The sequence below is a fragment of the Pantherophis guttatus genome, chromosome 6, assembly GCF_059756535.1.
Source record: "Pantherophis guttatus breed Tessera chromosome 6, ASM5975653v1, whole genome shotgun sequence".
Taxonomy (NCBI): Eukaryota; Metazoa; Chordata; class Lepidosauria; order Squamata; family Colubridae; genus Pantherophis; species Pantherophis guttatus.
The window spans coordinates 55971174-56043262 of NC_142068.1; the positions used below are offsets into that span (position 1 = coordinate 55971174).

General features: G+C 34.6%; 1 protein-coding gene and 1 long non-coding RNA gene across 5 annotated transcripts; one reads left to right on the plus strand and one right to left on the minus strand.

The window, feature by feature from the left end:
- Positions 1-6868: 6868 nt before the first annotated feature.
- Positions 6869-57330, minus strand: RAB11FIP2 (RAB11 family interacting protein 2). Of its 4 annotated transcripts, none has more exons than XM_087872937.1 (5): positions 55724-57330; positions 45461-45903; positions 41899-42364; positions 36133-36178; positions 6869-7064 (listed from the first exon to the last, which is right to left on the minus strand). In XM_087872937.1, exons 1-5 carry the CDS (start codon positions 56071-56073, stop codon positions 6969-6971), a joined length of 1401 nt encoding a protein of 466 aa, XP_087729063.1. In that variant the 5' UTR covers positions 56074-57330; the 3' UTR covers positions 6869-6968. The 4 variants fall into 4 exon arrangements, with proteins under 4 accessions (XP_087729063.1, XP_034296128.1, XP_060539007.1 ...); XM_034440237.3 differs by lacking the exon at positions 6869-7064 and adding an exon at positions 23201-27121; XM_060683024.2 differs by lacking the exons at positions 6869-7064; positions 36133-36178 and adding an exon at positions 26899-27121.
- On the plus strand, positions 56494-59587 carry LOC117678748 (uncharacterized). Its single transcript, XR_004595110.2, has 2 exons — positions 56494-56630; positions 57373-59587. It is a non-coding gene; the product is annotated as an uncharacterized LOC117678748 (long non-coding RNA).
- The last annotated feature ends 12502 nt before the right edge of the window (positions 59588-72089 follow it).

The window sequence follows — 72089 nt, forward strand, 5'->3', positions numbered from 1 at the left end:
CTAAGATGCATTCAGAATTTTTATATGTGCAGGACTTGAGATCCTGTTTTCAATCAGCAAGATATCTACAAAAACAAAAACAGAATGGACCAAATTTAGACAGGCCAGCAAAAGAAAAATTGTTTTGAGATGGAATCAGTGAGGTCTAGAAAAGAAATCTCCCAATGCAACCTATAGATGAGGCAGTTGAACAGTTGCTTAGAGTGTTGCTGATCCCTCTCACCTCCTTCTAGTCACATGATCCAAAGCAGAGTATTTGCAGCCCACTCCTATGCACAGATTCTTCAATCACACTCAAACATAACACAACGGGAAAGCAGAAATACATACTATTGTTGCAGATGCAACATATATTTCATGAAGAAGAAAAGAAATACAGCTCCCATGGTCCCTGCTGATAAAAGGGTTACAAACAATTCCAGAATCCATGATCTGCATACATTTCCTATCTTATGTGTATGTGTATTTTAATGTGAATCAAGAGAAATTCCTTACAATACACATATTGTATTATAGAAAATGTACAAAAATGTATTGTATCTGACCAAATTGTGAATCTGTGTTTTGAAAAATAGGCACCAAAATACATACAAATTGTATTCTAAATTTCTAAATAAATTACCCTATCAACTACCTTTTAATTAAAAACATGAGAAATTGAGAAATGTTTGAATTGATAAATTTGTAGAAGTGAGAAACATTGAGAAGCCAAAATTTATAGATTTTTTTTTTATCTGTATCTCATTCTAGCCTTTCTCCCAACAATCATTATAGGACTATATGATTTATAAATTCATATTAAAAATAATTCTGAATACACCAGAGTGAATATTTATTTATTTATGAATTGTTTGGTGGTTTTTACATAAGTGTTGAGAATAAACACTCTAAGAGATAATTCTGTGTTGTTATTTTTCTAAATAGTAGATGGAAGTTCTTAAAAGCCTTTTAAGGAAAAGGTTTTGCAAATCAAATTAACATACAAACATACATTCATTAAATTAACTACTGCTTAGCTTTGATCTGACCATTTTATGAAGTATATACTAATTTGGCCTTGCAAAAGGCTTTGATCATACCAGCGCTACATCTTACCTTATTCAGAAATCTCATTGTTGTAAAATTGATCAAAGCAAAGACAAAAAAGGTAGATTAAATGTCAAAGAGGTAGGGAAGGAGATTGGCCTTAAAATTGTGTCTGCCATACTAAGTGGGAGACTTAGCAAGGTATAGTGTGACCTGATTTTTAGCCTCAAAAAAAATCTTTGCTTTTTCCAAAAATCTGGATTCTTTAATCCTCAGCACCATCTTTGAATAACAAAGTAGTTCCACTCCATCTTCCTTTTCCATTGTTAAAAGCAGTTATGCTCCAGTTGATACAGATTAAATACTAGAATATAAAGCATTACAATATCGTTTATTTGCTCAATATTCACTGTTTCCTACATGTAGCTCCATCGCAAGAAACTAAGTATATTAAAAATATATCATGACACATGCTTTAATATAGGGTCATGTGATGGCTCAGTGAGTAAAGATGCTGAGCTTGTCATCTGGACAGCCCAGATATTGGGACCTGAGCGTTACTTGTCTCTGCTCCTGCGAACCTAGCAGTTTGAAGCAAGCAAATACAAGTAGATAAATAGGTATCAGTTTGATGAGAAGCTAACAGCGTTCTGTGTGCCTGGGCCAATGGTGGGTTGCCCCCGGTTCTATAGAACCGGTAATAAAACCGGTAGTACAACCAGTTCATGATGTCAGGGTTAGTAGACAGAGCCTCCCGATGGTTTTACTACCAGCAGGAGGCTCCGCCCACTGACCCTGACATCATGAAAATGCTTCTGTGCATGCGCAGAAGCTTCTGTGCTTGTTTGAGCGAAGAAACACGCAGAGTGAAGCACGCATCCCCGTTGCAAACTGGTAGTAAAGGTAAGTAGAACCCACCCCTGGCCTGGGCATATAGGCATGCTGGCTACATGACCACAGAAGCGTCTTTGGATAACGCTGGCTCCCTCAGCTAAAAAACGGAGATGAGCACCACTCCCTAGAGTCAGACATGACTAGACAGGGGAAACATTTACTTCTATACTTTAGTATGTTGGATGCACAATGTAATGGCTCCATGGAGGTTGGGAAGTCAAAAATAATTTGTTTCAATCAGGGAACAAAACCATTGTTACCTATGTTTATATTGTGAATGCTGCATACAATAGCACATACAGTATCCTAAATGAGAATATCTCATTTTTTAAAAAAATGTTCCCATAATCAAGAAAGATTTTTAGGAATGAATAGAAGAAGAACAAAGGAAGAAATGCTGAAAAAGTCAGACAGTGAAAGTACTAAATTTGTCCAAATGTTTTATTTTTATTTTGTAATCTAGCTCTTGTATTTCAGCTACACAGCTATATAGCACAGTCTTACACATTTTTTTCAAAGTTTTATGCAGCTGGTTTGTATTACTAGATTGCTAAAGAGGAATAATAATGAAAATGATTCCAATTTCAATTTTGCAATCATTGGTGGCCAAGAAAAGCAATGGATCAATTTCTATCACAATCATAATATGTGAGAAACAGTTGCTGAAGTCATAATTGTAGGTGGAGCTTATAAGAGCTATTATTATTTTACATTAGTATAATATGCCTGATAGCTATTATATTTGTTTTCAAAGCTGTTTGGAGGGGAATATTTCCTCATATTATTGAATTCTGCATTTTTATTTATGGGTGTAAAGTTGTGATAGTTGATGCTAAATTGACACCCATAATTGATCTGATTATGATTAAATACTGTCACACAATGTTACTAACACAAGTAACACATCTTCCTCTGAGTGAACCTGCCTTGCAAAATAAGAAAAACAAAGACATTATGCTACATGTGAACAAATTTCCTCTCTTCCTGTTATATATATATTTCAACTATTTCAATAGAAAGGACAAAGAAAACTGAAATTACAGTATTATACAGTATTCTGGAAATAATTCAGCCTTATCTGAAACTTGAGTACATGGAATATTGATTAAGGTATATGTGTGTACATGGAAAGGCAGATTATAAACAAAAATTGGACACATCAGTTGATTAAATATTTAAAATCAGGAGTTATATTTCTATCACTGAACAGTAGTATTTTTGATACCTAACCCCATGACCAATAAATCCATAAATTAAGTATTTTTTCATTTAGAATTAAAAAATACCTATATATCTTTCAACAGCATTGTTGGAAAACCATATTAACCAACTGATGGCTATTAAACCAAAATGGGATAAGAGTAGGGCATGATTATATGATTAAGTCATAAACATACATTTCATGCAAGTAAATAGCTTATGTGGAATGGGATACATAAAATGTAAAGATGAGAAATTGAAAGAAGCCAACACTGGCAATTAATCCAGCCGTACTTTTAAGGCTTTACATATACTTATTTGAAAATAAGTCCTATTGAACTGATAAATTACTTTTGAACAGTTTTGTATAGTTTCACTATCCAGTCAGTTTCCAAGTTGAAATTCTAGAGAAAAGATACTGATCTGTGTTTTGCATTATGCAAGTTACGGCATGTGTGTTTATGTGCACGCACACATCCATAAAATATTTTCTTTTAAAAAAGAAACTTTTCCAATAAAGTTTCCAAAAGTAGAAATTCTAAAAGTAGAAATCATATTAAATCAGGTGAACAACAAAAGTTCATAAAAGAAATCATTTTTTTATGAAGAAGAGAAAAGCGACAATAATCAAGGATTAGAATAAAAATATTGTTCACATTCATTCCTTATATATTGCATTCACTATAAATGTAATTCTATACCTACAACCTTGCAAATAAATTATTCTTACACAGATGTGCTGAGACCTTTACTGCATATTGGGTCAATTTGAGGAAACAAATAAAAAGCATTTTGTATTTATTGCATCATATCATGGCAATTACTGTTAACATTAGCATAATGCAACGAGAAAGGCATTTTCTACTGAAACCATCGCAAATCACTATCTATGTTTCAGAATATTCTCCCAGCATAAGCTGCATTTATTCTTTGTGTAAACACATATTACACAGAGAGCTGTCTTTCCTAAAGAGCATATTTGCTATTCAAACCACCTCCTCAGTCTTAATTCAAAAATAACAGATTTGGGCAGTTTTAATTTTCAAAGATGAGGTCACTGTTAGTGAATTGGTGAGTAAATCCAAACCCTTCCCAGAAACCTGCAATTACCTCCTGGAATAAAGAAATCACTGTCGTGATTTCAGAAATAATGGCTAATGATATGTCTACCAAAAGGAAATGGTGTTATTAATTACCTCACTGTGAACACACCATTTATTGACAGCTTTGAGGGCCATTCCTCCAATTAAGTTGACTGGGTAAAGCTTCAATTAGCCCATCTGCACACTGCTGCAGTGCACAAATATGATAGCATTGTCTGCCAACAGGTGCAAAAGGAAATTTGAAGGAACAGAACCAGGTCTGAAGATATTGCTCCACACTACATGACTGCCTCTTCTTTAAGAAAAATTACAGAGTGAGCGAGCGAGCGAGCGAGCGAGCGAGAGAGAGAGAGAGAGAGAGAGAGAAGGAGGGAGGGAGGGAGGGAGGGAAGGAGGGGGGGGGAGAGAGAGAGAAAAAACCTCAGTGTGGAACATGTGGAATGAATTTGTAAGAAACAATCAAGCCCAAATTTTCTGTTGCTAAGTGAGACAAATATTGTGAGTTTTGCACCATTTCATGACATTTTTGCACAGCTGTTAAGTGAATCACTGCAGTTATAAGTTAGTAACCCGGTTGTTAAATGAATCTAGCTTCCCCGCTGACATTGCTTGTCAAAAGGTTGCAAAAGGTGATCGCATGACCTTGGGACACAGCAATGGGCTTAAATATGAGCCAGTTGCCAAGCATTTAAATTTTGAGCACAAGACATGATGCTACAAAGGTTGTAACTGTGAAAAATGGCCATAACTCACTCTTTTTCAGTGCCGTTGTAACTTTGACTAGTCACTCAATGAACTGTTGTAAGTCAAGAAGTACCTGTAGATTTAATTCATTCATAAGAAAAGCCCAGATTTTTCTGATCCAGCTCCCCCGTACATGAAACAGATACAGGAAATTGTAAATCTAGCATGGAATATGTTTGACAATATTCAGCTCAGCTAATGCAGAAAACTTGCTTAAGTGGCTATTAGTAGAAACCCATTTCAGGTCTTGCTCTAGCAAAATCTCAAATGCAGAAGAGCTTGCCATAAAGTATAGAGGTCATAGGAAGACAGTAACCATAACTTCATTTCATTCTCAAGTTTGATCTTTTTATGCAAAGTTTTACACAGTGCTTTACAGCCCTCTCTAAGTCCTCTCTCTAACCCCAGTTTGGAATATAAAATATAATATTACTGATTTACAATTAGATTAAACATATGAAGCACTGAAATACTTGCACTCATTGTACCCATTTAAAAATTATTTTTATGACAAAGCATTCCACATGCACAAATACAGGAAAGACTTGATACTAATAAGTTTTCACAAAGCAGCGTATTGAATATGATATGATGGCATATATTACAATGAGCTTAGCACATAGTTAAAAGCTTCACAAAACACTATTCCACAATATAAACAAATTTTCAAGGAAGTAATCAGTTTATGTAAACCCACTCAGAAATCATCCAAAGGCCTTGCATCTTTAGATCTTGCACTACTTGTAATCAAATAATCAAAAGTAATTAAAAAGCAACACTGCAAAAGCATCTGTCTAAAACAGGGGTGGGCAAATATGGCCCCTTTATGACCTGTGAACATCAACTCCCAGAATTCCTGAGCCAGCTTGGCTGTCTCAGGAATTCTGGGAGTTGAAGTCCACAGGTTGTAAAAGGGCCACAGTTGCCTACCCCTGGTCTAAAAGATTGAAACTCAGCATTTAGGAGATCCACTATGGCTTTAATGCAGCTGCAAGCTAAATCAGACTACTAGATATACCTGGAGTAGAAAAACTATATATACTTTATATAGATGTTTATTAACTACACTTTCTAGCTTCAACTATCCAAGGACAACAATAACTCAAATATAACCTAGTTCAGAATTACTTGATTTTCAAGCGCCGAAGTCTACAAATGCTGATTGAATTTTGCTAGTTTTAGATTGGAAGTGAATGATTTTTTTTTATGAGTCATATATAGGTAGTCCTTGAATTATGACTACAATTGAACCCAGAATTTCTGGTGTTAAGCAAAACATTTGTTAAATGAGTTTGGCCCAATTTTATGACCTTTCTTGCCACATTTGTTAAGTGATTCACTTCAGTTGTTAAGTTGGTAACATGGTTGTTAAGTGATCATGGCTTCTCCAATGAATTTGCTTGTCCAAAGGTTACAAAAACTGATCACAGGACTCCAATACACTGCAGCCATCATAAATATGAGTCAGTTGCCAAACATTTGAATTTTGATCATGTGGAATGCTGCAACAGTCATAAGTATGAAAAATGGTGATAAGTCAATTTTTTGGCTGTTGTAACTTCGAATGGTCACTAAACAAAATATTGTAAGTCGAGGATTATCTGTACACCAATGAATACACATAACCACTGAGACAAAATGAATAAATATTATAGACCCTAGAAATAATCACTGATATGAATAGAAGAAAAGACAATTAGAGAAATGTACTCCCTGTTTGGAGAAGATACGTGCAGATTAGAAGTTAGGGGAAAATAATGACCCATAGCTTCTAGGTCTTGAAGACCTTTTATTTATTTAACTTTGAAGGTTAAACAAACATTAAAGATTAAAGCATTACCATATAATATATAATAATAAACCAGACAGTATACATTTGAAACAAGATAAAATAAACTCACCATGTAGAAGCATAGCACTGAAAATAGGCTAATAAAGTTCACAGGAAAGCCATCCAAATGAGGGACAGATTACGAGGAAGGAAATTCCATCGTCACAGTGTCACAAGCCATAAGGTCCGGTCTTAGGGCTCAGTAAAACAAACTTCAGATGGGAACAGAGATGCCAGACCTCGACAATGATAGACACAAACAAGGCCTGCAATAGAGAGGACAAACACACATTCACATGAGGCACAGTAGTAAATATTATACTCCTTCTCAAGCTACATTCAAAGTGTTGTGTCCTGTAGCACATCAAAGCAACGACTAAACATCACTGAAAGTCCTGATCAACTGCTACAAAATCTAGAATAGGTGGTGAAATGAATAATGAAGTGAACCTATCTGGCTGAAGATATCCCCTACAAGTTCTACAGTAAGCCCATCCCAAAGATGCTTTTTTCAAGAGGCAACTGGACTTTCAGAAAGTCCAATGGCCTCTTGAAAAAACACCTTTGGGACAACCATGACCTGGATGACTGAGAATCTCCATAGACATTTAGCAAGTCCATCATTATATTTATTTGAAAGATGTGCTTTGGAAATTGAATGTGGCAGGCGCAGCACAGTCAATAAAGAAATCTAATGCTTTTCAGTGAGCTAAAAAGAAAAAGGTCACTTTACTTTTAATTGGTGAATTTCTTAACAGACACTGATAATAGTATGTCAGGGAATTGCGCAGCAGGTGTCCAAATGAAGTCAGAGACGCTGACACGGACTCATGGTTTTATATAAACAAATATATTTTACAATGATATATACAGCAAACTAGATAGTCAAGCAAACAGGAGCATCATGAGGTAAATTACAGAGCACACAGGGCACACAGAAGAAAAAGACAGGAGAAAAGGGAACTTTCCCTCCACGCCCATAGCAACCAATCACAGTGCAGATTGCCTCACGCAGAAGCCAGCAATTTGCCAACTAATCAACTATAACTGTGTGTTCTGGCTCACCGCACAACCCCACTGCTCCAGTTACTAAATTTAAATATCTTAAAATAATAATAATAATATAATAGATCACCTTAAAATAATTGCAGAAAGTAAACTGAGAAAATAACAAAATGTGTTGGCTCATTAGCTATACAGTATATCAAATCAGCCTATACTAGTATCTGAAGCTGAAAGATCACCTTTATCAGTTTCGTTTTCAATAAGTTTTTTGTTTTATTTAAACAAAGGAAGATTTTTATTAACAGGTTCTGAACCTTGAAAATTTCTGAAATCAATCAAATAAATCTAGGTGGGACTGAGAAAGAGCAGCTATATTTGCAAAACAGGCTGAACCGTGCCAAAAGAGTAAAGACTTCCTCCCATGTGCCACTCAGAACAAACTTTGGTGTTCAATTGCAACCTAAGGCTTGTTCATACTCTGAAATTCAATATTTATTGCAAGGAATGTGAAAAGCACTTTAATCCAGTGAAAAGCAACATTACTGCCAGGTGATAATAAGAGTTTCAGTTTCCCACCACAAATCAATGGATACATCAATTGAGTTTACTGTACTTTTACATCATATCTAAATTTGTACAGAATTACTTATGAATAAATCAAGGCTATCAGATTGGTCTTAAAACTATCCAGATGACTACCTGTTGATGGAACAGAATTAGAATTTTCTGTATTCTGTATTTCTGTATTTACCTATCTTAGAAAGCCTTGATAGTACAGTGGTCTGAGCACCCTGTTATTAACACAGCTGCCTGCAATTTCTGCTGGTTCGAATCTCTCCAAGGCTCAAGGTTGACTCAGCCTTCCATCCTTTCTAAGGTAGGTGAAATGAGGACCCAGTTTGTGGGGGCAATAAGCTGACTTTGTATAAAATATACAAAAGGATGAAGGCTATTGCTTAACGCATTGTAAGCCACCCTGAGTCTCCAGAGAAGGGCGGCATATAAATCAAATTTTTTTTAAAAAAAATTATCTCGGTTATTTAGGTTTTTGTAGACCATATTTGGTAGCCTCACAGAAATGGCTTTTAAAAAAATAAACAAGGGAAGGAATACAACTCTGGTAAGTTATTTTCAGTTCCACAGATCCAGCCAAATTTTCTCAGTATCTGCTTTTCACTTTTAAGAAGCCATTCATAGTCTTAATTGCACAAACAGCATCCTGTTTAGCTTAGCCCTTAATTCTTATATCCATTTTTGTTTTAAAATAAAATGGAACATGGTTCTTCAATCTTTTTATGGACATACTTGAAATTTGGAGAACCTAACTTGATTGACACTTTTTATCCATTCACAAAGTGCCTCTTGTCCTAAACTGTAAACAAAGAAAACAAAGGAGCCTTGGTAGTTCAGTGGTCTAAAGCACCCTGGTTATTAAGACCAGCTGCCTGCAATTACTGCAGGTTCGAATCTCACCAGGCTCAAGGTTGACTCAGCCTTCTATCCTTTCTAAGGTAGGTAAATTGAGGACCAGTTGTGGGGGCAATAAACTGACTTTGTATAAATATACAAAAGGATGAAGGCTATTGCTTAGCACATTGTAAGCCGCCCTGAGTCTCCGGAAAAGGGCGGCATATAAATCAAATTTAAAAAAAAAAAGGAAATCCCATTGCAATTGTCTGGTAAGTAGAGCTGCTGGAAATATGGCACTTGAGAGAGGAAGTTGAGCAGTTATCTGAACCAGAGTGGAAACAGTATGTTCAAAGGAGAGGGAATCTGTGTTTTGGGGATTACGAGTTCACCTTTCTCGTTAATTCACTAATACTCCATTCACACAAATACAAATTGCTGAGGACAAAATCAAGGTGCTTGCCTCTAAATCTGAATACAAATAGGTCAGAAATCTGAATACAAATAGTTCAGACCATATAATATTACTACTATAGACCCAGAAAAGTTGTAGAGCATGAAAGTTCTGATCATACAATAAGAATTCTAACTACAAGCTAACAAAAAAAAAAAAAAAAACCCTATGAATACATTAGTAGAACCATGGTTTTAAAAAATCTCAAGGATGTCACTTTACCTGAATACTAATAATGAGAACACAGTTTTATTGGTGTCTTTTCAAAATGCTTTCCTTTTCCTTGTTAAAATGAGATTAATGGCACTTATCAATATTTTATTTTAGATATAAATAGGAAATATTATTGTGGTTTACAAATCTGACAATATACAATGCAGTCAAAAACAATATGATAGTTACTATAGAGTCAATTATTGAAAGAGTTTTGAGCCAAGACATGAACATAAATATCTTTAGTCTACTAACATGTGTTGCTTTTTAGTTTTGTGTCCGGAAACCACAAGGAAGGTTTGGTAAAATAGAAGTGATTAAGTACCCATCATGTTTTTCAAACTTCTTCTAAAAGGGATCATGAAGCTGGCTTGTCAGATGGCAGAGCTTTCATCATATCACACGCTGAGCTGCTAATGAAATGATGGGATTGTAGAATTTTAATCATTTGCTGCATAATAGATCTCCTGCATAGAAGGCTTGCATTATACTGTACCTGCTTGAAAAGTGAGCCTGAAATTAAACCTGCAACATATTAGTGGAAAATATGAAGCATATACTTCCATACTTATCAAAAAAGCTTATTCTCATTTTTGGCGAAATGACATTTTATTGGAGAAGATTTGAGCCTCTCCATTGAAATCAGCATTACAGATATGTAAAATAGAAAGAGACTGGATGCCCATCTGAATAATTTCGATGCAGTCCTCCTTTTGTATTTTTGTTCACTGTTTCCACTCCCCAATCTGCTTAAAATAGTTTTAAGCCAATCAGTTCCCAGTTGTCTAATAGGAGAACATCATTTCTTATGTCTTGCTCATGGTTTGTCCAATTGGCTGGTGATTTTTCTAAATAAAGAAGAATGGTTGCTATGGAAAGAGAGATCCAATCCAGTCAAGGCTTTTGTACTCTGTTACATTTAAAAGACCTGTGATTCTGGCATGGGGGAAAATACTGACCCAGTCAGCAAGAAGGTTGAGCAAGACAAGGCTCTGCCACTTGGAAAATAGATCAATGACAAATTCTGAAGAGCTTCAATATGGTAAATAGAAAAGTTGGATTTTCTGCTATTCTAGAGACAGTGCGGCTGAACTAAATATCATTGGCTCAATTTCTCAGCACAATCAGGACACTCAAGTGCGAACCTATTTTTAGAACTGGGCAAAAAACCCTTGTGAAAGTATCCTTAATCACACTCATTTCTTGAGAACTAAGTTATTGGTGAAAAACAAAAGCTAGGCTCAGCATTTCTCTCCTCATTTTGAATGAGGTGAATGTTGCAAAACTTCCCATTCAAGATGCTACTCCATATATGGAAGATTGGTCTTGGGAATGATGTGCTACATTGTGTACTGAGCAGGTTTTAAATATACAAGTATTAAAGTGCAAATTAATTTTGTGAATGCACTCTTGGTAATGATGCACCTCAATATAGACATTCTGCATGCTGGATCATGCAGTTCTGCCCCAAGGATAGAGCTTCCCAAATTATACATCATGAGTTCATTATCTTGCTGCCAAACATGCTGACACCTTGATGTGGGATTTTCAACCCTGACATGTAAGGTCTTAATTCCTGCCCAACACCTAGAGACAACCAAGGAGCCATAAACAACCACATCAATGACTAGAGATTACACAACCAAATTTGGAAGAAGGCATTTTCCTTAAAGTTACTTATCAGATGAGAGACATGAGATATTAACAAGTGGGGAAAACTACATTCATAAATATAAAACAATGAAAGACATGAAATTAATATTGTTTTAATATTCAAAGATACCCTCTGTACTAAGCTTCAAGAAAATCTTGGCATATTACTAAATATGTCAGAATGAACCTTGAGGCATTGCTCTTCCATAAAAAAATATTTGTACAGGCAAGTTGGCATATCACATATATGAATAATATTGTGCCTATTCTGAATAACATTTTGCATTTATATAGCTGAGTAATGGAGGGATACGAAGATGAAATTCATTGGAAAGCCATATCAGCTTGGCCAAATAGGAAATATCCTTTCCCTTTAGCTTTACCTCAATCTTCTTCTCTTAACTAACATGGTACAAATATTTAAGTTTGCATTTTTAATCTTATTCCCTATAGATACAAACTTGAACAGAAGATGAACACAAAGCGAAACCAAATACCTTATTCACAGCCACAAAATCTAAAGATAAACAGGCAAGTTAAATACCTGTATATGTCTAACACTACAATGAGTTATTGTCCTTTTTTAACATTATAATTAACAATTTTCATAGTGAATTAATTGATTAATTAAATAAAGAATTTAATTTAATTAATTCAATTTATATGCTGCCCCTCTCCGAAGACTCAGGGCCCCTCTCCGAAGACTCAGGGCCCCTCTCCGAAGACTCAGGGCCCCTCTCCGAAGACTCAAGACGCAGACTCACAATACATTTTAAAAAATCATTATAAAAAACAACAACAAAAAGTTTGTGAAGGCAGAAAGATAGTGAGATCTAGGACAATCCAATGGATCTTATAAAGTAACATTTGTATGATTAATTAGTCTCATGGGCAGAAGTTATAAATGTGTGGTTCATGTAATGACCTCCTTTTTATCAGGAACAACCTCATTTTTTGGGTAGGTAGGCAGATGATCTGGAAAGCAAAATGGTTTGTAAAGCCATAATGCTTGTATATACTCTCCAGATTGTCTTAAAAACATGCATATGATAGAGAAGGGATTTCTCTAAGGAAGAAAGAGATGGTCCAATAGATGTAACTATTCCTTCGGGGGTCAAAGTATTTTTCTCTACTACAAATATATGTATTGAGGATTTGTAGTCATAGATAATCTGGCATGGTAACCAGTTTACTTAGTGCAAAGATGATGGATATGATACTTCATCTACTTTATATGCTTAAATATGCTAGAGCAGGGGTATCAAACTCACAGGCCCTGGGCCGGATTCATCACATGCTGGCCACACCCAGCCCCACTTTAGCGAAGGTGAAAAAAGTTGTGATATGTCACGTGACAACAACATATCATCACGAGTTTGACATCCCTGCACTAGAGAGAAGACATTGCTATGGAAAAATTTTTGGGGGAGACTGTGTCAGATAATGTAAGATAAAGGGAAATGGAAAGGGAAAGGTTTCCCTCACACATACATGCTAGTCATTCCCGACTCTAGGGGGTGGTGCTCATCTCCGTTTCTAAGCTGAAGAGCCAGCACTGTCTGATGACAATTCCGTGGCCATGTGGCTGAAGGCGCATGGAATGCTGTTATCTTCCCACCATTTTTCTATTTACATTTTTACATGGTTTCAAACTGCTAGGTTGGCAGAAGTTGGGGCAAGTAACGGGAGCTCACTCCATTACTTGGTGCTAGGGATTCAAGCCGCTGAACTCACGACCTTTCTGATTGATAAGCTCAGCATCTTAGCCACTGAGCCACCACATCTAGCTAATAAATTGAACATCTGTGTATCTAAATAAGATTTTTCAAAATATGCAGAAGTGTCCTAGATGGTCTAAAAATATTTTATTATTCATATAATTTAATATAACAAATACACCATTACAATATTAGGCTCCACATCTTATTTTTTTCCTTAAACCTGGACTGACAAGTTAACAAAGCAGATTTTTTTCTACTAAATTCTAGCCCCTTGTTCTGAAAGTAAATAGCTAACATAGAAATAATCTGAGCAACCATGGATTTTGCAAATTATAGGATGTAGTGAGGTATACAAGGATTCTTTCAAAAAGAAACAATTAGGAGTTCATGAGTAAGCATTTCAATTACATTCTCTCTACAAGGGAAAAAACATTTGTAATTGGTTTTTTTTAAAAAAAAAAAAAATCCCCACATTCTAGAACTACAGAAGGAAGGATATTAAGTGTGCCAAGGTAAACTCTCTGTGATATTTTGCTATAAAAAGATGTTCCAGGTTTTGCTGCCTGGGGTTTGAACATCTTATTTCCAACTATTATATTTGTAGAGACTCTAAAAATCTGTCTCTATGTCAACATGAATTATCCTCTGCCTCAGTACACCTTTTTTAAAAATCATACCTCCTCCTCAGAAAAATACTCTAGTGTAAGCCTGACATGAGACATTTTTTCCTCTACCTTCCAGATCCATTTGAAAGCAATGCCAGTTTTATAGAGATTAAGCCATGAAGATAAAAACTCAGCTTAAACCAACAATTACAGGTAGTCCTCAATTTAAAACAGTTTGTTTAGTACCTGTTCAAAGTTACAATGGCACTGAAAAACGTGACTTACGGCCCTTTTTCACAGGTACAACTTCTGCAGCATCCCCATGATCATGAGATCAGAATTCAGATGCTTGGTAACTGATTCATATTTATGATGGTTGCAGTATTCCAGAGTCATGTGATCCCTTTTTGTGACTTTCTGACAAGCAAAGTCAATGGGGAAGCCAGGTTCACTTAACAACCAGGTTACGAATTTAACAACTGCAGTGATCCACTTAACAAATGTGGCAAGAAAGGTCATAAAATCAGACAAAACTCACTTAGCAAATGTCTCATTTAACAATAGAAATTTTGGGCTCAGTTGTGGTTTTAACTCAAGAACTACCTGTGTTATTTACCAGGGTCTTCTGGACTCTATTAGTCCGGGTTTGAAAATATTCGAATACATTTTCGAATGATAGAATTTCCTTTAAAATTTGGGTTGTACCATTTATTCTCTAAATCTAATTCTATGCCAATTTAGTGTAGTGATTAGAATGCTGGATTAGCAATTGGCAAACCATGCGTTCTAAAAGTCTTTTAGGCATAATAACCAGCAGGATGACTTTTAGTCAGTCATTCCTTCTTAGCTCAACCACTCCACAGAGTTGTTGTGGGGGGGAAACAGGAAGTGGTAACATTAACTAGAATGTTGCCTTAAATTACAGAAAAATAAAGATGAGATAAAAATTAAATCATGTACTATACTATACTTCAGGGATGGGCAATTATGGCCCCTTTATGACCTGTGGACTTCAACTCCCAGAATTCCTGAGCCAGCCATGCTGGCTCAAGAATTCTGGGAGTTGAAGTCGATTGGACATAAAGGGACCATAGTTGCCCAGCCCTGCTATACTTTATCAACTCATTAAAAAGAGTACAGAAGTGAGGAAACATTCTGAATTAAAACACTGTTGACATTAATTGATAAGTATTTTTACATCATTTTCACTTTGAGCGTTTCCAGGTTTCTTCAAGTAATTAATATTTTAAAAAAGAAAAAGAAAAAGCAATTGAGCCAATTAAGTACCCAACATTTGGAAATTAAGGAAACTCAAAGTATAAATTGCAGCAGTATTTCTGTTCTATCTACTTCTAAATTCCACTGTTTTTATGTATATTTCAAAGGAATGAAGTTTGTATAGTAATGTAGGGTTTTCTTTGGATCAGAAAAAAAACCCAGCTGAAGACAAAACTGGTAACAATTTTGATCTCTGAGGAATGAAAACTTTTGAAACTCACATTTCTTTATATCAGTAATAATTATATCAAATTCAAAATATCATCTGTCGTGTGTGCGTGTGTGTGTGTATGCGCATGTGCCTTGTAAAATCCATGAAGACAGAGCATTGCCTTTAAATAGTTTGAGGGGCTCATCATAAGTTTTGTTTTCTAAACAAAGTTATCCTGCCTTTTGACTATTTCCATAAATATTCCAAATGCAAAGCTCATTGTGCAATTGAGCCAAATTAAATTGGTATGTGTATGTACAGGACATTACTTTGGGTCTCATCTTGCTTCCTGATCATACTCCTTAAGACAGAAATAAACTAGAAAAGACATTGATATTTTGTAGAGTATGTCCGATCAGGTGATATTGGCATAAAAGATTTCTATAAAGACGTTTATATCAATATATCTGGCTTAATGACATTATCATATTGCAGCAATATCACAGTAACTCTGCAATTTTATTTTTAGAAAATCTCTCCCCAAACATTTTACTACAGAACACAGAAATAAATTTTTGTACTGAATGCCAGTTTCATTAATGCAGATATGCGAGTGAAGTGTACTTATAGTTGGTAAAAGAAGATACTAGATAAAAATGAAATGAACAGTTTTGCCTATGGCAACCATAGTGAGCAAAATATGGAGCAAACAACGATATTATATGAACACAATTTGAATCCTGGTCTGTGGAGACAGTTCTTGCTGATATAAGCTAGTGCTTTTTGAAAAATGGAGTTCTGACATTAGTTACAGTATAATGGAGGTAATAATGCAAACTATTTTAAGGAGTTTATTTTTCTGGAGTGTTTGTTTTGTAATGTGATAGATATATGATTGGTTGATCCGATCACTACCTTTCTACAATTTCCTTGAGTTGATTGGCTGGCATATAGCTAATACAGAAAAAAGCCAGAAGGATTTGTGTGATTCTTGCATGTAGTAATAGTTCTATTAACTTTTTTGTGAAAAAAAAGTTTTGCTGTGATCACTGCTTTCAATTTATAAGAAACAATTTTGCTTTTTAAACCAGCTGTAACTCATTCCCTGCATTTTCTAAGTGGTTCCCTTTTTAACCGATTGAAATTAAGTTTGGTGGTTTATTTTAATCAATGGGCAAAGACATGTCACAACACAGCAGAATTTGCTCTACTTCTCTCTTTCTGAAAAGCTTCCTTCTGTTTACTATTAAAAACATCATCCAAAAACATTAGAAACTGTAGTCTCAAATTCACACTTCCTAAACATGAAAGCAATGTTAGCACTACATTTTATATAGATGTTTATTGTAAATATAAACATCAAGTCACATGACATTTAATTAATTCTATGTTCTGTGTAGCACAATGAGTAAAACATAACAAGCTACCAAATTCTTCTAGGTTAGTTACATGTCTTTGGAATTTAACATAAACCTTGGGTAGAAGTAAATATTGCAAGGAATATTGTTGGAAAAATATAAATTCAATATATACCATTGTTGAGGGGATAGAAAGAGACTGTGCTTGCTATTTGTGAGTGTCTGCAAAAACTTCCTGTTTCTATCAAAATGATAAAAGCAGCATTGTGTTATTTTGCCACAAGCTTCCCTATTTTGGGGCATGTGTGCAACACCACAATGTGCATACGGATGGGTGGACCTTGTGGAGAAACACAGTTTTCATCATTCTACCCCATTTAAACCTTCCTGCAGATATAGTATATCTCCTTATATGTAGGGATCCTAGAACGAACATATCTCTACATGAAAGATATAGATATCTTCATGCATCCCCATTCATACATGATTGATCTAGCCCATGCTAACCTGTTACTTTTTTTTTTCCTTTTAACATACAGGAATGTTACTAAATGCATGAGAATACGTCAGCTTTTTCTACATAATGTTTGTGTGTAGAAAGACATAGTAACTTATATTTTTCCTCACATATATGCCAATCATCATTAGAAGACAAAGCTTCTAAACCTGTTTAGGGATTTCATGTTTTATGATGGGGAACATATTCTCTACTCCAGTCATTCACAAAAGTTTTTTGTGGAACCATGAATACACCGCAGGTAGGCAATAGTTATAGTGGAATATCTACTGTACCTTCCTTGATCTCTATTAATTGAAACTTTTAACAAATAGGATTCTAGATTCTAGCGATATTGCACACTGATTTCCATGAACAGGAATTGAATGACATTCAAAATGTTGCTAAGCATAGCTGGGAAGTACCACTTGCCACGTCTTGCCTTCACGTAGTTAACAAGTTCATATGTTTTCTATCTCACACCACTTCTTACAAGATATGATCTGCCATGTTTATTGCGTCACAATATTTATTTCTTGTGCCTTTAGTTGTTTTTTCTTCTGCTCAATCTTGTTTGATTTTGATTCTCAAAGATTCCTTGGACAAGTTCCTATAGTTTTCTTTGCAAGATTTGTCACATGTTTTCTGATTGTCTCCTTCCTAAGACTGACAGAAAGTGATTGTCCTATAGTCACTCAGCTGGCTTTGTGCCTCAGGTGTGACTAGAACTCACATCTCCCAGTTTATAGCCTTAATCCATAGACCAAACTACTCTTCTATTTTCTATTTGAAGTAAACATTATTTTCTACATACAAAAAGTATCTGGAAGATCCATCAGTTAATTTATTCTCAATCTTATATCAACATAAAAACATATCATAAAGATTTGATCATAAGTATTATTGAGAATTTGGCATTTAATGTATAGTGACTCTATATCATACACTGTGATAGAGAAACAGAAGGAACATTACAAAGTTCCATTTTCATTCTTTTCTCAGCTTTCCAGAGACTGACAAACTAAAAAATGAAGAAAAACATTATACTAAATAAAATTTACTTTTAGAGTTTATATGCATTCATATAAATACAAATCATATTTAACTCTGTCATTTCTCAGATATTTTAGCTCTTATAGCATTTTTAAGAATCTTTGTGTATAGGATAATCAACAGATTACTTTTGCTATATTTATATATGTGTGATTTAAATGTATATACATTTATATACATTTATATATGTGAATTTGAGTCTTTTGTATTTATAACTTGTTCCAGAAATGCCTATGGAGATTCTCAGTCATCCAGGTCATGGTTGTCCTCAAGATGCTTTTTCAAAAGGCAACTGGACTTTCTTGTTTTTCTTTGAAGACTTTTCACTTCTCATGCAAGAAGCTTCTTCAGCTCTGACTGGATGGTGGGCAATGGAAGGATTTATATTCCTTGCAGACAGCTATTCATTTGCATTCTTTCAGAGGGTTGTTGGGGCCACTAGAGGTTTATCTCTTGAAAAAGCACCTTTGGATTGCCCCAGAAACATTTCTTATTGATCAAACTAAAATATAAATAAATACTCTTAAGTAATTACAAGTAAAATACTGTAGAAGCAGTGTTTTGATTAAACACCCAGGAAGAATAGCCAGAACAATCTTTATAACTTTACTCTTCAAAAGTCTGTTCGTGTGTTATTTTTCAAGTTAGGACTAGCTTTTTCATCTATTTTTCATCAGCCATTCATAAACTGAACATTTCTTAATAGTTCTATAATAGTACATAAACTGCAGTACCTTAAGGTTTTAAAAGTAAGTAGAGCCTAGTGTGACTTTATACTGTATGTTGGAAACTAACTTGTAACATTTTCGCTAAAAGCAAAGGCACATGTGGTATTATTGTTGTGGAAATCACAGACCTCAATTTGGGCAGTGGTTTAATGTACCTTTTAAACTTTTTTTTTTAAGCCTTTTTTTTTTGCAAGCCTTTTTCTCTTTAAAGCATTACTACAATTCAAAGCTGCTATTAACTGAAAAGTGTAAGGTGTGTGGATAGGAATGAAGGAATAAATATAGTTCTGTGCAAATTCTGTGTTGGAGACAAAATCATTTTTTTTTTAACTTTGTAATTTCTCATCTGCTTAGAATTGAAAGAGCAATGGCAAGATTTAATGCTCTGCTTCTGAGTTTCTAAGAACATTCATTTGGTAGCAGCAAAGAGCAAAATACTGATCTTAACTGGATTGTTCCTATGATCTCGCAGGGCTTCCTTTGTGTTTCCTCTATCAGCATGAGCAAGCTGGCACCCAAACAACACGTATGTTTCTATATTAAGAGTTCTATATAGCTTTTCGCTACGTCATATAAATATTTAGATGTCTATTGTGACATTATTATCTCACTATTTAGATTGTTATTCTAACTATCAATCTAACTATTGTTACATTCTTTTGTATGACTTTTTAAACATTCTTATTTGCAGATTTAAAAAAAAGAAATAGAGTAGTATTTCAGAAGGAAACTATGCAAAATCTTTGCCTCAAACCACAGGAAACTGTTTTGATTGCCTCACAATATATGCCTTTGAAAGCCAGAATTTCTAATGTGAATTGTATTGATTATTAGATTCTTAATTGTGCTGCCTTAGTTATAACATTAATTAAAACTGTGGCTGTTTTAACTAAAATGACTACAAACTATTGATAGTTGGTCAAGTCTACATCTGGTTGAAGCAGGTTCTTATTTTATATTTAGTGTTGCTGTGGAGTTTACTCATTGATGCCGCCATAGAGAACAAGGGGAATATTGGTTTTTCTAATGCCATTGTTGGGAACGTTTATAGAATGGCATGATACTCATTAAAATGAGACTCTTTGAAGTTACTTCTAAAGGTGTCCTGGGGAGTTAATTTTCAAGGAATTTCTAATGGAAACCACGGAGATCTGAAAATGAGGCCCACAACACCTTAACAAGGCCAGCAGCAATCATTTAGGAGGAGGTGACATGACACATTGCAATGTTTTTCCTTGTTAAAGCTATTGGCACTATGCAGCAGGCACCTACATGGGGCAACAATAGAGGCAATCTGGCCTGCCACATTCAGCCTATGTCACCAGATTTCGTAAGACACTGCCTGCTGATACTGGGGAGTCTAATCCCTAAAGGTTTAGAAAAGTGTCCTAGAAATCTCAAAAACTGAGGTGACAGCAGGCTGAAGCAATGCATTTGCCCCAGGCATATGTCTTATGGGCTGTGCCTTAGTTACAAACCCATCTGCTAAACTTCCTACCATCTTGCATTGAAAATCAGAATATAATGGTTTTTAATTAAGCAGAACCATAGTTAACTACACACAGGTAGGTATCTTAAACTGAAAAAATAAATTCAAATTAATCTCTGCTATATGAAAGTGCTCCTGTTTTAGCACAATTGGAAACTGACTAAATGTCCTCTAAAGTGATCACGTTCTTTATTTTTAAGTGATTAAACTGAAGATCTGACTAACTATAAGAGTCAGATAACTTGTTTTATTGTTTAGAAACATAATCATTGAATTATGTATATATGTAAAATTATACAAAATTGCATATATCATTATATGAAGTTTGTGATGCAGTCTTTAATATAATTTTGCTGATTTATGACTATATTCTATTGTCAACATACAGTCAATATAAAAATATATTGAAACAAAGTTACTGTATACTAACCTTGTAAAATAATGCACCTGTGAGCTTCAGGCAGAGATCTAAGAAAGGTCAACATCTGTAACCAGCAGTTACAAAGCCATTGAAATCTGAAATAATAGGAATATAAGGGAGCTCTTTCTATAACTCTGTTCCAATAGTTTTGGGTGAGATTATGACTGGTTGGGTGAAGATTATGAAATGCAGTATAAGAAACTTCTCTAGTGTCTAATTGATGAAGGGTTACCTATTAGTATATTTAACCTATCAATAGTGAGCATGTAATTTCATCTTCCAGTTGAAAACCAATTTTATTCTCGTATGCAAACAATTCCTTTCATCAATAAAACATTTTTTTATTATATAAAACAAGCCTTTCTCTATTGGTATATTACTTCCATGCCTTTGCTTCAGGGATTCAGCTGCAGATTTTTTTTCAGTCACATCGAAGTTATTTAAATCAATTTCACATAAGTGATGGAATACCTTAAGTTTTTGATGTAAGATTATTTTTAAAAGAAGCGTAGATTGATAATCATGGGTTAGAACTGACTTTGCTGCATTTAGCACTCTATAGCTAAAAGCACAATTTGTAACATGCTTACAGTTCTGACTGGATAATATAAAACTTGCATTTTCTGAAGCCTATAAGGGGCAGTCAGGCCTTACAAAGAAATATGTTGTACAATTGATCACATAAGCAGTGATGGTAAATATCTCTTCTATAAAGGTGATGTCAGTGAAGGATCAGCCAGCCCATCTGCTCACGGTGAACTCTCTTAGTGATAATTAGAAGCCCTTATATTTAAATTAGTCTTCAGAGAACCAAGTCCCACTTTGTAAAACATCTAAATGTCTTAGGTTGAGAAAGATTTATTCACCTGGCTGTGATTGTTGGGAGAACACCAAGTGTACCTTGCTTGGATTTTTCTTCATCCTGTTCTATCCACTCCAGACTGCCACAGCTTCCATAGAATGGGAAAGAACATCAACAGAATATTTATACTGCCCAGGGAACTGATGCATATCTGGATATCATTAGCATAATGATAACAACATAACTCAAACTATTGGACCTTCCCCAGAGGTTTGATGTAGATGTTAAATGCATGGGATGAGAAGGCCTGAAATAACCCTAAAGATAGACTACACCAAGAAACAGATACCAGGTGTTTCTAAAACTATTTTTAAGTTTTATTAAGATTTGCTATTGTAACAGAATTTTGCAAGTCAGAATGTGCTTGTCCTTCTATCTTCATGTGAATTTGGGATACTTTTGCCACTCGTCTCCCCCTGCCAAATCTCAACCTCGGCTTCTGCAATGTTTATTTGCTTGTTGCCTCTATCCGATCTTCCCCCTGTCAAGATCAACCTCTTACTCTCCACAGATATCCAATATATCAGAGGCCACTGGGTTGACCATTCCTTCCCCATAACAGCAGATCATCTTAAGAAAGAGAAGAGCCATTGTAAAGCAGTGTTTCATCTTCCTAATCCCCAAAGATAAATTACTAAATTATTATGGTCAATGCTATCAAAAAACCACAAGAGATCTAAGAGGACCAGGAGAGGTGTATCAATTCCATCCAGATCCCCAAAGGAGAAGTTTGGAGACTGGCAAATAGTAATTTAGGAACAAAGGATCCAGAGATGGCATTTTCAGAGAATATACCATAATCTACTTTTGACTATAGGCAACTCCCGTCACACAGAGAGGGATTATCAATCTCATGGGTCCAAGTGGTCACTTCCCCATTCACTCTTCACAAAAGACAGGGATCCAAAGTATTTATACATGGCAGACCTCACCCCCTCAAATTCCTTGGAGTTCCCCCATACAAAGAGAATCGTAATATGGGAGGACAGTGCCCTAGTCACGCCCCAAATTCTGATGAGTCAAGATTGTGGCACTTCGCTGTCAGCAAAGTATTATGCAAACTGATTTTAGCATCCAACTGAGATGACTTTTCTCCAAAAGGGAGTTCTAAACCTAAACAAGACTGCAGGGCAAGTAACTGATACAGTAACAGTGAGCTCCTTTTACCACTCTTATCAGCTAATGTGAGCATATAACCATGTTTACTCAGTTCTAGTTTTTGTCTTTTTCTACTGAGGCTACAGGCATCATTTCTGGCACATTTGCTGTGTTTGTGTGTGTTTGTCAATCATGGTGCCAACTAGGCTCCACCTTCAGAAAGAGGCTGCTCAGGAACCATTGAGTTCAGTACCCGGCTTTTCCCCTGTTGCAAGGGTTTACCAGGCACTGACCAATTAATTGGAATTTTAAAATCTTATTTAATGGAATACATTTCATCTACTAATTTGGTATGGCAGAGTAAAATGCAGCATATACTGAATACATTAAAATGATGACGACACAAGTGACCGAGTACACAGTGGCATTTTATTAGTGCTTAACATGCAGCAACCACTGGGACAAAATCTAAAATTTAGGATTACAATTTTGATTTTTAAAAAGTGTTGAAGACTACAAATGCAACAAAACTGATGGTTCATGCATTTTCACATTCTACACACATAGGCTCAACTTACATCATGACTTTCCATTTTGTGGAGAAAAATCGTCGTTCAATAGATGAACTTTTCTTGTGCAAGACCTGTTTGGGGATTTAATATATGGCTATACAGGCTTATGCATTTTATCACACTAATACATAAAAACTGGAATCATCCATGCTGAATGAATCGGAAAAATCATTCATGATAAACTGAAATATACGTACTTGAGATTCTTTTGATACTTGGTTTAGAAGATTTAGTTGGACTAACAATCTTTTAGGGTGTAATAGTGTTATAGTCATAAAATTATTTTAAAAATTTAAAAATTTAAAATTTAAAAAAAGATAAAGTGCTATAGCAGTTGCATACTAAAAACTTTTAATAACAGTAATTAAATGTAGAACTATATTGAACATTCATAAAAAGGGATATCTGGAAGATATCTCATGTTTAGAAATAGTTTAATGGAACTAATACTGCCTTTTTCTTCCTATCAATGCTATGGCCTTTCTTCAGTTGCTTTGAAATCGGAAGGAAATTACCATATTTAAAACATGTTTTCAAATACATATATTTGCATTCCTAACATTCTACAAATGCACAACTTGTGCACAGGACTTTGGATAGATAGCCATTTTACATTTTTAATAATATTCAGTGCAGCAATAACTTTAGATTTGATTTCTTTTAAGAATCTGAGCAAAAGGTTTAATGGAGGCAGAAGGGAAGAAATCATTAAAATGCTTAACAGAGATTATTACTCCAATTGAAAAAAGCCTTCAAAATACAGGCAATGTTTTCATAGCTGGACCATTACAAATAGCCCTTGATTTAAGCGAACAACAATAGATTAGTCAACTATAATCTATGGATAATTCTATATTCAATGAAAAACTGTAATTAAGCTCAAATTAATGTTCATGCAAGGTATCACAAGAGTGTGTAAAATATATGCTTTCCTAATATTACCCATCAGGTAATTTCAATAGATGTAATTTGATTTTAAACAATGCTTCAGAATTATTTTTTTTATGGAACATTCTTGGAGGCAGCATTCTATTTTAAATAAATTAATGAATTATAATGCTTTCCAGAGAATAATAAGCTCTGAAAACACATTAATACTGGCTGTGATTTCACCAACATCATATTTAAAGCAAAATTGCCTTCTATACTGTTAAAGAAACATAGATGCAACAATTATGCTTTTGAAGGCAGTTCCTGCTAATTTATATTATAGATGGTACTTTGTATTTGTTTCTGTAAAACACTTATAAAAGGAAGCCTTGTACCTCTTTTGAAGTTTCAATTATTATGTACCTAAAGAAACTGATATTTAAGAAGTTGATCACAAAGCAGTATTTAAATTATATTAATAAATATATAAGCCATTTAATATATAAATTATAGAGTTGCTATTTATATACATTGCATTGAATATATTTTATGCTTTTTAATATACCTGCCTTTTGTGATTTTTATAATTAACTATTGTAAATTTAAAGTATCCTTTAATTCACTTTTGCATCAAGCAGAAATTAAAAGGAATAGAGAATTTAAGCAAAACAAAAAACAAAACCCTTCATAAAACTTAACTTTATTTTAATTTTAAGAATTAAACACTTTACACTCCAGTCTGTTGTTTTTTCCCATTAAGATTAACCAAGTTAATTTGAAAACTTAAGTTTTTAAAAGTTAAATATTAAAAATTCCAACATATAAAGTGGTTTACATTCATCTGGTATATTTGAAGAACACATGTAGGAAGGACCTAATGAATTTAATATAGTAGAATCTCAGATTAAATGTCATTGGCCCAAAAATTTAAATAATATAAGTGGAAGTCATTAAATGTGTTACCATGCAACATCTGTAAGCTTTCAATCACCAACTGATTTTTAAAATATATTCTATACAAACTATGAAAATAAGCACCTATTTTAAATGCACAAGTTAACATTAACAAATAAAGCATAGTTTAGGATTTGTACTTTATTTGAATTATAGAGGAAAAATGTATGCAAACTATCTCCACTTAATAAGTTTTACTTATTTATTCCAAACTGTATCGAAAAATAAACCAAAGTCTAATAATTCAAATGGGATCTCTGTTCATGGCACAATATGCTGCTTAATGTGGGTAGGGAAATTTAAAAGTACAAGGAATACTTGCTCCTTCTGATAATACGCTAACCTATTATAGTTACAAAACGGTTTTAATCAGTAATACATAATCAAAAACAAAACTTTCTGAATTTAAATTATTATTACTCTGAAAAAGGGAAAATATTTTCCATTCTTCTCCATAGAAATCCTTAATATGTTTGTGTATGAAAAAAATGTTCATTACACAATCAAGAAGAAAATTGAACAAAAACATCATTTCATTCTTCCAAACACTGCATCCTCCTCATGTCTAAGTCTATTTGCACTTCATACTAGCAATCATTCTGCCTGAATTTTTATAAAATAAAGGAATAACTTTTTGATTACAATATAGTAAACAATATTTTCTGTATGGCAATATTTTCCATTAGAATTGCATTTACCACTTTGAAATAGTTGCACAACAATGCACATACATTTATTTAGTCGGAGACATGCTGAGTCAAATATGTCCATCGTTCTTTAATAGAGGACAATATTTGATTCTGACACAGAATACAGTACTGAAATAATTGCAATCTATTTTACAAAATAATTTCCTATATTGGAGAAAACAAGCAAGTTAATCTCAATTTGTTGTCTCAAATATTGCAGAACCCAAATGATGCATATGTTTATGTATATGTGTATGTGTATACAGACAAACCCCTAAACACACATGTATAGGTTGGCTGACAATGACATATTAATATTTAGACTGTTATGTTCCTGTCAGCTTTTCTCCCCATACTTCTTATACTCTAAACAAATGAGGTATTATCCACTAGTTTCTTCTGCTTTATTTCTTTCTTTTTAAATATGCATATGTATGTTTAAACTAATGGCATGCTGTACCTTTGTATATTAAACTCTGGTCCATCCAAATAGGTTATGGAATTTGCCATTTGAAAAGCTCACATTTCTTCAAGAGCACAAATGTAATTGTTTCAAGCTCTACATCAATACTGTCCATCTCCTTAGACAAAAATGTATTATCACCTCATTTAGTAGTGATTCCTAAAGTACATCACATTTTCCTTCATATTAAGAGCTGCAAAACACATTCTAACTCTGCACATTCATTCTGGCAGCATGCTGCAAAACTCCAAAAGTGTTTGATTGAAGTGCAAAATAAATATTCAAGTATGTATATTACATGACTATTGTACAGTATTATTCAAACCATAATATTTTGAAAATAAAGCATACCTGGATGTACATGTTCAAGGTAAAGGAATGTTTTGCAGCAAAAGGAGTTTACATTTCACCTTATAAAACTTGGAATTTATATACAGATTCAAGAACTAATACTAACTTAAATTTGGAGTCAAATGCATGAATATGAAATTTACAATATCAAAACTCTGGACTGATCCATCTTCTTAATTAATACCAAGGAGTGTTGGCATTAGCTTAGCTTTTTGAAAATTTGCCAGCTCGCCGAGAAGGTTCATATGGCACTCGTAGAATACTTGGAGTTTCTTCCATTACTCGTACTAAAAGATTGTCAATGTAATCCTCAAGTTCACGAATGTGGGTATCTTTTTTCTTCAGTTGTTCTTTGTGTTTCATCAACTCTTGTAAGACCTCTTCATATGTAAGATTACGATATCCTGTTGAAGCATCAAAAGGATTTCCATCCTAGAATAAAGATATTTCTTTAAGATGACAGACCTAGGAGCATTGTCTTAATAGAAAAATGTGAATCAGAGGCCTCACAAAAGTTTTTCCATATAATTCATATGGAATTATTTCCATATTTAAATAAAGAGCAAAGAAATGCACTTATGACAAACACCTCTGCATAAATACTGCAAATACATCAAGACCCATTTCTGTCTTGAAGATATAACAAGTTTTTAAAATATTGTAACAAACAGCTTACAGGTAATTCTCACAATTGCTCAGTTGGGACCAGAACCTCTGTCATTAAGTGATGTGGTCCTTAAGTGATTCATACTCAATTTTATTACCATTTTTACACAGTTTATAAGCAAATGTGGCTTCCCACATGGTTTTGCCTGTCGGCAGCACTGAGTTAGTCTCAAATGGTGATCATGTGACCTCAGGAGTCTGCAAACATCATAAACACATACAATTGCCCAGTGGCCAAATTTTGTTCACATGACTGTGGGGATACTGCAATGTTCTTAAGTGCGAGGGCCAGTCATTTTCCAGTGCTGTCATAGGTTTGAACAGTTGTTAAACAGGATTCAATCTGGGTTGGTCTTCATTCGTGAGTTGTTAAACAAATGGTCATAAATTAAGGATTACTTGTATTTAACCGTTTCTCCATATCACTTCATGTAATTTCAGCATTGCTCTAATTCTATTATCATAGCACATCCTACATAGCACTGTACAGGGTGATGTACAGTGGTCACAAATTTCATGAATTAATGAATAATGAGAACTCAATTTCTAAAGAAATGCAGAGAGAATTAGTAAATGTGTCCTATATGTCATATGGATTGGTAAAAACCAAGGATACTTATATTACTATCATGTGGAAGCTGCAGGCAATATTTCTACATCAGAGCCAGAAATTGTAACCATACAATTTCAGAATTATTCACACATTTTCTCAAATCAGCCACTGGACATCAAGAATTATAAAATTTGGTATATTTGTATTGTTTCTATCAAACTTACTATTCCAAAAAAAAAAAATCTGTTTAAATCAAGTTCTGATTTGTATTTATATATCCATTGTACAATTGGTCAATAGTATGGAAAAAATTAGCCTTGATATAAGAAAACAAGCAAAAGGAACATACTGTACTTTCTGCTATCAATTAAGGATCTAGGGCAACTATTATGACTATGAAGTACTGGAACAATCAGGGTAACTATATTCATAAGCCAGGAAAAGAACAGCTATATCCTTCTATGTAGATAGAAGCCCTTAGCTGCAACAACTTGTAGACTTGAGCCTGAAAAGGGGGAAAGTGAAAGAAACAGGAACAATTAATTGCCATTCAAGAAAGAATTAGCGGAATGAAGATTAGTCTTGCCCAGCTGGTCACAAATCCTGGGTATAGTTTATCACTTTGTTCTGGCCTTGAAGAACTGATCTCATCCACTCCCTTTGCTTGTATATCTTGCTTTTTTTTTTTTTTTAGTTTGTAAACCTGATGACAGGGCCTCTCTCTCTCTTTTGTTATATGTGAATAGCTAGTTAATTGAAAATTGGGACACAAATACTCACACAAAAGCAACAAATAAATAAATAAAACAACCCAGAGAATTCTGGGTAAATCCTGCAACTATCAGAATGGTTCAGCTGATTAATTCTGGCAGAACTTCAATAAGAAAGTTGCAAGAAAATATAAATACTAAGAAATTTACAGAACATCATTTTTTTCCATCTCTCACTGTTGGTCTGCACCAAAAGCAGGAGCAGATTGTAATTGAGATCTAAGTGAAAGAGGCCTCCATCTGGGATCCACAATGCAGTGTTATTAAGTGAACATTTCTCTGGACTGTTTCCCACTTTCCTGGCAGATGATGATGCAAGGCAACTAGTCTATATTTGAAAAGAACCCAATATGATTAAAATGGATAATAGACATGACTCAAAAACATTTCTTGGTTGCTTCCCAACAGTGAGACAATGCTACATACTTCTTTTTAATGAATTCAGGCTCTATTTTAAGATTTGCTGGTATCTATCACTTTCTATATTTAAACAACAAGTTAGGGCTAATTCACATCCGCAGAAACCACACTATCATCCAATAATCTGCAACTGAATGAATGAAATTGAAAGTATTACTGCATATATGAGGTAAATTCTATGATATAAAAATGCTCTCTCTTTCTTATTTATCTAGATGACAATTAATACATTCAAATCATCAACTAATGTTGAGCTCATCAAATATAAATATCAATGAATTCTTCTGCCTTTTTGAAACTATTCACAGTAATAGACAGATACAGGCATATAGGTATAGATTTAAAATGGCATTTAAAAGTAAGTGAAACATTTAGATGTGCACAACTACTTTCTAATATACAAAACAGGCAGAACATTTGCAAGATTCCAGATATGTATCTGAAGCATTTAGACTGCTACCTGATGAATGAATATGAATGGAAAATTTCCATGCAGTTTGAAAAAAAGGAAACATCTCTGACCAAACCACCTTAAAATCTGTTCTATACCTCATTATAATCTGACAACATGTTCTAATTCTGTAACCTAATGAAAGAATATGCAAATTCCCCCTTGTTCCATTTTGTATACCTTATCTGTACAATTTTATATACCAACCTTTGCCTAGCCTGGTAATATAGGGAATGAAATTGTTTATTTATTTATTTTTTATTTATTTTATTAGATTTATATACCGCCCTACTCCTGCAGGATTCAGGGCAGTGAACAGCCAGATAAAACACATAAATTACAAAATTTAAAAACAGTATAAAATCTGATTAAATAATTTGGCCCATAACAATTTAAACAACCCTAATGTTTTTAAGACAAATTTAAAATTCATCATTTGAATTAAAAAGGAAAAAGAAAAAGTTAGGCCAGGCCGGTCTGTTGAAATAGGAAAGTCTTGAGAGCGCGGCGAAAGGTGCGTAAATCCAGGATCTTCCGTATCTCCGGGGGGAGCTTGTTCCAGATAGCAGGTGCTCCCACAGAGAAGGCTCTCCCCCTAGGGGCTGCCAGTTGACACTGTTTGACCGACAGCACCCGGAGGAGCCCCTCTCTATGAGAGTGTACTGGCCGATGGGAGGCTATTGGTGGGAGCAGGAGGTCCCGTAAATAACCAGGTCCTAAGCCATGGAGCGCTCTAAAGGTGGTGACCAAAACCTTGAAGCGCACCCGGAAGACCACCAGGAGCCAGTGCAGCTCGCGCAGGAGAGGTGTTACATGGGAACACCACATCGCTCCCATAATCACCCGCGCGGCCGCACTCTGCACCAGTTGGAGCCTCCGGATGCTCCTCAAGGGGAGCCCCATGTAGAGAGCATTACAGTAGTCCAGGCAGGAAGTGATGAGGGAAGGAGTGACCGTGCGTAATGAGTCCTGATCTAGAAAGGGATGCAACTGGCGGATCAGGCGAACCTGATGAAAAGTCCTCCTGGTCACGGCCGTCAAATACTCTTCTAAAGACAGCCATGAATCCAGGAGGACGCCAAGTTGCGAGCTCTCTCCGTGGGGGCCAACGACTCGCCCCCAATAGTCAGTGATGGGTCCAACTGACTATATCGGGACGCCGAAAACCACAGCCACTCGGTCTTGGATGGGTTGAACCTGAGTCTGTTTCTCCCCATCCAGATCCGCACGGCCTCCAGGCACTGGGACATCACTTCAAGGGCATCGTTGGGGTGGTCCGGGGTGGAGATGTACAGCTGAGTGTCATCAGCGTACTGATGATACTTCACCCCGAAACCATGGATGATGTCACCCAGTGGCTTCACATAAATGTTGAACAGAAGGGGCGAGAGGACCGACCCTTGCGGCACCCCACATATAAGGCGCCTCGGGGTCGACCTTTGCCCCCCTGCCAACACAGACTGCGACTGGTCAGAGAGAAAGGAGGAGAACCACCGCAGCACAGTGCCTCCCACCCCCAACTCTTCCAACCGGTGCAGCATGATACCATTGTCGATGGTATCAAAAGCCGCTGGGAGATCTAACAGGACCAGGACAGAGGAACAACCCCTGTCCCGAACCCTCCAGAGATCATCAACCAATGCGACCAATGCCGTTTCCATGCTGTACCCGGGCCTGAAGCCCGACTGGAACGGATCTTATTCAAGACATACCTAAAAATTGAAGTTTGAATTGCCTTTCTTTCAGAACTGAATCTTAAAGGTACAAAGATTTATGGTACTTCTAAAGATTGTTTGTCTAAGTGCTGTACATTTTAGTCCTACCAGAGTTTTAATAGAAAAATCAGAATATTTGCAATATTCATATTTCAGTGATACTAATGACTCTGTGACTATATATGTTTCTCTTCCAGATTGACCAAAGTGACTGTAATATCTAAATTTAAGAATAGCGATAAACTGTCAATATTGCAATGCAACACTTAGTAAAAAATAGAATATCTGAAATTTGTCTTATATGGCTGGTCATATACAGATTTTTTCTTTAAATGGAAGAATAAAAGAGATGCTTGTGTAAGTTTTTAATTTTAATACTAATTTGTATATTGTTATAATGATTATTTTATGTGTGTAATGTTTATATTCAATTATTATATGCTGCCCAGAGAAACTTCTTGAAAGGCTGTATCCATTTGATTAATGAATAAATAAATAAAAAACTATTGATTATGCATAGATTATGGTACTTCATTTACTGTGCAAATATACATTTGCATACTATGTATCAATTCAAAATTAAGCTCCATTGTATCAATATAATCAAATTTGAATAAAGAAACAATTTATTAAACTGAGTATGACTATCATTAAGTATTGTACCTTATGATTCTTGATGAATATATCTTTTCTTTTTATGTACACTGAGAGCATATGTACAAAAGACAAATTCCTTGTGTGTCCAATCACCTTGGCCAATAAAAAATTCTGTTCTGTTCTGTTCTGTTCTGTTCTGTTCTGTTCTGTTCTATTCTATTCTATTCTATTCTATTCTATTCTATTCTATTCTATTCTATTCTAACATTACACCGAAAACAGATATTATACACTGCTTCTCAAATGAAATTTATTTGTTAATGTTATCTACAAATAAAAAAGTGTTATGCTATCAGCATAAAAGCAAATTCCTCAACTTGTCTACTAGTAAAAACCAGAATTTCTGCTATGAATGTAAGATCCTTTAACTACTTATCATATAGCCATTAAATCAGATTTTCAACAAATGGGAAGGTTTGTTTATATATGAATATGATCATAAAAATCATCAAAAAAACACCAAAATCATTTGTGATTTAGGAAGCTAAACTACATCAAATGTACAATAATTCAGTTTCAATCTCTTTTATTTAAATTTCTTCTATTTAGTTTGGCTATCCTACATATCATTAAAATATGCAAGTGGAAATTTGAAATAAAGCTAACTAGAATGGGTGAGGGAGGGAGGCAATATAAATGCTGCAAATCAGTCAAGTGTTAATTTTTTTGAGCTCCTGATCGATCATTAATTGAAAATAAAGAGAATGCTTTACTTATGTTTATATCTCATCTGCTTTTAGAAATCATCTCAAAATAATGTGTATATCTCCTGCAACTTTATAAATACTTATAACTGAGAAAAGTTTACAGTACATAGACATAGCTTTCAAAATCTAAAAGAAATGGTGATCCATACTTTTTGTCTTTCTGAATTATATAAGTAATAATTCTGTATCTATATATTCATTTGGGCTTAAAAAAATATGTTCGTATTTTAGATAATCAATTTTTCTTCCTGTTTCCAACTTTGTAACAGTTGGCAGAAGAGATACCATTTTAATTATATACCACAGATGGTTGAATATATTAAATTTTGTTCATTTCTGATCATTTAGATCAAAACATATGCATAGTTGCAAGTAAAACAACTATGTCTATGCAACTAATGTAGTGACTGAGATCTGCATAATTTTACTATCTTAAATGGAAACACATGTTCAGTAAATGAGGACAAATTAACAAAAAATAAATATTCTATGCCATTTCCCAACAATACTGATATCAAATTCAATAAAGAATAAGAGAAAAAGTTTCAAGCTAGTAAGCGTGTAGAGAAAGCCTGATAATCAAGTATTATTTGGGTACAAACTGATAGCTGCTGCTGGAAAAAGCAAAGATAACATTTGAACTTGGCATTCTTTGATCATTTGTTTATTCTAATGAGGAGTTTTGTTTTGGGAATATAATTGAAACCACTTTCACATCTCTTGTTTTACTTTTCCATTCTCCTTTTGGCTTTTTAATTGGGCTTTCTTTTCAATGGGCTAACTCTTGTTCAATCACAGGTGATGGCACTAACAAAACAAAACAAATACCATTTTCCCAGGGGAAAACTACAATGTAAGTCATCGAAAGAGCAATATCTAAATTACTTCAAACTTATTTGTTCAGTTTAATATTTAATAGTTAAGTTGCGATCTTTGAATTCTTACAATAATTATGTTTTAAATTTCCTGAAAAGTGCCTTCTAGACATTGTATTCCCATAATTTGGACTTCAAAAGTAAAATAGTGTTTTTTTTAGAAATTTGTTATATTGTTCTGAATAATAATATAGAAGCAGAGACATAAAAAGCTTTTAAATATTGGGTAAATAATAACATTTATTATGCAGGCACTTGGCAACCTGCCCACGTTTACAAATACAAGGCGTGTTTCAGCTTCCTTAGCCATCTATCTCCTCACCCAATCTCGGACTTCAGTCAGTCTGTCGTCTTCTTCCTCCCATTGCTGATAAGATGCAAATGCCCAGGTTAGCAAGGGCAATGGGAGTGCAGAATGCAGTGAGGTCAAAAGAGCAGAAATGTTGAGGAGACAGAAGGGATGGGTTGAAGCAGAAATGTGCTAGCAGGGTAGGAGAAGCGTGAAAGCCTTGCCTAACTACAGCACAGTCCTGGCTTAGTGACAGAAACAGGGACTACCAAAACTGTTATCACTAATACTGTTTTGCCTAATTACCACATCACTTAGAGAGGGAAATTCCAGTCTCAATTGGGTTGCAAAGTGAGTACTACCTGCAATTTTTTTTTCAGTAATTCTAAATTACATTTTCTTTTTTCATTCTGGTTTGTCGCTGTTGCTCTTTGTACTCTACTGGGAGTCATTTATGATTGAGTTTATTTTTAATAAATAAATAAATGTTTCTTGATTATCATCTTGTAATATTTATTAATCAATCTAGAATTCACATTTGGATTAACTTTCCTAAACCACTTAAAAAGACCCATAGGACTTGGATTTAGCGAATAATAATTGAGTATATTATCTTCGAATAAACAAAAAGCAAAAGGATGAAAAGGGATTAGGGAATTTAGGTTCAAAAGTGCTCATGCATTGTCATCTTCCAGTATTTCTGTTACCTTCTAATATATTTCCTTCTTAAAATATATATTCCAATAAATTTAATGAATAAAAGTTCATATTTCCATCAAACCAACAAGTTTGTGTGAAGAAGTATTATTCTGTATCTAGTCACCCAATTAAAAATATATAACCAAGGTGAAAAACAACAGGTAATATAGTTGAGAATGTATGACTCCATTCAATATAAATAGAGGCCAAGGGAGGTTAATCTCTTCAGATTAGAAAGCAAGAAACTGGGGAGAAATATACAGCAACATAAATAAAGTTAGATAATTAATTTTTCTTTAACGTAGAGTAAGGATAGGCAGCTATGACCCTTGAGCATTTTTTGTAGCTGCCATAACTGCCATAACATATACTGCAAACACTTAAAACTGATAAAATAATTTATTCCCATTTTAAGGCAGGAGATTATTTTAAAAAGCATAAAAACAATCTTTTAAAAGTTAAACTCTCCCCAAAACAAAAAGAGAAAGTGATAAACCCTACCCCCAACCAAATGTGGTATTTGGTTGTTTCTATTGTCCATCACTCTTCCATCCAATATAGCCTTTGCTTCTAGAAAAAAGTGCTGCCTCCAACCACTAAAAGATTGCCCATCTTAAATATAAGAGGAAAGTACTCTCTGTGCAGGTCAGTCATATCACCCACTTACATATTCAAGCAATGTAAGAAACAGTCTATATTTATACCGGTACAAATTCATCCTTTTTATGTTAGAAAGTTTAAGCTAATTGTTATTCCTTGCGTACTTAAAAACATTAAGAAAACACATAAGTAGGCATGCATCCCTTCTTATGGATATCAGGTATGGGATTAGACTGCATTATTCTGCTTTTCACCCAAACTTTTAATATGTGGTTTGATTCATGAAACTACTTGCCACAGGTTCATGAAGAACAGGCTACTGTATTTTTCGGAGTTTAAGACGCACCTTAGTTTTTGGGGAGGAAAATAAGAAAAAACTGATTAGTAGGTGGATCCTCGTCCCAGAATACCACCAATCAGCTGTTCCCAGAGGTGAATTTTAGCAACAGGTTCCTTGGTTGTGAGCTCTGTGCCTTGCTTTTTTTTCTGCCTTCTGTTTCAGAAAAAACTTTTTTTCCTGCCTCTGAAAGCCTCCGAAACAGAGCTTTAGAAAAAAAGCCCCTGAAGCTCTGTTTGGGGGCTTCTTATCTGAAGCTCTGGGGGCTTCTTTTCTGAAGCTTCATTTCTGATGCTTTTTTCAGCCTCCGAAACCTCCGTTTGAGAAGCCGGGGGGGCTACATTCAGAGTATAAGACGCACCTAGATTTTTATCCTCTTTTTTGGGGGGGAAAGGTGCATATCGTATGAAAAATACGGTATTTATACCTTTAAATTACTAACCACATTTAATATATCTCACGTCAAAATAATCAACAAGAAAAGACAACTTGTTTCTGAATTGTCCATTTTAAGAAGGAAATAAATGTATTGGACCAGATAGGTTTCTGAATTAATTCAGGAAAGAAAATCTGCCATTTGTACTATTAAATTAGGGTTCAATCAGTCAGTATAAAAAAAACAACAAAGTTTTAAACAACAAAGCTTTAAACACCGGATATCCTTTCTCAATATCAAATGGAACATTAATCAAGTAGTTACTTACCATTGTTTTTTGAAATTCTTCAGAGTTTTCGGAATTCACATTAAGACTATGGAAGTAATAAAAATATATATTATATAATAAATATTTAGAAGCATATGATCTCAACATAATGGTTGCTCTTTTTTTCCATATATCATCCTTCCCCCAGATTTTTGAAAATCAGACATTTTTTTCTAAAGAGCACTATCTTTTTAAAAGTTAACGTGTTAATATTTAACATGTGTAGCAAACAGAAAGTTCAGAAAATTTGGATGTCTTCAAGAGCTATATGAATAATGGAGTTCAAACCCTTACAAGACATTATCAGACCATATGTGAGCTCAATAAAATTACCGTGCATGGTAATAATGTGCTACTATTCTGGTTACAAAACAAACACAAACACACTCTTCTTTACTATAAAGTCATAGTAAGAAGCAGTAAACTATATATACATTATATGCAAATACTATACATCATAGAAAACTATTTGGCTGTAGCATTTTAAAATGTATATTAATGTAAACACATATACTAAGAGTGGATAAGTTGAGAGTTGGCTGACCCTATTCCAACTTTAATAACACTAAAGCACATTGATTCCTATAGGCCCTTCTTTATCTAGAATAAATGCTATGTGAAAATTGGCTGAAGTTTATACCAGGTTTTCAATGAAAGGGGTAGCTGTCCTAAAAAAACAAAAAACCTAATGGTTGACCCTTTGGGACTTTGTGTCCATGTAGCAAGAATATAGTTAGGATGGGGATCAGGATATTAGTTTTCCTTCCAGAAGAAATTTGCTCAGGTATTATCAGAGAGGAAGTAAAAGTCCAAATAAAGTAGAATAAAATCTCTTTATAAGCCTAAGTGCAATGATAATAGGTACTGATTCAACAATGGATTAAAACAGCTGGTTTGCTGTTTTCTCCTTTGAAGAAACAATATTGCAATTTGGCTCTGTCCCCAAATGAAGAATGAAGGAAAAAGTCATTTATCCCTAGCAGCTAAAGAGTTGATATTTCTAATTTCCATGAATTCAAATTATTCTAATTAATTCTAAATAACAAAATATAATTTGTTAGAAACTAGAAAAAGCATAACTTGTATCATTTTTAATTCTCTCAAAATGATTACAGGGAAATTCACAAGAATGACTCAAAATATAACAGTCTTAAGATATGTTTTGGCAGTAAAGAGACATCTGTTAAAGAAACATCCATTTGTATAATTACTTTTTAAACTTTTGTATAAACTTAGGGTAATATTTTTGTTGTAGGAACTGTAGATATTCGGGCTGTTAACAGAGATGTCTGCTTTTGGTTTACAGTATCTCAAGTGGGCAGAAGTGAAAACAGAAATTAACTTTCTTCTAAGTACTTTTGGAGGTTTGGAACATAGAAACAGTATGGGTATAGCAGAAGCAAACCTATGTGAATAATATTATAAACAAACCAGTCACAAAAGTAGCAATATGCTTTTATGTGAGTGTTGCTTGCCTTTACATTTTAAGAATACAAGTAAATTACCCCAAAATAATCAGGCTTCCAAAATCAAAACATTAGAAAAAATATTACAATTATTTTATATGCTAAGTTATGACTGCCCATATCTGCAAAATATATTCCAACTTTTTTTCCCTAAGCAACATGATGTCCAAAACACTTTTTGTTGCTGTTCCTAGAGTTTATCCCAACCACACTTTTCTGGTGAGATTGCTAAAAGACAATCTCCCATTTCAGGCTTCAAAACACTAAACTCTAATGCAAACTTGAAATAAGTTTACATAGTTAAAGTGATTCTCCTCCCCTCTCCCAACGCCCCCCACCCAATTATTATAAAATCAAGAGCAGACATATGTGTAAATTGTCTTCATCTACCTTTTTTATTCTTAACTGCCCAATGTGACCCTCAATCTCCTCAAAAATGTGAACCTGTTCCCTCCAAGTTTCTTTCCCTCCCTTAAAAAGACTATTATACATAACATCAAGATGATATGTTGCTAAGATAAACTTAGTTAAACAAATATCATAAAATGGTGTCCATTTTAAAAATCAGACCATATTATATTGAAGATACAATTTATACAGAAATGTAACAAATAAATAAATATTCGAGAAAACAGGGTGAACAGGAACATTGTGTGTGCTACAATTCTGGAATAAATGGACAATTTGAGAAAAAGGAAAATAAATAATTATTATACATATTAAATAAATTTTATAAATATAACTGAAATTATTGCCTTTTCCAAATCTATTCTACTAAAATTAAGATACTTTATTATTAACTTTTGTTAAATTTAAGTTTCCATCTGCAATTATGTGGTTCATTTCAGTGAAGTTCTTTTGTAAACAATAATTACCATAACAAACATCAAACCATGAATAACATTTTCAAAATGTGGCAAGGAATATACCCTGCAAACATGGAAAAATAGATTCCAAGTAGGCAATATTAACACTGTTTGAAACTTTGTTTTATTATGAGCATATTAAATCAATGCCTGATATAAATTAATGCCTGATATAACGTAGCATTAAATTCCATCAGTATTCAGAAACATGAACATTCACAGATGAAGAAAATAATGTTGCTGAAACTGTCAGACAAACAGGAAGCAGAAAGATAAAGGAAGCAGATGGAAATTAAGACATTTGATTTTTCCTAAACATTTTTTTTAATGTTTGAAATAGCAAAAGAACATTTCAAAACATAAGCTATCAATGCAGAGTACAAAATACAAATCAACATTGAACACTGAACAATATTTAATATGCTAAAATTACTGATTTGATTTTGCAGTAGTGGAAAAAATGTATATTTTCAAAATTATACTAGCTATTCCTCCATTTAGTTCCTTATTCAAGGTCTTTCAATTACTACTCATTTTTAGAATATATTTCACCATAAGCAACATCATCATCATCACCATCATATACTTTTAAAAAGCTGAAAATTATAAACATTATATGAATAATTATAAAATTAAATCCCTTTTAAAGAAAATATACAGTGGGCTTAAAAGTTTGTGAATGCTTTTGAATTTTCAATATTTATACATGAATATGTACAAATTACCTAACAGGTGCTCCAAACAGTTGTTTCATTGGGTTCTCTTTAGCTATATTGTTTAATTGGGTTCTCTTCATCTGTTAGAATTCCATTCACTACCAAAAACCCTACATATTTGATTTCTTTATAATCCAGATGACATTTTGTTGGCTCTACTGTGAAATTCAATTTTTGGAGACTTGTTGCTACTTTTTCCAATGCATTAAATGATTTTCCCAGCTTTCACTATAGACAATGATATCATTTAAGTAAGTCTCACATCATTTTAGTTGATCAGGGAAGATTTGGTCCATTAACCTTCAGAAGAGACTGTCTCATTAAGTGGTAGGTCCTTCTTCACTAAAGATCTTCAAGCTGAGGCTGGATAAACATTTGTCTGATATGCTTTAGTAGAACTTTTACCAAGCAGAAAGATAGACTAGATGACCTGAGAAATCTTCCAACTACTTGTAATGCATAGCTAGAAATTATAAGCAATATGAACCAAAGTAGAAATGATGAAACCTCTCTAAACAACAATGAAAATAGAAGAGAAAGAACTGGAGAAAATCACAAAATACAAAGACCTGCAAATAGAAAAGGAACAACTGTAGCAAAAGAAAGCAATGATAGTACCAATAGTAATAAGTGTCTTGGGTGCAATCCCAAAACATCTGAATACCATTAGTATTGACAAAATACATTTAACAATACATTTAACATCATCAAATCACAACATCTGTATCCCAGGTCCCTGGAAAGGACTTGTTAGATAAAAATGTGAAATCCAGTCTAAACATCTGGTTGACTATGTGACCAATATAATAATCTAATCAGACACTTCATTGAGACACCTATCTATTCACATTCTCAAACCTGGCATTCGATCATGCTAGTAACAACCTGTCGCCTTTAACTACTGAACTATTTGTTACCCTGTGTCCAGTGCCTAAGAGCTTGTTAATTATCCAAATTTCTCTTTCTCTAGGTCTTGTTAATTACCTGTCTCCTGTCTCAGAGGACCTTGTTAATAACTTATACAGTCCCTCTAAAGAGGGCCTAACAACACATTAAAATTAAAGATGCTTTTGTTTTAACACCTGTCAAGTGCTGTAAATTGAGAAATTTTCACATTAGTATATTAGTCTACTGTAGTGTAGCATAAAAACAAACATTTTTTATAAAAATGTTGCACACAGAGTTATCTATATCCTGGAAAACCAATGTTTTAGCTGACATTTGTTCTTAAATACTGTATGTTCAGTGCATAGGACTCCTATGAGAGCTACACATTAACACCTGGAAAGCTACTATGATGAATAGTGCCATTAGGCTACTGTAATGAAAGTGATGAAGGAACTTTAAAAGAGAAAACTTTGAAAAGTGTAATTGGGATTACAAAACATTAACTCTATTGTTGTTAACGGACAATACGACCTCATGTAGGTTTTTCAAAGAATTAGTCATTTGAGCTATAGATTCTATATCAATGTGTACAAAAAGTCAAATAAGCTATTACTTCTTACAAAGACTTTCTTTAAGGGAGGGGTGGGAAAAAAATCTCAATAGCAGTAACTGACTTCAGTATAAATAAAATATTATTCTGCAAACTGATAAGCAACTTTATTTTAAGTCAATCTGGAAATTTCATTATAGGTAGTCTTTGACTTACAACCATTTGTTGAGACCATTTGAAGTTGTAACAGCACAAAAACACAACAACTTATAATTGTTTTTCACACTTACAGCATTGCAGCATTTCTATGATCATGTGATCAAAATTTGGACGCTTGGCAACTGGCATGTATTTATAACAGTTGCAGTATCCTGCATTGTGTTGTGAGCCGCCCTGAGTCTTTGGAGAGGGGCAGCATATAAATTTAATTAATTAAATTAAATCCTGGAGTCATGTGATCACACTTTGCAAGCTGCTAACAAACAAAGTCAATGAGGAACCTAGGTTCACATAACAATTGTGTTACTAACTTAACAATTACAGTGATTCATTTAACAACTGTGGCAAAAAAGCTTGTAAAATGGACAAACCTGTCTCGTTTAATGACAGAAATTTTGGGTTCAATTGACGTTGCAAGTCAAGGACTACCTGTATACTAACTACAGCTAAAAAATACCAATTTTACCATGGAGATAACAAAATACGGCATAGATTATATGACAATTTTATTGCTCTCAGTGCATTTCTAAGCTCTACTTAAAGTGCCTTTAAGAAAAAAAAAATAAGGTCCAATACTATTTGGCAGCAGGTATCTAAAGGACACATTGGTTTATAAAGGTTGTGCAATGCTTCAAAATCATTTTCAAAAGTGAGATGTCTTCTAAGGAAGTAAGTGCATTTCAATCATTTTAAAAAAACTTAAATATGTAGGTGGGTTTCCCAAACACACATACTTGTGTTCAGCTGCATAGACATATTCAGCCTTTTAATAATGGATACACTGAAGCTTTGCTTGATCATTTAAAGCACAAGGGATTCTTAATTCTTTGTTAGGTAATCCTGCATTTTAAGAGTACACTGGCTTTTGTATAATAAAATGGCAAAACTATTTGTTACAGACAGAATTGTTCCACAATACCCACTTAGGCTAGTTCCTTCACAGCACTGAAGTATCAGACCAAGACTGTAATATTTATTAAATAATATTCTCATTGTACAAAGATAAGAAATACATTATAATAAAAAACATCAACTTAAAAACATCTAACCAAGGAACTTACCTAGATAACAGCATATTTTTTGGCTTGAAGTTTGTAGTAAAGGGATTAGTGGAATCAAAATCAAAGTTGCCCTGATGACTTTCAGCAAAAGGACTGGGTGATTTCAAATCAGAGGAGCCTTCTGATCCTCCGTTACTAAGTCTATCTGATCGTTTGCCTTCTTTCTTTCCAGTCACTCTTTCAAAGAGACTAACCTTTTCCTTTTTCTCTTTCTTATTCTCTTTTTTTATTTCAGGTGGTTTCGAAAATAAGCCCACATTTTGTTCCCATGATAAAGGGTTTTCTTCAAATGGATTCTTCTGTCTTGGCAATGTAGCAAACTTTTGAGGCAATGAAGCACTCACATTTGTAAAAGGATCGTTTTGAGCTACAAAAGCTGAGTCACTGTCATCACCTGTATTGTCCAGTTTACTCACTTTAGTGGTATCTGCACTTAATGTCCGTCTGTGTGGAGATTTTAGATTTCCTGAAAACAATGTTATTAGTATGCAACTGGACTCAAGTGTGTAAATAGAATATATATATATACATACATATATATGTATAAAATATTATATGACTATTTGCAAAAAGTTAAAATTAAAAGTTTATTCCAACAGCTATTATTCTACAAATATAGACTATAAAAATTATTAGCTTTGGCTGAGTGAAGACCAATAGTTTCAACAAGCCTTTGACCATATAATAAATTTTCCCACTACAATATTATGCTTGTGTTTAAGTTCACTGTAGTCACCTGAAGAACTTCTAAACATAACAAAAACGCAGTAGTATATTAAAAGTTTTTTTATATTTAGCAAGTGACCATAATGATTATAGGGTGGAGAAAAATAGTGCCATTTATTTTGGCAATTTGTAGCCCACCTTTACTCCCAAAAACTATTTCAAGGCAGTTAATTTACAATTAAAACAAAATTAATGCAGCTTATATTATCCTCTAATTTTGAATACTTTAATAATTCCTGTATGAGGACAAATGTCCGAATACTATAAAACATGTTATTATAATAACATTGTAACTTCATGTATATAGAATGATCTGAACAAATTGTAATCATTACTTCACTGGGGAGAGTCAACATTAACTAGTTAATAGGCTTAGCACATAGTATTTTGTTTACCCAGGTGTTTTCAGCCGATTCAAATATTTAAAATTTTGCCATTTTTTCCACTGTTACTGTTTTTGTATTTTAATAACATGTGTCATCCAATCTGAAAATTTCTAGTTTAAGGATGGTGTATAATATGGATATACATAGTATGAAAAACAGATTTTGTTTCAAGCTTGGAACAAAACAGTCAAAATAGAAACATTCCAATTGAGATTACTATGTTCCACTACGATAAAACTTAACTATTTAGAAGATTTAATCAAAGAAAGCAATGGGAATTCAGCAGAACTGCCTTGCTCTTTGTTTTCCTCCAAGGGCCATAAGAGTAGTTGAAATATTAACTCATGTTGATTGTTATCTGCCATCCAACCTGCTGCAAAATTGGCCACAATTTAATTTAATTTAAACATTAAAAAATTCCTATAGAAATTATTTTAGTATCTGAAGAAAAAATTTAAATAAGAACCAACAAAAATCAGGTTCAAGCACAAGTCCATGTTTTGTTTCTATTATTAACAAAATCAAATACAAGTTTTGCATAAATCCAGGAAAAAGCAATTATATGTTATAGGAACAAAGTGCTTCTCCTAATTCTTGCATGAGTAAGAGTAAAACGAAAGAGCATAAGTACATCCAGTAATACAACTAAACTCTAGAAGTCATTAAAAGTTGTATTGAAATGTGTTCTAAAGTACAGATCACAACATCATAGAGTGCACACAAAGATAACAAATCAAAATAGGACAAGTATTTTCAGCTTTAAATAAAAATACTTGTCCTATTTTGATTTATCTTTGTATGTAACTATGTATCTTAATGTCCATTGCATTCAAGACTATGCACATTCTGCAACACTCCCCCAAAAAGCTCAATAAATCAGGGCTTGGTCCTCTCTCCCCTCCTATTTAACATTTACATGAAGCCGCTGGGTGAGAACATCTGACACAGGGTGAGGTATCAGCAATACGCGGATGATACCCAGTTGTATATCTCTACCCCGCATCAATTCAGTGATGCGGTGGATGTGACGTGCCGGTGCCTGGAGGCTCAACAGGATCAGATTTAACCCAGACAAAATCGAGTGGCTGTGGGTATTGCCTCCTATGTCGATTGTCCATCCTTGGTTCTGGGGGGGGGGAGAAATTGTCCCCCTCAGAACGGGCTCGCAAATTGGGTGTCCTCCTAGACTCACAGCTAAGATTAGAGCAACATCTGACAGCTGTGGCTAGGGGGACCTTTGCACAGATTCGCCTGGTGTACCAATTGCGACCCTACTTGGATCGGGAGGCTCTCATCACAGTCACTCATGCCCTTGTTATCTCACGGTTAGATTATTGCAACACGCTCTACATGGAGCTACCCTTGAAAAGTGTTCGGAGACTACAGTTGGTCCAGAACGCAGCCGCGCGAGCTGTTGTGGGTACACCTAGATACACCCATACTACACCAATTCTCTGAGAGCTGCACTGTCTCCCTATTGGTCTCCGGTCACAATTCAAGGTGTTGGTTATTACCTTTAAAGCCCTACATGGCTCAGGCCAGGTTATCTTCGAGACCGCCTTCTGCTGCATAGCTCCCAGCGACCGGTAAGATCCCACAGAGTTGTTCTCCTCCGGGTCCTGTCAGCTAAACAATGCCAGCTGGCGGGCCTGCGGAGTCGGGCCTTCTCTCTGGCTGCCCCAGCTTTCTGGAACCAGTTACCTCCTGAGGTCCAGACCATCCTCACCCTATTGGCCTTCCGAAAAGCGGTGAAGACCTGGCTTTTCCGGCAGGCCTGGGGCCGTTGATCTCGCTCTTGTGATCTGACGAGATCCGGCCATGAATGGCGTGAATGAGTTTTTAATGTTTTTAATGTTTTTAATTTTTAAATGTTTTTTATAATGATTTTTTAAAATGTATTGTGAGCCGCCCTGAGTCTTCGGAGAGGGGCGGCATATAAATTGAATTAATTAAATTAAATTAAATTAAATTAATTAAATCAGTCCCACCTGCTGTAGTGCCTAGGCTACAACATCTGGGAAAAGTCAACTGCAAGAAAACATGTCCCATCACAGCATACAGAACAGCACAAAATATAAAACTGTCAAGGTTTATTTCAAGCTTGAAACAAAACTCTCATTTCAATCATGGAAGATGCAGAATGTCTGTTTCAAGATAAAAACATTTGAAACTTGGAACTTTGGACTTTTGTATACATCAAATCTATTTTTAAAACAAATTACAGTGAAATGAAACTGAATATAGTAATAAGTAATAAAGTTGGAAAAAATTATACTTATTAAAACAAATTATTGATGAAGCATTCTATTCTTCATTTGATTTCCACTATATCACAAATTATTAGCAACTATATTTTTCTTGGGAATAAGAGCATAAAGATATGGGGTTTGGAATAATTCTACTAGAAGGCTTTTCAAGTAGAGTTTGCCTTTTAAGAAATCTGTACTTACCACTTTCATCTTCAGAACCAACAGACTCAAGCTGATGTCTGAAGAGGTAAGAGTTGCCAATTGTTCCTAATTTACTTTTTTCTGAAGTCATCTGAGGTCCAGTTAGATCAGACATTGAGTGAGCCAAAGAGAGTCGCTGAGGTCCCAAAAGAAAAGGTTTTTTTGGCTTTGACTTTAACTGCAATTCATTGAGGGATGTTATATTGTTAGTTTCTGGGGTATGAGTACTTGGAATGATTGCAGAAGATGTATCCAAAAATGTTCCATCTGTCTTACGACCCTTCATTTTGTCCTTTAATTTGGCAAAAGGGGATTTGGTTTTGTCCTTAATTGACAAGTCAAACATGCTTGCTGTCATGTTGTTTCTCATAAACTGAATGTTGACTTTTATCTCTCCTCTGTCTTTAGTTCGTTTTCCTTGCTTGGACTCAAGAGGAAACCATCTTAAAGAAAAGATAGTATGCTGTTAGTTGCATAAGCATGCCTCAGAAGCATATGATGCCATTTCATCTAAACAGTACTTATGTAAGATTGCAAAAAGTTAATACAGACACATATCAGGGAGGTTGCTTTACAATTTTAAATGTATTTATTTCAAAAAGTATTCCTTGGTCAAATTTTAGAATAAGTGTGTTAGAAGAATAAAAGTGCCTAATTTAATCAGAATCCTGTATACTAAAGCAATATTAATTAAACTTCAAGAAATTGCAGCAGTTAAAAATGTATTAAAATTAGTTTCAAAGCTGAAACACAAGTAGAGAAACCAAATGACATTTGGAAGACTTAAAATAAACATTTACATACAACTTTCTCGAAACGGACAACGATGATCTAAAGGGAATCCTGTTGATAAGGCATTCCTCAAGTGGAGATAACATTGCAAAAAAGGCTGTCTCTTTGTAGACAATTTAATGACTACTAAAATAGGGCAACAGATCACTTAGTAAAAATGCTTTAAACAGGGCTCAGAAAAATACTAGCAGCCAACACAATATGAGGCAATATGCGGCTCATATGTTTTAATCATTTTGTTCCCACCATCAAACAATTTTTAAGTCAGGTGTTCCTGAACCTAATTCAAGATCAGATCCCATAGATTTCATATATAAATTCTTAATATTCAATTAAAAATAGTAATTTCCACTATTTATATAATTCATAGTAATAAACTTAAAACATATTCCTGTATTTTATTTGGGAATAGTGTCTACACTGAAAGAGTAACAACCCAAAATGATGTTCTTAGTTGTTAAAATACTTGAAAGAAATTTATAGATTTAATTACTATAACAATAGCTTTTGTGAAAGTGCTAAAAAAACCTTATGTTGAATGATAATGTTGAGGTTGAGTATATCATCCACATCTTTTATAAAGTACACTACAATATTACAAATAAAAACTAGGTTCTATAAGTAAATTTGATATTTATTTATTTATTTATTTATTTATTTATTTATTTATTTATTCATTCATTCATTCATTCATTCATTCATTCATTCATTCAACTTGTATGCTGCCTTTCTCTGAAGACTCAAGGCAGCTTACAATGCATTTAAAAACCATATATAAAAACATTAAAAATTAAAACATTAAAAACAATTAAAACCCATTCACACCATTCATGGCCAGATCTCACCAGATTGCAACAGCGAGATCAACGGCCCCAGGCCTGCCGGAAAAGCCAGGTCTTCACCGCTTTTCGGAAGGCCAATAGGGTGAGGATGGTACGGATCTCAGGAGGTAACTGGTTCCAGAAAGCTGGGGCAGCCACAGAGACGGCCCTCCCCCCACGGGCCCACCAGCCAGCATATAGTTCTTGCATTTTAAGCACAGAAAGACAGACCATACTATCTCGTTCAAAACTACTTGACAGGTTTTTCAACTAATTTTCAGTATCCTATTTAATTTCAGCATTCTACTATTATGACAAATATTCATTCTTTCGATATATGTCTTGTCAAAAGAATGCAATGTTTGGATATGCTGAGCTATTTCACACTGTTCTTAAGTTGTGGTTGTTCTCTTTTCTCCTTCAGCAGGGATGAAAACTCACCAAACAGTTTGGAGGTTGCAGGTACAGTTATGGAAAAAGTATGTCATGGGATTGAATTTCCTTTTGATTTATTAAGTAAACATCCCAAATGCCATCCAAAATTGGCAACACAACAGATTTGCTTCCTAGAGCCTGTGCCATCCCCATCCTTATTTCTAAATAGGAGAAAAAATCATGCGACCAAAACCTGGTTATTTTACCACTGAATTTTAGAAGGGAATGAAATCCATAGTTTGCCTATTGCTGTGTTTATTCCTATTTTCAAGGCCCTTCTCAATATTTTTTTCCTATTAAGGAAAAAAGATCCCTCAATATAGGCAGGGAATCCCAAGGTCTGTAATATCAAATTAAAATAACCTGAGTATCATTTGTTTACCAATATGCTGTTAAGGAACACACCATGTAGAATCATAGAGGTGGAAGGGACCTCAGAGGTCCCCTGCTCAAGGCAGGAACGTTATACCAGCAACCAGTCAAATGGTTGTCCAGTCTGTTCTTGAAAACCTCCAATGATGGAGCACCCACAATCCCAGGATGCAAGCTATTCCACTGATTAATATTTCACCAGTTTCACACAACATGCTAAATCTTAACTCATTGTTTACAATACATTAAGCCAAAATCAAACACTGTTACGTTTAGCACAGTATTATAAACTCTTATCTCTATTTTGAAATAAAACTATTTAAGATTATAATCATTTTATGTATCTTGAATTAAAGCCAGAGCAGTAAATTAAAACCAAGAAGTTATTTTAAAACTTGTGCTACACATATTCCACATGCCATTGGAATATGGCATGTGGAAAATGCCATATTCAGCATATGGCATATTCATCAATCTAGTTGATGAATATAAATTTTATCAACTTTCAGCAATCTAGTTGGTATATTCCACATTTACTGCAGCCAACATGTTTTTTTAAAAGGAAACCTCATAGGAGTTTGCTTATTATAAAAGGGTGATAAGTTATGAATGCTTAGTTCTCATTGGACATTCAAATTCCAGAGTGCTTACCTTATAAGCATACATGTCCCACATAAACACCAGTCAAATGGCATCAGTTCCTTTCAGAACAAAGCCTCACAAGTAAACTTAAGTTATATGGATGTAGGTTTTTTTATATATATAATATTCAATGATATGTACAGGTAATCCTCAAGTTGCAACTGATTGATTACTGACCATTCAAAGTTACAACGGAACTCCACCAAAAGCTACTTAAAATCTTAAGAGAATTAACAGAGCTGGAAGGGACCTTGGAGGTCCAACTCCCTACACAAGAATGAGACCCTGATTTCAAAGTTACACTTTATACGACTGTATAAACCTTCACAGTCATGTGATCACATTTTGGTAGCTATTCACCTTAATGGCTATTTGGAGTATCCTGCAGTCATATGACCATAATTTTTGACATTTTTTGCCAGTTTCCAGAGTTTACTTCCAGTTGCAGGCAAAAATGCCCATTGGGTAAAATGGATTTGGAAATGGAAATGCTGGAAATGTCTTAATTTATGATTGCAACAATTTACAACTATAATTCTGGGCTCAAATACTATTGTAATTTGAGAACTACCTGTAGACATTTGTGACATTAGCATTTCATGTTATGTGTACTTTGTTAAAAACGTTTGTGCAATTGCATTATGTAGTGAATGAAGAACCATAACGTATGAGAAAATATACAATTATATTTTTACTGTGAAGGATAGAATAAAGAGCTTTGTTTCCATTTGAAGCATTGCTCTGTATAAAGGTATAAAAAAGTCTTGTTAGTTAGTATAAAAGTCCTGTTAATTATGATTTGAGATTATTCCAAAATTATGGATTAGGAAATATATCAAGAACTAACCAAAACTGTAGTGATTCAATACTTTCATTTATTCTTTCTATGGTGCTGTTACAGACTTAATGAAAGTTTCAATAGTTTGAATGGAAATGGCAACTTTTCAATAAATAAATATAATTAAAAATGCCCACCTTTGGCCAGAAAGAAATATGATTTTACATTTACAAATTTATATACTGTACAAGTGTAAACATTCATATTAGTCCTCCCCCAATCTTCCAATATTTCTAAAATCAGCTTAATAGTGTAGCCACATCCCTCTCTACTTAGGAATAAATCCTATTAATGGGAGTTCTATGGATATAGAATTACAGCTTTAATGTTTTATTTTTTGACCATCTAAACAAAAATAATTATTTATTCTTTAATTTATTCTGTATTGAAGAAAAGGGGCATGCATAAGCGCACCAACGTGCCTTCAGTCCTTGTCCTAATGTCCCCATTTATTCGTATTCATTTCATGTATTCATAATCATGTCTATACTTATATATGTTATCTTATACATGCTTGACCAATAAATAAATGAAATAAATGAGAATGAGAATGAGAATGAGTGAGCAATTCTCAGTCCAATAAGTGCAGCAAAGGTTTAAAGCAGACCAGAGTTGGCCTCCAAGTATTAGCTAACTAATGAAAAGGCCTTAAGTCACTCAAATTGTCATGCTTTACAATGTTGGATAGTCTAAAGAAAGAACACAACTATTTCAGGTGTTCATGGTTTAACAATTCAAAAATTGTAAATTACACTTGTTCCAAATCTGAAGCAGCAATTCTTTCCCCAACAGCTGAAGTTTATTCATACTCATAAAGAAATCACCAACCCGTCTCCCAAATAATCTTTGGGTCTTTTGCCAGAGTGAATATATTATATTTTGCCACAGACAAAGAAGGTTCAACTTCATCACTCGTATTATTTTTAAAGAAATATGCTTAAGCCATTACTAACAGCAACTTAAATAAAGTTAATATTTATGCCTTTGATTTGGGGGCTGATATATCTTTAAAGTCATAATGCCTGGCAAACAAAATTTTCTCTGATACCAGCTAGGCTGCTGGTAGCTCAATATTGGAAGAAGGACTCTTTGCCTACTATTGAAGAGTGGATATTGAAAGTAACAAACCTAGCAGAAATGGCGAAAATCTCAGCGTACTTGAAGGACCACGAGCAAGAAAGATACGTATCGGAATGGAGAAGATGGATTGATTATATTCAAAATAAGTATCAGACAAGAAAATATCAAATAGCTTATGAATGAATGTTAGTATTAGAAGTATTAGGTTATCTATAGTGGAGTTAAGGTTTCAGGGGGGATGTTAGTACTTTGAGGATAAGTAGATTAATCTAGTTTATGATTGATTAAATTAAATACCTTGTATTTTGCTCTGGGAAGTCTGGGGGGGAGGGGGGATGAAGGGGGGGAAAGGGTGGGGGGAACATGGGGGGAAAATTTTTTGTATTTCTTCTTTGTAAAACTTTTCAATAAAAAAAAACTTTATCTGATAAAAAGAAAATTGAACAAGTTGCTAGTTCTGCAGTCTTCCTAGAATTCTAGATCAGCTGTTATCCTTCCTTTTCCAAAAAGAAACATGTGCCACAGAACTGCTTACAAGTTTCAATATTATGCAGAATATTAAAATATCTCTTTTTCTAATACTCTAGTGATTTTGAAGGATGTCTTTTAGAAAACCATACATATAATGTGTTGGAAAAAGGAAGCTATTAACTATATTAAAACTAAAAGAATTACTAATAAAAACCATCAATACTTCCAAAACTAAGTAATGTTAAAATTACCTCATCATTTAGAAATCATTTTAGATAAAATACTATATTTATATTTTATACAATTTATATTTATTATCTATCTTGAAAAAAAATCAGCATTACATTATTAGATACCATGTACCTGTATTTTACATTTAAAGTATTGGACCAGAGGACAGCTTATTTGTTAAACTACTGTATTTATTCACATACAATATACAATTTTATCTTTGAAAAGTTTGGAAAAAACTTGTCTTCCTTCTACCCTCTCAAACTTCTAAACAGGATAATGATGAAATTTCTGTGATAACCTAGTTTCCTCTGCAATGGATTTTAGATGTTAATATATAACCACACAAACGGTCATGTATTCCTATATCACGATTATAGTTATAATGCACTGAAGATTTATTACTTCTAGCAACACAAACACTGAATATATAACAGAACAATGGTACCTATGCCAAATAAAGTGCAAATTATAGATATGGCGTTTTTAGAAAACAATTATAATGATAATGATAAGAGTCCCTCTCCTCCAAAACCATCCATTTATGCTAAGGTGGAGTAGCCCAATACTTGTGTTGGAAATGCAGAAAGGCAGCTTCCACTGTTTTAATATATACAGGTAGCCCTTCATTTCTAACAGCAATTGGGACTAGAATTTTCGTTAGTAAGCAATGCGGTCATTAAACATGGTTGTCAGACAAGGCAACTTTCTGAGAACTTCCCACAACCAAGTCAGTGAGCAAGATGGCTTGCATGCAGGCCGGCAAGCAGAATCTAATATAGTACATATTGGCCAGAAAAACCTAGAGTCTACACTCCAAAACCAAGTAAGTTTTCTCACTTCAAGAAATTTGGATCTGATGTAGAACTCCAACCCTTACAGTTTGTATGTTCCAAATGTCTACACTGGGTTAACTTAATATCTTAGCCCAATACAACAGATGGAAGAGGAACTCTTTCAAAAAAAGGAACAGACTGTATGCTAGTTTTTAAATTTTTCTTTCTCTATCTTTTCATCTGTTTCACTTTGTGCTATGAAGTACAACCTTAAAGAATATAGAGTTTTATTTTTAAGAGTGGAGAATATCACAAACCACAGGGAATTGCATGAGAAGGTGATAAATGGCCTTTCTAGCTTCACCAAATGAGTGGAAAAAGTGTTATTATGGAATACATAGCATAATATAATTTGAAACTATTTAAAAATATAAAAACTGACCATGTGTTAAAGTAAAAATGAAGTGAACAGTTTGTCCCTGGCCAAACATAATAGCACACATACAAGAAATGCGTCTTATATTCAATGCCATAAACATACTGTAAATTGGCACTTTTTCTTTCTAGAAAAATATATCCTTTCACATTGATATGCTTCCTAAATTAAAAATATGTTTGGATTAGGGGGCAAATATATCATTATATAATAAATATTTACCCAAAAAATCTTATGACTGTTACAATCAGACTACATATTTAGACTTACTTAAATGAATCTACCTACTTCTACCTGCCTACTTCTGACTATCTATCTACCTACTTCTGACTAATTTAAAATTATCAGAAGGCTGTGCCTTTCTTTGCTAGTACCAAAGAAAAGCAACATGTGCAAAGAGTTAACTTGGCGTAAAATCATTCATATGGTATATTTACGGTAACTCATCTGAATTATTTCAAACTACATAAATATTGCACGTCCCAATGCTAGTAGATTTATGGAGGGAACATAACTGAACCATTAGGTTTGTCATCTTGAGTGAACATGCTAAATAGATTCTGCCTGTTAATGATGCTCTGTGTATCTGCCACTACAATTCAACTATGACATACACGGCGCAGTCAGACAGATCAGAAATACTGTATTGTTTCTATGTCTTATCGTAGCCATTAACTAAAAGCTGCACAATGCAGCAAATTATGTGGGAGTACATTCCTCATTATTGCCTTCAGAAACTTAGCAAGTTTCCAAATATGTTAAATCCCAACACTATGATTTCAAATATTTGGTCTTCGTCATTCCCTGGTTATTGTAAAATACTACCTGATCAAGAGTTTGAACAGCTTGAAAAATTAATACTTTTTGTATGATTTTGGTAGGCCTTAATAAAAATATAATCAGGCATGTTGAGCCTAATAAAAGTATTGCTCAATTCTGGACTAATCTGCTGTACTTTTTTCATCTTATTGATATACAGGATTAAAACACAAAATTATTATAAACTTGGCATAAATGCTGTGCACAAAGAAAATAACTTTTAGGTCAGAAAATAACAGTTAGGTCATAATCTCTACTTAAAAGGCCAAGATATGAACAAACTGCAGAAGAAATAAATATATTATATCTAAACAAAATAACTAGTATTTCATATCATTAGAATTGATAGTCATTGACCAAATAACATCACTATCCCTCCTGAATATTAAGGTGAAATTCAATACTTCTTTTAAAGACATCATTCTATTTAAATTAATTTCTTGTCATAGATGACAAGAAAGCATGTTATGTAAGATCTGAAGTGAGTATATAAATTCCAAAATTGGGGTATACAAATTGTGCAGTTTACCATTTAATATTCTAATGACCTTAATCATTAGTTTGACCTTAATCTTGACTTCAAAATGGTGGGGAATAAGGGAGACAATGCAATACAATAAGGCTTGTCGAAAATGTTTTAATTGTCAAATGAAGCTATTTAGAAAATAATTGTAAAATATTCTGTTTTTCCTGAATGTGTAGATTCTTCCTAGATAACAATCTTAAAATCTCTCTATAACATAATTCAAAAATTAACTGCAGTATACAACGTTTTAGATAATTAGCAATAGGGTAGAAACTGGAAGACCATGCATTTTAGTTCTACTTTAGGCACAAAGCCAGCTGGGGAACCTTGGGCCAGTCTCTTTCTCTTAGGCTCAGAAACGAGGCAATGGAAAACTGCTTCTGAAAAACGTAGTCAAGAAAAACTGCAGGGATTTTTTCAGGCCGTCTCAAAGAACTGGACAAGAGTCAATGGAAGGGGGGGGGAACCTCCTTTGTTTCGTAATTTAAGTATTTACCATAATACATTAAACATAAATAAAAATGGTTTATGATAAAATCTGTGAAACTTCATTCCCAAGGTTTTAATCAATTCATTTTTTTTTTTAATATCCAATGCTCTACTTTACTACTGCAGCTGAAAATATAGATACACCTCACTACTTCCCAACTAAGTGGCCTTTTAGGAGGATAATTGATACTTGGGACAAATATATCTAATAAGAAAATGTAAACATTTCAGAAGGACTGCTTCCAAGTGCTGCTTTCTATATTCTGAAAAATTAGAAAATTAAATATATCCCAATTCAATAATGAATGGATGGATCCATTATCACATCCCTGTACTAAACTTGTTTAATAGTGTTTATTAAAACACTGCATCAAAAGCTAGATAGCATAGGCCAGGGCTACGGCCAAGCTGGCCATGCCCACGCCCAGTTTAGCGAAAGGAGGAAAAGTCCCAATACATCACGTGACAACGCCATGATCACATGAGTTTGACAAATATGGCATAGAAGTTGAAATGGTGGTTTTATTCTATGAGATATCCATTCAACCAGGAGTTCACTGTGCAATTTTAAGCAGTTACTCTAAGCCAAACCACCCATATAGGATTTTTGTTATGGCATAAAGCTGTCTTGTATTGTTAGAAAAAATGTGGAAATATAAAGAAGGGAAAGATATTAAATAAATAAATAAATAAATAAATAAATAAATAAATAAATAAATAAATAAATAAAATACTGTACCTGTATGTTCCAAAATACCACACCCAAGAACATTTTTGTGTGTATACACACACATACACACATTGTACTGTGTATGGAATAACAGGATATCATGTAATATGAGTAGAAAAATAAAAGAAGCAACATATCTCCAAAGATACAGTATATTCTTAGAATCAGGAATGTTACACTGTGGAGAACATCAGAAGTTCACAGGCTCTGACATCAAGCCATACATCTTGCAATCAATAAATCAGACAAGAAAGTACCACATCTCTCAAATCATCCATCCAAATAATACTTCTTGTTCCCAGATTATTCTACCATTGCTTATTGTCACTATATATTCAAAGTAGATCAAGTTACAGTATAAGCAATGATTTACAAGCCATATTTTCAAAATAAAATAATCCAAAAAAACCATACTGATTTCACTCTCTTGTAAAGTTACTAGTGCATAATCCATAATTCACAGTTGTTCTCATCAAATTGGGGAAAAAAACATTTTAAACTACATATGAGCAATGAACTCTTATGAGCAAGCCTATAAATTCTCATTGGCTTTGGCTTGATACTAATTGTACTTATGAGGTAGTTACGTGAACTATTAGTGGAGATTTTAAGATAACCTTTTAAAAAAGGGTTGGATAACATGCAACCTCTAAAGTTGGTACTCGATAAAACCATTAGCTCCAGTCAACAAGAACACTGAAAGATTATGGAAGCCAAGGTTTGGTTACATCTTCTAAAACCACAGATTTGCAACACCTACAAAAGATTACATTTCCAACACAAGACATATAAAAATAACACTTACTCTGTTTTCCTTCTCAGTTTGTCCTCAAAAATATCATTTAAATTAATTGCCACTTGTCCCAGAAACTTATCAAGCCCAACAAGAGACCTATGCATGACTATCAGATAGAGAATGTATTTTTCAGAGTTCCCTTCCATCAGCAATCCAGGCAACTCAAACGAAGCTTCTTCTTTCCATATTGGATCAAGGGTCTTCTCTGCCACCGAAGTAGAGTATTTCTCTTTTCCCAATTGTATGATAGTGTATGTATCATTAGTGCCACTTTTGCCCTTTGGCTTGAGACTTTTGGCCTGAAGGACTGTGACCTGCACGTGAGTTGGGAACCACTTTTGAGCTTGCTCGGCCAACATAGTAACAAAAGGGGAGGGGGGATTTTGAGTAACAATAGCCACAGAAATAAAATACTGGATCAGAAGGTATATTTCACAACAGGGAAGCCTGATAGAGCCTTTCAGAGAACTAAGCAACTCTCATTTTTGAGATTCTTATTCATTCAGCATCATTAAACAAAGTGGGCCAGGTTCCCTAACCTAGTTGACCATCCCTTCAGATTATTGTCTCCAAATGTTAATTTCCAGCATACCTCTGCAATCCTAGAAATAGTTCTGCTTTTCCATACTTCTCTATACAGGACAGTATATATTTGATTTTGTCCTCTACCCACCCTATTTTCACTCACACCCAAGGCCGACCGGAGACTAACGGGCTTTAAATAAAAAGAAAACTACACCTCCTCCCTCCCTCCCCGCTTTCCCCAGTACAATTTGGCACTTGCCCTGGCTAACACCCGTCAAGATTCCTCTGCATGCTCGCAAAGCAACCTCCTACACCTCTTTACAACACGGGGGAAGGGGGTGTCGGGCAAGACTTTGGGTCTGCCGAAGGCACCGAAGTAGCTCCTGCCGAGGTAAACTGGACCCGGTCCACCGGGGGCTCTGCCAGGCCGCCCTTGCCCGGTAACGGCTTTTCTGGGGGGGAGGGTATCCCTCGGTATCCCCGGGATTGGGGGGGAAAGGGTGGGGGGAGCGTCGAGAGAAAGAACGCCTCGGAAAACGGGCAAGTCGTGCGGACGTTCAGCAGCGCGGTGGCCCAGCCGCCTCCCTTCCTTCGGCCGAAACGCTCCAGCCGCCGAGCCGAGGCCCCACTTCCGCCTTCCCCATGTTGCCTAAACGGGCGCCGCTGAGTGGGAGCGAGGGAACGGCGCCGCCTCTTTCCTCGGGCGGTCAGAGGGCGAAGGGTAGGGTTCAGGCGGGCCAGACGCTTCCCCTGCCCTGCCTCGCCGGCTTCCAGTGGGCCCCGGGAGTGGGGGGGTAGGGGTGGGGGGGGGGACGGCCGGGGAGAAATCCCAAAGGATGGCGTGGTCCCTCACAGCTCGCGCAGCCCGGCGGCCTCGCGAGCCGCACCTCAGGCCACCGGATTGAGCCCCTAGGCGGAAGGCAGGACCCCCCGCATAAGGACCGCTTCCAAGCTGGAGTGTATATTTGGTGGAGGTTTGACTTCTGCCTTCTTCTTTCTCCTTCTTCTTCTTTTCGCCCTGCCTTTGAGGGGTTGCAATGCAGTAAACGTTCCAAAGGGCTTGCGGTTTTAAAGATATTCCTGATTGGTTCGTAAAAACTTTTTTTTTTTTTTTTGTCTCGGTCATGCTGAAGTATCAAAAGACGCTACACAATATGGGCGAAGTTGTGAATCCGCACAAGAAGGGCAAGCGAATTGCAGTGAGAATGGAAAATAAACTGATCGGGAATAGCATAGAAAATTTAAAAAGAAGGGGAAAAAACGAGTTAATGATATATGCTGACTGTAATGGAGTGGCGGACATGATAACGAAACTCGGAAACGCTTTCAAAAATGATGAATTTTGTTGAGTTGGTGTAGTTTAATAGTTAAGGTATTCAGTGAGAACCAGATTCAGGTGCCATCTCTCCTTAAAAATCACGAGGTGACTTGGGGCCAGTTTTAGTCAGCTCAATCTGTCCAACCGAATGGATATGGAAATTAAATGGAGATCCAAATATGTCAATTTCTGGCCCATAGGCTGATGATGAAGATGACAACTCAAAAAAGTGGAGAGTCCCCAAGCAACAATATTTTAAAAAAGCCATGATTGAAATAATAACAGTGAGATCGGTTGGGATTCACACTTGAATATAGGGACCATGATGAAGGCCTTGCAAGAAAATCACAAATTTAAAAATAAAGCCATGTTCATTTAACTACTCTAGGAAAACATATTTCAAAACATGAAACCAATAAAAGTGTATGCATTCTCCAAATAACTTCTAGATGATGGAACACAGGTATGTTGACCTGCAAGGTAATCTGTAAATTAGGCATTCTGGCTTCAATAAACTACTGTGGTGTGACTGTGGTTGGGATAAAATTGGACTTTTATTTTGCTTGTATACTTGCTGTCAGGATTCACTGGTACTGTTGTTGCAGTTAGCTAGAAATATTATATATGGGGCATTAATGTGATTATGGGTAGTAGTCTAGTCTACATCTTTTATTGAATTTGTTATGTGAAAGCTTTAATTAACCAAAGCTCTGATAGGCAGCAGAGGTTAATATTTGTGGCCCTATCGTTGTGCTGGTGTACTATTAAATATTTACAGAATCTCAGCAGTTTATTTTAATTAAAAGATAATTCAGTAGAAATTAAAATGTCTACTGTAGAAAATAATAAGAGTATCCTGAAGCAAAATACATAATACTGATCAATGTCTGGTGCAACCGATGAGGTCTCTTTGACCAACCTTCAGAAGACCATCAGTGGGGAAACTGTTCTTAAGTGTAGGTGGTACGTCTGAGATACTATTTTTACTGTCCTTGAGACCCTCCTGATGCCCCTATTCTAATTCTGCAGGTGGCAGTCTTATTTGGCAAATAGTACATATAATGCTATCCATATCCAAATCACAATATAATTTCTCTGATATGAAAATGAGATCCAGCATACATTCACTGGCATGTATCAATCCATGACAATGGTATGATTACTTTGGAGGCCATGAACTCTGGCATTTCCTGAACAATTGGACATAGAGGTTGAAGTCACTGAACACCAAAAGGTAAGGAGACAAACTTCAGTCTAGATGTTTATCTAAGAAAGATAAAGGGAGGAGGGCAACAAAATATCTGGTGTACCAGTAAGATCACAGTTTGTCTCTATGACCCAATATAGGCATTCACGTAGGTTATCTCATCAATAGGATCATGGAATATAAAAGTGTCATGTAGGGTCAATATAATTACCCATACAGCCTTGAGCTCAAGTTGCAGGACCAAAAGTCCAGAAATGAGGGGGGCAAACGGTGCATAAAACCAGGAGAAAGTGAAAGATTTAATGGCTCTGAAGGAAAGTGTTCTGATCTAGTGGAATGCAGTGAATGAAATAAAAAGGATCTGAGCTGTATGGAGACTCATCTATGAATGAATGGCTTAATGAAGACTTGCTTCAAAAAATATGTTTTAAACAAATTAATTCACCTGGGAATAAAGTAAAAGGAATAAATCAAAAGGCTTGATTATTTTTTATGATGCAAGACTGAGACCATTAGTGAACAATGAGAAGTTCTGAATGTGGGACAGAACATTCCTGATAGTATCTAAAGTAGATCTTTTAAAAAATGAATATTAAAAAATACTAGTAAAAGAAAGTAGAGTAAAATGACAACTAATACAGGAAGGGAAAGTATTGGAGTAGTAATTTAGAAGCTAAATTAATTTCCCAACAGAATGAATGGAAATTAAATAAATAAAAGTAGATGCAAGGAAAGAATGTGGAAGCTGCATAAAATAGAGTGCAGAGAGGTGTACTGCCAGAGAAGTGTGTGGAATTAACAGTAATAAGTATTGTATGAAAAAGGATATTTGATGGAGTAATGATAAAAAAAGACTGGATGAGAAAATGCACAAAAAAGAATGATATTAAGATATTAATATGCCTAGAAGGTATTGATATGCAGAGTGTATATAAAAAGATATTAACAAAACTCGGAGAGTGAATGCAGAGCGTTTTTTAATGAAATTGGTAAGAAGACTATACATGCCTTCAACAAAATCAATGTAATAATAAAAAGGAAATCATTTCTAATGAATGGAATAAAGAAGGAATGTTCAACCTTGGCAACTTTAAGACGTCTGGACTTCAACTCCCAGCATACCCCAGCCAGCCATGAGATGACTTCAAATTGTTTCACTTATGATCTGAGGAAGAGATGAAAACAATGCTATGCAACCAAGGGGAAAGATCAGCATAATAACATATTTACTGCATGTTTGAATGAGTAGAGAGATAATTTGCATACTTGCCTAACTTTGAACTGTGTTAGATCTTTTTAGCTTGATTATCTTTCCCTCCATTAAGAAGGCTAGTGTTTCTGCAATCTTTAAACCTCTTTATTGGGGGGAGGGGAATCATTGTTTGCTGTAAAACAAAGCTTGAGTTTATGGTCTGAGGATTGCTGGTTCACTCTTCTGGAATTAAAAAGGCAAAATGTATGTGTGATAACCACAAATGAATCTAATAATTACCCAGTGCACAATTAGATGAGGTAATGGGATTTAACTCAACAGACCACAAAACCACAATGTTAGCCTGCAGAACTTTGAAAAATGTGCTCACATCATCAGCCCTTGGTAAGCATGCATTTCTGCCTATAAACTCAGGTAAATGGGTTCTGAAATATTTGTAAGGTAAGGCAAAATGAAAAGCTTATATTGTTTCAATGGTAGGAGGAATATATTAGTACATTTTCAGCATGTGTATGTGAATGTGTGTTTTTGTAAGGGATTTATGGTACATTCAGGAAAATAATTGCAAAATTGAACAAGTCTACACTTAGACTCAGTTACGGGGGCACTGTTGGAAGACCTAAAAGACAAGTTTAAGGACAGATCTTCAATCAAATAACCCAGCTGTATGATTGCTAAAAGTCACCAATCATATTTTATGAAAATATTTTGGTTGCTTAAAAATGATTTCCCAGTATATAGAAATATATATCTACTGGATGCAATCACATTTTCCCTTAACTGAGCAATATTAGATTTTTGATAATGAAATATATCCAAAGAGTGTTTCGGCAGAAGCTTTGGAAAGATGTCAGCTAATGACATTAATAAATTCATGGGTACTTTTTAAATCAAATGATAGCTTGCTTGTTTATGCCTTAATGTATAACCTCAGTGATCAAGGTTAGTAAACATTATTGAGTAAATTAGTTAAAAAAGACCAGGATATAAATTGTATGAAAAACAGCTGTAGATGTACGGATCTGGAGACCCATAAAAGTTAAATGCCATACTTCAATTACAAAGTAATGACTAAAAATGTGAAATGAAATTAAAATAAAACCTTAAAATATTGATTACTTGAGAAATGTAATATTCTTTACTTAAAATATTAGTAAAAAATGACAGCTATTTATTTGATTTCATTTAATTCTGATTTTTACATTTTTAAGTATTTTATAAGGAATATAAACTCTAAATTAATAAAACAGTCCCCAATATTCCTTTTTATAAAAAAAGCAATTAATGCTTTCTGATAAATTAATATTTCTTTTGATAAAATCTTTTGTGTACCAAAAATAATGAATACTAAACAAATTTTTCCCATAAGGAATGAATAAATTTAATGTGTCCCCAAACCAAAGATCCATGATGAAGAAAATAAGCACAAAAATACACAAAATGACTACAGAAGCTAAGCTAAGGCCTCAAGGAAATGCGCACAGGGCAAGAGCTACTATATGACTAATGTGTGATCCTTTGTTTTGGCTGGAAAGGGTGGCAAATCATGAGGCAACTCATATTGACAAAGTCTAGCTTGCACCAAACACAATGAGTACCGGGACAAAATTTTCATGTCAAAATATGTCAAAACCCAAATTTGGCCAGTTTCAAAGCTGATCGAGTATTACGGTATGACTGTGCCTCAAGTAGGCTAACTTACAAAATGTGTCCAATCCAATTAGTCCAATGTGTTGTGATTCATGGTCACAAAGGAATGAAATTTTGTACACTTGTGGCTATTTCAGTGCTACAGGCTGTTGCTGGGCTGCTGTTGCAATCATGATCTTCATTTTCAAGATTCCATGACAGTTTCTCAGCCAGTGTTGCAATCCCTCACTCTCTCCAACTTACCTGGCTGCTGGAAAGGGAAAGGAAAAGAAAAGGAGGGAAGAAGGGAGGGAGGAGAGGAGAGGAGGGAAAGAAAGAAGGGGGGAAGGAAGGGAGGAGAGGGGGAGAGAGGGAAGTAAGGGAAGAAGGGACAAAGGGAGGAAAGATTTCTGATTCTCCCTGCCTGCTTCCCAGAAGGAAACTCAATGGGGAAACCAGTAGAATTTTAAAGGCACTTTTTAAATATGGTATACTTGGAATCAATGTTTGTTCAAATAAAAGAAAATATAGAAAAGTAATTTATTTTGATATATTGCCATGTTTATCCAAGTGCACCTACCATTTAAAACTTTTCTGTTCACAAAATGACCTCTTTTTTTCAGTAACCTCTGTAGACTGAGTTTTCAGTTTAGTAAAGATCCCGGATGAAAATTAAAACCAGCTGGTGCTATTATATCAGTTTAATCCACTCAAAATAACATAAGACGAACAGTAAATTATTTGGGACGATTTGGTTTGTATTAGAATTAAACTTAATTGCTGAATTGCTTAATTTCTCTTGTTAAGTGGGACATTTGTTAAGTGAATTTTGCCCCCATTTTACGACCTTTCTTGCCACATTTGTAGTAGTTAATGAGTAACATGGTTGTTAAATGACTTTGCAAAATTGACTTTGCTTTTCAGAAGGTTGTACAAAATGATTACCTGACCCCAGGACACGACTTAAATATGAGTCAATTGACAGGCATCCGAATTTTAGTCACATGATCATGAGGATGCTGCAACGGTCATAAGTGTGAAAAATGATCACAAATCACTTTTTTCAGTGCTGTTGTAACTTAGAATGGTCACTAAACGAACCGCTGTAAATTGAGGACTAACTATTAAAAGAAATACTTTCCTTAGTTGTTGGCACCTATCAATTTTAAACTTTGAAAATACTCTTGAATTCACATCATAACAAATTCTATCTATTTCTAGGACTAACATGAGGTTAAAAAGTTCATCGTATCAACATATTATTCTGCTTTATGACTTATTTAAATGTTAAAACAATAGGTTAATTCACTCACCCACAAACACATGATGTTGGGCCTGAGATGTAGGGAATGTAGATTGAGTCTAAGATGCTTACGAAAGAATGGCAGATGTTACATTCCAAACATAATAGCACAGGGTTCACAGCCAAATGCTGTTTGAACCATCCATCTCTCTGAATTATGAAGTAAATTGATCTACACACTTTGGACTAATAATACATCAGAACTTTTTTCACTGGTCAAAAAAAAAAAAAATTCCAGTGAGAACCCAACTCCCACGTGAATCCTAGCAAGGTTATCAATCAGACAGCATGAATATCTTCCACCAGAGCCTGTGGATTATCTTCCCCCACCAACAGGAAACAGGTTACTCTAAATAGGGCTGCTGGGTAACTGTTGGGCAGCTACTGGGCAGATGAAATAATATGGAAAAATAACTATATTTTGCCATCCTTAGTACCATGATGTGGGCAAAATATGGGCTCTAACTTACATTGGATTGGATTCACTCTTCTTGTTCTCCAGGTGTTGCTTTTGGAAGCTCATCTAGTAGAACTCCTTGAGATCAGTGCCCAGAAAAGGCCCACACAGGAACAATCTAGACCAGACTTCACGCACCCATACATTCCAGCCTGCAATCAAAGTCCCTGCCAACCTGTCTGACAGATCATCAGAGAAAGCCTCAAGCTCTTTCTAGGATTATGCAGTGTTCATTAATCACCTGGGGTGGGCTAGCTAACCCAACAGACCTGCCTCTCCATAGAGGTATATAGTCCCAATGAGTCAGAGGGCAACCTCAGAGTGATTTGTCCATGGAAACCAATAAATGGTAATATCCTCCAATGTCAGATCACCCTGCAACTGCCCTATGACAAAAAACAGATCTAACATATGACCCCTGGTATTTGCTGGGTCATTTACTTGGAACATGTTCATGGTTACCATGGAGATCTTGAACCCTAAGCCAACCCAGACTCAACGTAAGGTGGCAGGTACGAGATGCAAGGGCTGAAGAAAGTCTTGGAAAACCACTTTTGGAGAAAACAAGAAAAACATGTACCAAGACACTGATTCCAAGGCCATTTATCTAGAAAGAGACTCAGTACATTAAATGTACCTTATATAACCAAACAAGATGAACATCTCCTAGTGGTCTTTATGCCTGTGTGAGATTTTTTTTTCTTTAAACAATGATTATCCATTTGAAATTGAATTAGCCTCTGTGGTTACGTCAAGATTTCAATCCATCCTGTGACCTAACCCAACAATGATAGAATTCCTCAGGAGAACAACACAAGATAATATTCATCAGCTTTCTCAATAAGCAATTTCTTTGGATTATGTTGATAAGAAGCTAATGAGTTTCCCAGATTTACCTTCTAAAATTGTTCATAAACATAAAGAGTTTAATCAAGTTCAGTTGATAGCAAGACAGCATGACCTTTCTTGCTTTACTACAATCATTTGTCCCTGCAGGTGGGAAGAAAAAAAAATATGATGCAAAGTTGCTAATATTTGAACATATTTGAAAATCAGATCTGTATATGTAAAATGTTAGGTGGGTTTGTAGGTGGTGGGTTTTTTGTTTGTTTTTGTATTGTATTGTATTGTCTTTATATCTGCGTTTATATTTTAATAATAAAAAAAAGAAAGAAAAAAAGAAAATCAGATCTGAGTACACTGAGAGCCAGAAAAGAAAACAGCAGTACTCTTAGTGAATGTGACATCTTTCTTTTTCTGTAAAATAAATTTGTAAATTGATAATTTCTTTAGCATTGAGAGAGGAAATGCAATATGTCATTTTCTTATGGCTATGCTGGAGATCTGTGCAGATACAGGATTTTGTCGGGGGATATGTGTTCATGTAGATAATAAACTGATTAAATTTAGAAAATGGCAGAAAACTTGCCATTTACAGAATATCTTTAGTATTCATTCATCCCTTTATTAGAGGAATTTGAATGTAGTTATATTTCATGGCAGTAAGATGACTTTATCTAGCAGCCCAGGACAACATTATGTTGTTGTTCAAGATTCTCTGTTCCCATTCTATCTCCAAAGGATGGTCTGCAGTAATGGTAGAAACCTCAATATACTTTCTTTTAATCCCCCTCTTCCAAAATCAATAAGGGTAGTTCTTCTCATCCTTATGCCATTTCCTAAACTGTGAGTAGCATACGGTTTGATAAACAGAAAAACTAACAATTCAGGAAAGGTGCAGTTTAATTACAGATTAGTTTCCCACCCGCTCCAGCCTGGGCATTCAATTTTGAACTATTTGAACATCTTCATTTTATTATGTATCTGTTCCATGTGACTTCACCACAATGGAGCAGGTTAGAATACCAATAATGTGAAAATGGAAATGAACTATATGTTCTGATCACGGAAAACCAGTGCCAAGGATATCAAGATTGATGCTACTCAAATAGATTCATAGTTTGTGCATGTACCCATACAATAACAATGTGGTTTACTCACTGCAATACTCTTTTACTTAATTAGAGTAGTTGATATTAACTATGAAGGTATGAAACATATGGCAGTTCTTGCAGTTAATGGGATAATATTTGTGGCATGTGTAAAGAGGAAACACATGCAAGACATTTAATTTCTTATTGTATGGCAGGTTTCTTCACCCATGAAGCAAATATATCCATATAGTTCTGCTCATATTTGACATTTTTATATTTGAGTTTCTCCATGTCCATATAATAAAGATAAAAATCTTTAATACATCCTGGTTATTCTGCACAGATCAAAGAGAAGAGACAATCAGAGACTTAAGCTTTCTTGCCAAGATACTTATTTGAACAGTATCCAATACAGCCATTCAAGAAATGTATGTCAGTTTCAGGGTTAGCAAATACGTGTGTTGCTTGATTCTAAGATACTCTCTTACAAATGATTTTACATTTTGGGCCACTTTACTCCATTCTAGCATACAGTACTTCTGCATCAGTAGCTTAATGTTAAGGAGACCTGGCTTAAAATACAATGAAATTGTGATAATTAATAGGTCTATATTGGGCTGTGGGTAGAAAATTTACTAAGAAGTACATAAATCAGTAAAACTGACTAAGTAAATCAGTAAATGGATAAATGTGCATAGATTGACAGCCTAAATTTTTTTTAAAAAAAGAAGGAAAATCTAGGCTCAAAGCATCTAGGCTCAAAGATATGTTGAACTCTGGAGTAGACAAAGTATACACTCAATCTTATTTGACTTAAGCACCAAAACCAATGATTGCCATAATATATTCTGTCAGAAAGATATGCTGGTTCTGGAACCTAGGAGTTATAGAGCCCATGAACAATGTTTACCCACATGCAGTATATCTCTTATCTTTTAATTACAAACCATTTCCTCTGCAGGTTAAGACCAAAGGACACAAGTAGTAGTGGCACAGAGCTGAAATGTGTATAATCTCAGTGGATCAGGTTATTTGAAAACATACACAGCAGTGAAAAAAGTTGTCACTGTAAAAGTTTAGAATTTCAAATGCTCTGTAGAGGAGAGAAGATTGGGGTAGTTTCGAGTATACCAACTTCTAAGTGTTCATAAAAGAAAACATTACCTGGATGGAATGTAAATCCATTTAATAGTTCTCTCCTATTTAGGGAACATGGTAAAAGTCAGTGTCTTCTCTTCCCTGAAATATAATCCTCGTGGTTACATTTGAATATGAGAAATGTTGATTTATGACTTGTGTGCTACTAAAGGAATATTTTGGCAATATTCAAGGAGATGCAATAAAACAGTAGCCAGAACTGATCACTTTACAATTCTACTTTGGCACGAAAAAGATTTTTATTCAGAGATAGAACTGATGCTTTGTTGACTGTATACCAGTAATCCATGGAGAACAAGCAAAAGTCTGTACAAGTCATGTACATGTACAAGATTAATCTGCTATCAGTCGTGAGCTGATGGAGAATCATTATCGGTCCCATTTACAATTTGCAGAGCAGAAACAATGTTTGGAACTATACCAGCAGGAGAAGGCACGGCCTTTGACCTGTGGAGCAGATCAGTCCAGTAGATCAAATAGATTAACACTGTGAGTTATTAGCCTTAAAAGCCAGGCCTGCAGAAAAATAGGATCTTAAAATAAATGTCTCTTCTGATTAGGCAGAGAACTCTAATCACATGTGGTTTCTTTTAGCTGCTAACTGCTACACTGGTATTCGCAGAGTGCTTTTAAAAACCCCACTTTTGTAGTGATGTGTTAATGTGCAAGAACAGTGATAATGGATTACATATATGTAACTTTAAAGTAATGTTTGCTGTTTCCCTTCTTCCAACCCCTGCAAGTGTCTGGCTTGTATCTCCCAAGTGACGTGTCACCCATACCTGGTCAAGGGAGGGGCAACAACTCATTCCAAGTAATTGTTTTTTCAGCTCTTTTTTTCCCTTGGTTCAACTTTTTAAAAATGTGTATTTGCTCTACCATTAACCATCAACATTTTTTGGGTGGTGATGGGGTGCATGTGGGGAATAGCCATCCTTCCCTTTCTATTTGGATCTCCAGGTAATAACATAAAATTTTTGACAGAATTGGTCCTTATAAGCTTTTTTTAGAGAAAGAATATGCCACGATTATGATATATAAGCAAGTCTTCCTCCCTCCCTCCCTCCCTCCCTCCCTCCCTCCCTCTGAACTTACAAACTTCTCAGTCATAAACTCTGAGCACTTTATACAGTATGTGGTAAGAAATATTTTGCCAGCATATTACTGCTTATATTCTAACATATTTAAATCATGTTAAAAGTAAAAAGTAACAATACAAATATAATGTAACAATGACATCATAATGAATATATTTGTAGGAACATTAATTAATCAACCATTAATCAAGTCTAATGAAATTAATATCTGCCTATCAATAAGGAAAAACACATTTCATTACCAAGGGAAATTAGATTGCAACATTCTAATCCCCAAGTCTACTAGAAAAACTATGTTTTAATGGAGCTCCTGAAAAGATCCTGAAAAAATAAACATGCTTTCATTATTATGAGAATTTTGTATTTGTTGCATGTCATGTTCAATTCACTTTCTAGTACAATAGAAAAAGACAGTGTTAAAAATAGTAAATAAGAAAATTTTTTAAATTTAATATTTAAAGTAATAGGAGCAAGTAATAGCACTTAGACTTATATACCACTTTACAGTGCTTTACAGCTCTGTCTAAGCAGTTTACAGAGTCAGCATATTGCCCCCAACAATTTGGGTCCTCATTTTACCCACCTCAGAAGGATGGAAAGCTGAGTCAACCTTGAGCCTGGTGAAATTTGAACTGCCAAATTGCAGGCATCCGTCAGTCAGCAGATGTAGCCTGCAGTACTGCACTCTAACCACTGTACCACCATGGCTCATTGAAAGACAATTATAAAGCAAACACAGAATCCACTCTTAGCCTCTTAGACTAGGGATACACAACATGATGCAAAAAGAAAACAAAAAGCACTACATAATTCACCATCTGACTTTATTTTTAAATTCCCTGAATTAAACATGAATACACTGAAGCTATCAGCTGCAAAGCAAGTATCAGCCTGTAGCATCATCTCTATTTAACTTTCCTAAGTATATCTGGGCCCTATATACGTCCAGTAGGCATTTATAGAACATAAATGCCAACCTGCTTAATTTCATTGCTCTGTTTGGAGGTGAGCCACTTGCAAAAAAATTAAAAAGGCAATAGAAAGCTAGTGATGGTAGGAAGCAGTTTCTCCAGGTTATTTCCTGGAAAATTGATTCTTTTGTCCATGCCGTTCTTCTAAATGTACATCTTTTATCTAAAGCAAATGCCCATATCTAACTCTCAGCATCATATCTAGATGTGCAGATGGCTTCAGGGTTTCCACATTCAGAACAAATATGTAATAATGCATCAAACAACTACAGTTAACCATCATACAATGAAGGTTCAAAATTCAAGGCAGACCTGGCTTTTTGCAGTAGCATAGCCATTACGATTTCATATCAGTAAATTCATTGGGCAACAGAAAGATAAAGCCACACTGGTGTATTGCACTCTGTTTCTGTGTGTTTGTCATTATATAATATTACTCTGAAGTTAGTGTACAATGTTGCTAAGAAGTCACTGTGTGTGAAGATTTCTTCAAAAAAGCAACACTGTTATAGATGATGGTGGTAATTTAATAAATGTGTTTATTCTCTTCACTTTTAAAATAAGAGACAGAATAAGGGGTAGAAAAAAATGATAGAAAATTGCAAGCTGGATAATGATGCTGGAAAATATGTTCAGGCGAAAATGTTTTGAAAAAAAGATTATTACCAAAGTATATTAGGTTATTGATATTTGTGTTGAAATCATTAAATATTTTGATTCTAATTTCAGTTTCATTCTGAACCTTGTATTATTATTAATACCGTTTTAATTATTATTATTATTAACTTTCTATTTTTCATTTTTAAAAATGATACATCTTATAAAACCTCGTATTTACCATGGGATAGCTTTTCAAATGTAGCAGGAGTTAAGAGGAGAAATCTTACAAAATCACAAATATTCATAATTTCTAAAATAAAGAATTAATTCAGTAAAACCCCAAAAGCATTTCAGGAAACAGAATTTGGCATATCAGTTTTTAAAATTATGTTATTTTATCTCTAGAAATGCCTTCTACTGTATGCCTTAATGAGAGTTTGATATGATAAATAATCACAATGCAGATTAAAACTTTACATTACACTCAGCATGACTAACCTATATATGTACCATTACTGTAATAAAAATATGTTCTAAAAGTTTGCTGCTAGAGGTCTTTTTCATGAACTTACACATAAGTTATCTAAACAGTTGAAAAAAGATTTATAGTTATGAAGAGGCCTTTATGTCAAAGAAAGGTTTATTATATGCTCTATAATAAATTAACGATAAATGGATGCAGGTGACTGTGGAATTTATAGCCTTTAATGTTTTAGCACTCCACTAAAGGGGAAAAACTCTATTGTTAAGGTTTGAAAAGGTAATACTAGAATACCATCTAGAAATTGTCAAATTAAATCCTTGTTAGGCAGTTGAACTTCAAATCTGACTAATAGCAAGGGGAAATGAACAAAACGCACTCAAAGCACCATGCTACTAAAGATGAAATAAAAGTGCAAATCATAATTCCTGCCCTATCAGTATGGCAACCTGTCAAATACAATCAGGGATTTCAGTTTTGCTGCTAAAGAGGGAGAAAGCTAAAACTTTTGTTCTCTAAATAATGAAATAAAAGTACAGATGATGAAGAGATGAGACTTGTCCTTAACTCGGCCTTTTAAATGATAAATGTGCAAGGGCATATTTGAAGACAGGAAAATGAAACGGTCAAAAGTGGCAAGAAGAGATTTCTGAACAGATAAGGTCAGACAATACGAGGACTCCACAGTTCAACTTAGAGCTACAAGTAAATTCTTTACTCTTTCCTATTACAAAGAATGAGGGTTCTCGTGCGCCATATGTAATCCATACATATAATTTTAATTATTAAAGCGTTTTACAAAAAAAGGCTTCCTTGATGCTATTTGAACACTTGTGATATGATAATATTTTATTTGCCTAAATATTTCAGTATATACGGTCAGCTAGTTATGTATGTATGTATGTATGTATGTATGTATGTATGTATGTATGTATTTATTTATTTATTTATTTATTTATTTATTTATTTAAATTTTTATACCCAGGGCAGTGAACAGCCAAGAATAAAAAATATCCAATACAAAATGTAAAATTATTAAAAAATTAAACAGTTATGATTTAGATTTATTTATATGTTCTTCTGAACCAGCTTGATTTACGTATGTGCTGATTCAGCCCCATTTTTATATTCTAATACACCTATTGCTACTTCCATTAAGATCTTTTTATTTTACTGAAGCAAATGATAAAAACTTTAAAAAAAACAAACCTATCCGTGCTCTAATTTCCAAGGTGTCAAGGTGAGAAATATATATATATATATATATTTGTTCATATTGTGACTGCTCCCTCTAGTGACAATCCCTAATGCAAAGGGGCACACTTTCTAATCTGTATCAAAATACTCCTCTGAAGTCTATTTTGCAATCTCCATTGCAACTTTTTATTCATCTGTAGTCTCTAAAATAATCTTTGAGAGCCTTAAATATGAGAATAATTTAGGATACTGACGTGATCAAAAATAGAAGGAATATAGTTATACTGTTATAAGATCTGGGTAGATGTGGATCTGGGTAACCACACAGAGTTACCATATTCTCTTAGGAAATCAATCTTAGTAAGAATGGTGCCATTCTTACCAATAAACTATACCAATAAGCTAGAAATTTTGTCAATTAGATGCTAATGTGGCCAACTGTCTCAAGAAATCCTTTTGACAGAAATTTGCTTTCACAGAAAAAAAAATGTCCTTTAACGATGAGGCAAAGCTTATGGATAAATAACTTCAGTTCCTGGGTCTAATTAACAATGATTGGTAATTGGTAATTGGCTAATGACAAGGTATTGTGGTAGTTTCCTAACTAATCTGTAATGCTGCTCTTGGTCTGCTTGGGCTTGTTTACACATCCTCTTCCTCATCAAACTGATTAGCTGAATGTATGGAAAACCTGCATTTTTCAGCAAGATTTTTAAAGGGTAACCACACAGAGACATAACCTTTTAATAACTCATAGCTTACAGCCTGCATTCAGCCCTCAAGCATTCCTGAAATAGATGATTGCTTGAAGACCACACTGGCAAAAAGTTGAAGATTTTTAAGATTGTTCACTCAAATTAGTTTAGTGTGATTTCCCACTGATCTTTGTAAGAAGTAAAATAGATGAGTTGTGCTCCAGTTGGTGCTTATTAACATTAAATATATTTCCTAATTCTTCCAAACAACAACAAAAAAAAGGCCCAAGATTCAATTATTCCATATTTTCATTCCCTACTGTTAGAAGCATAACCTTGCTGTCTTCTGCCACGAAGGAATAAAGTTATTTTAAAAAGTGCACCAGAACTGTGCATTTGCCCCGCATGTTTCCAAATCAACAGGAAGAACTAATTTAAAAGGCAGAAGGATCTAACTATGTCATTAAGAGACAGTCTATAAGAAAAGATGCGTTGTTGACTTCCAATAAACCTCTGCCCATAGTTTCTATTACACAAAACTGTTATCATTCATCTGAGGCATCTTCCATTTTTTCATCATTCAGAAACAA

Excerpts from the sequence above, each read along its gene's own strand:
- RAB11FIP2 (XM_034440237.3), bottom strand. The coding sequence starts at position 56,073 with ATGTTGGCCGAGCAAGCTCAAAAGTGGTTCCCAACTCACGTGCAGGTC. Across the intron at positions 45,904-55,723 it reads AAACTGAGAAGGAAAACAGA|ATGGTTTCCTCTTGAGTCCA; the intron begins GTAAGTGTTATT and ends CTTTTCTTTAAG. Across the intron at positions 27,122-36,132 it reads AAGAATTTCAAAAAACAATG|GATGGAAATCCTTTTGATGC; the intron begins GTAAGTAACTAC and ends TCTTTATTCTAG.